At 48.5% G+C, this 70369-nt stretch overlaps 4 protein-coding genes across 5 annotated transcripts; 3 read left to right on the top strand and 1 right to left on the bottom strand.

Moving 5' to 3' along the window:
• The first annotated feature begins 26730 nt into the window (after positions 1–26730).
• On the top strand, positions 26731–28049 carry LOC125535429 (uncharacterized). Its single transcript, XM_048698483.2, has 3 exons — positions 26731–27442; positions 27537–27590; positions 27705–28049. Exons 1-3 carry the CDS (start codon positions 26773–26775, stop codon positions 27716–27718), a joined length of 738 nt encoding a protein of 245 aa, XP_048554440.2. The 5' UTR covers positions 26731–26772; the 3' UTR covers positions 27719–28049.
• Positions 28050–29489: 1440 nt separating this feature from the next.
• On the top strand, positions 29490–32223 carry LOC125536364 (EID1-like F-box protein 2). Of its 2 annotated transcripts, none has more exons than XM_048699560.2 (3): positions 29490–29732; positions 29961–30795; positions 31900–32223. In XM_048699560.2, the coding sequence occupies exon 2, from the start codon at positions 30029–30031 to the stop codon at positions 30773–30775; it is 747 nt and encodes a 248-aa protein (XP_048555517.1). In that variant the 5' UTR covers positions 29490–29732; positions 29961–30028; the 3' UTR covers positions 30776–30795; positions 31900–32223. The 2 variants fall into 2 exon arrangements, with proteins under 2 accessions (XP_048555517.1, XP_087399624.1); XM_087543498.1 differs by having other exon boundaries at positions 31770–32223.
• Positions 32224–33308: 1085 nt separating this feature from the next.
• Positions 33309–54999, top strand: LOC125536363 (SNF2 domain-containing protein / helicase domain-containing protein / HNH endonuclease domain-containing protein). Its single transcript, XM_048699559.2, has 25 exons — positions 33309–33775; positions 34983–35306; positions 35644–35776; positions 36872–37047; positions 37426–37499; positions 38244–38279; positions 38354–38444; positions 38611–38670; positions 39533–39737; positions 40505–40683; positions 41077–41178; positions 41656–41766; positions 42209–42274; positions 42353–42451; positions 42830–42911; positions 43066–43169; positions 43290–43418; positions 43523–43615; positions 52427–52732; positions 53095–53279; positions 53356–53458; positions 53593–53738; positions 53959–54038; positions 54110–54264; positions 54588–54999. The coding sequence occupies exons 1-25, from the start codon at positions 33434–33436 to the stop codon at positions 54684–54686; spliced, it is 3480 nt and encodes a 1159-aa protein (XP_048555516.2). The 5' UTR covers positions 33309–33433; the 3' UTR covers positions 54687–54999.
• On the bottom strand, positions 47551–48810 carry LOC147984327 (uncharacterized). Its single transcript, XM_087543497.1, has one exon. The coding sequence runs from the start codon at positions 48808–48810 to the stop codon at positions 47551–47553; it is 1260 nt and encodes a 419-aa protein (XP_087399623.1).
• Positions 55000–70369: the final 15370 nt, after the last annotated feature.

Here is a 70369-nt window from a genome sequence, read left to right as displayed (position 1 = left end):
TTTGCAGCAACCCATGTGGTTTTGGGGTACTGCTCAGGTTTCCAGTAAGAGCCATCTGCATTTATTTTCCTCACAAATCCAACACCCTCTTTCCTAGGGTTTCGGTTCAGAATCTGCTTCTTGAGGACATCACATAATGTCTGATGTCCTTTAAGACTTTTGTACATCCCTGTTTCAAGCAATGTCTTCAACCTAGCATTCTCATCAGCGATAGCAGTGGTATCCTCAGCAGAGGGGTTAGTTACCACATCAACAGTTGAAGATATTGCAACAGCAGTAGCAGTGGAACATTCAGCAACAGAATTAGCATTATCACGCTCAATGCATTTAAGACATGGTGGTTCAAATCCTTCCTGAGCGGGACTGATCTATTCGGAGCGAAGTGACTCGTTTTCCTTTTGAAGATCTTCATGAGCCGCTCTCAATTTCTCAAGTTCTTGCTTCCTTTGAAGATAATCATAGGAAAGCTTTTCATGAGTTGTTGAGAGAGTATCATGACGATCTTCAAGTTCCTGATACTTAACGTGAAGGTTTTTTATGTCTTCAATTAAGGATTCAGATCGAGTCATTTCAGCACCCAACAGATCATCGCTTCTGTCTAACAGTTTTTGAATATGTTCCATAGCTTTCTGTTGTTCAGTTGCAATTTTAGCAAGTGTTTTGTAGCTGGGTTTTGAATCACAGTCAGAGTCATCGTCACTAGATGTTTGATAGCGAGTAGTGCATGTGTTTACCTTGGCATCGCGTGCCATGAAGCAGTAGGTAGGAGTGGAGTCATTCTTGTCATTTGCGTCGGTGTCGGTGATGCAGTCATTGTCTTCAGTGTTGAAGATAGACTTGGCGACGTATGCTGTAGCCAGACTCGCAATGCCAGAATCAGACTCCTCCTCAGACTCCACCTCTGCCTCCTCAGATGCGGACTCCTCCTCTGAATCCATCTCCTTTCCAACAAACGCACGTGCCTTGCCAGATGAGCTCTTCTTGTGTGATGAAGACTTTGATGAAGACTTGGAAGAAGACTTTGAGTATTTCTTCTTCTTCTTGTCGTCAGAATCATATTCCTTGCTCTTCTTCTTCCTTCTGTTCTCATTGTCCCACTGAGGACACTCAGAGATGAAGTGTCCAGTTTTCTTGCACTTGTGACATGTTTTCTTCTTGTAGTCATGAGCAGAAGCTTCATCATTCCTTGAGCTTGATCGTGAAGATTTTCTGAAGCCTTTCTTCTTGGTGAATTTTTGGAACTTCTTCACTAGCATTGCAAGTTCTCTTCCAATGTCTTCAGGATCATCAGAACTGCAGTCAGATTCTTCTTCAGATGAGGAGACAGCTTTTGCCTTCAAGGCGCGAGTTCGCCCATAGTTTGGACCGTAGATATCTCTTTTCTCAGAAAGCTGAAACTCATGTGTGTTGAGCCTCTCAAGTATGTCAGACGGATCGAGTGTCTTGAAATCAGGACGTTCTTGAATCATCAGGGCCAGGATGTCAAACGAACTATCAAGTGATCTCAGCAGCGTCTTGACGATTTCATGTTTGGTGATTTCAGTGGCGCCGAGGGCTTGAAGCTCATTTGTGATGTCAGTGAGTCGGTCAAATGTGTGCTGGACATTCTCATTGTCATTTTGCTTGAAGCGGTTGAAGAGGTTGCGAAGAACACTGATTCTTTGATCTCTCTGGGTTGAGACGCCTTCATTGACCTTGGAGAGCCAGTCCCAGACCAGCTTGGATGTCTTCAAGGCACTCACACGGCCATACTGTCCTTTTGTCAGATGGCCACAGATGATATTTTTGGCAGTAGAGTCCAGTTGAGTGAACTTCTTGACATCAGCAGCAGTGACACCTTCTCCAGCCTTGGGAACGCCGTTCTCGACGACATACCATAGGTCGACGTCAATGGCTTCAAGATGCATTCGCATCTTATTCTTCCAGTAGGGATATTCAGTTCCATCGAAGACGGGGCACGCAGCGGAGACTTTGATTATCCCTGCAGTCGACATAGCTAAAACTCCAGGTGGTTAAACCGAATCACACAGAACAAGGGAGCACCTTGCTCTGATACCAATTGAAAGTGCGTTATATCGACTAGAGGGGGGTGAATAGGCGATTTTTATGAAAGTCTTCAAAACTTGGGAGTTATGAAGACAAACAGTGAAGATTATGCCTATTACTATGCAGCGGAAGTTAGATTACACTAGGCCAGCCATGGTCATGTATTCATTAGAGTGAAAGCACAGTGACAAACAGCTTCAGTGTAATAAGGATCAAGTAGGAAGAAGTTATGAAGCCAAACAGATCATGCATTCACGTTGTGAAGACAAATGATAAAGCAAGCATGCAGTGACTTCACAATGAGTAACAGCAAGAGAAGGAAGTGAAGATGAAACCAGTGACTCGTTGAAGACAATGATATGTTGGACCAGTTCCAGTTGCTGTGACAACTGTACGTCTGGTTGGAGCGGCTAGGTATTTAAACCTTAGGACACACAGTCCCGGACACCCAGTCCTGAACACGCAGTTCAGGACACCAAGTCCTCACCGTATTCTCCTTGAGCTAAGGTCACTTAGTCCTCGCCCAATCACTCTGGTAAGTCTTCAAGGTAGACTCCCAAACCTTCACAGACTTCGTTCACTGGCAATCCACAATGTCTCTTGGATGCTCTGAACGCGACGCCTAACCGTCTGGAGAATTCACAGTCCTCAAGTGTAATAAGTCTTCAGATCACACAGACAAGAAGACTCAAGTGATGCCCAATTTACTCTGGCTCTGGGTGGTTAGGGATTTTCTCCTCACTAGGAATTTTCTCTCAAAGGCTTCGAGGTGGGCTGCTCTCAAACGACAAAAGCCGTGCACTGAAATCTGAGCAGCCAACCGTTTATGGTTGTGGGGGTGGGCTATTTATAGCCACTTGGCAACCCGACCTGATTTGTCCGAAATGACCCTGGGTCACTAAGGAACTGACACGTGTCTCAACGGTCAGATTTCGAACTCTCATGACAACTTTACTTGGGCTACAAGCAAAGCTGACTTGTCCGGCTCTGGACAAGATTCGCTCTCATTGTCTTCACTCGAAGACATAGGTTTTTGATTTAGGCATCACTTCAGTCATTCTGACTGGTTCTCCTGGACCCCACTTAACAGTACGGTGGTTCCTATGACTCAACACAAAATAAAAAAAAGAACTACGAAAGATCTAAGTCTTCGAGTTCCATAGGCTTCATAACGTGTCTTGTTTTGTCATAGTCTTCAATGTGAATATCTTCATATACCACCTTTGTCTTCAATGTCTTCATACATTTTTAGGGGTCATCTCTGGTAGTAAAAAACCGAATCAATGAGGGACTTCTACCTGTGTTTTCCTGCAATTCTCACAAACACATTAGTCCCTCAACTAGGTTTGTCGTCAATACTCCAAAACCAACTAGGGGTGGCACTAGATGCACTTACAATCATCCTCGGTGCCGAGGTTGTGCCTACAACGGATTAAGGGCGCAACCAGGCGAGACGACGTCGTTAGGGCTTCTCCCGGTGCTGGGGGTGGGTGCAGAGGAAACAGGCAGAGTACAGACATCAGATGAAGCAGTTACAAAGAGGGAGTAATAGGCGCCGGCGCACCGGCCGAAAGTTTGGGCCGGTCGCCTGCCAGCCGCGTGATACGAGTCATCTGGGCCATGCGATCCTGGCGTCATCCTCGTAATACAACTGCTTTGCAGAAAAAAGGAAAATTGCCCCCAGACCTCGTCAAACCGCCGCAAATCCGGGCTCGGGCGTGCTCCTCACCGCCGCCTGCTTCCAGCATGTAGTGCGCGCACATCGACGCTGCACTCTTAGGCTTCATATCGCGCCGCCGAATCCAGTTGTGTCGCTTCGTGGCCCTCGTTGAGCTAGCACTATACCATCAGCGAGCTCGTTGCTACACGCTGCCCCAGTCACAGCACCCGCTATCGAGCTTGCGGCACACGTCGCTGCAGTCACCGGACGTACTCCATGGCTCGTCACCGTCCTGCTCCATTAAACGCATGCAGCAAAAAAGCTCATTAATCCCAGTGAAAAATTGTTAGGCAGTGATGGGACATGAATGGTTGAAGCTTTCTTCATCCCCGGTTGTAGCTTTTGTAACCGACAGTTGCAGCTTTTCATCGCCGTTCATAACTTCTGTAGTAATATATGGTTGAAGCTTTTCTCGTCGCCGGTTGAAGCTTTTCTCATCACTGTTTCCAGCAAAAAAATCATTGTAGCATCTTCTTCTCACCGACCCTGGTCACCGGTGGCAACTTTTTCACCATGGGTTGCAGCTTTTCGTGTCGTTGATCGCAGCTTCCGCCATGCCGGTTGTAGCAATTGCGATCACCGGTCATGCTTTTCTCAGGTTGCAGTTGCAGCTTTCCCATGCCCGGTGGACGCTTCTGCCATCACCAGTTGCAGCACCCCATGATGCCGCTTCCAGCAAATGCGCAGCTCGTGGTCACCGCCGTTGTAGCTCGTGGTCACCGCCAATGCACCCCATGACACCGGTTAAAACTTTTTTGTTTGCTGGTTGTATCATTTCCAGTAGCCGGTTCCAACTTTTTTCATGGCAGCAGCTTCCAACGTTCTCCGATGAAACAAAAAAACTCGCCAGTTCCAGCAGTAACTCTTGCCGGTTGTAGCCATGTGTTATGTCGGTTGAAGCACATTGACTCGCCACCTATGCCATACAGCGTTCACGCTCTAGTCATCTATGGATGCCCCTCGTTTTGCAGCCGCCGGCAGTCATCGTTCCAAGCTCCGGTGGGTGCTGGTTGCAGCACCCGCCGTTGTGCGCCCCCTGTTGTAGGATCTCCTACTGACGGCCATGGCGTCCGTAGCAAAGGAGCAGCACGAGGTGTGCGAGATGGGCACCGAGCAGAGGGATTTCGGAAGGATAAGATGAGTCAGAGGTGGGAGGAGATAAGGTGAATCTGTCATCGGGTGGGCCTCCCTTGGCCCGCGTGGGCGCAACCAATTAGGCGCGCCGTGCGCGCGAGTGGGAGCGTCCGGCCGAGCGTTCCGCTGGCGCTCCATTCCCAAACGATTCCCTTAACCAAGGCTTTCTCTGAGCGATCGAGATAAATGGTCTTTCTATCGGAGACAAAACCCAATCAACCACAAACCTCCGAATTGGCCACTGCCGGTGTCAAAACCGGCGGATCTCGGGTAGGGGGTCCCGAACTGTGCGTCTAGGCCGGATGGTAACAGGAGACAAGGGACACAATGTTTTACCCAAATTTGGGCCCTCTTGATGGAGGTAAAACCCTACGTCCTGCTTGATTAATATTGATGATATGGGTAGTACAAGAGTAGATCTACCACGAGATCAAGGAGGCTAAACCCTAAAAGCTAGCCTATGGTATGATTGTTGTATGATGAAGTTGTCCTACGGACTAAAACCCTCCGGTTTATATACACACCGGAGCGAGTTAGGATTACACAAAGTCGGTTACAATGGTAGGAGATCTTGAATATCCGCATCGCCAAGCTTGCCTTCCACGCCAAGGAAAGTCCCATCCGGACACGGGACGGAGTCATCAATCTTGTATCTTCATAGTCCTGGAGTTCGGCTGAAGGTATAGTCCGGCTACCCGAACACCCCCTAATCCAGGACTCCCTCAGTAGCCCCTGAACCAGGCTTCAATGACGACGATTCCGGCGCACAGATTGTCTTCAGCATTTCAAGGCGGGTTCCTCCTCCAAATTCTTCATAAAAGTTTTGTAAACACCAAGAGTAGTGTCCGACTCTGCAAAATAAGCTTCCACATATTGCCATAGAGAGAATAATATTAACACCAATCTAATCTGCTGACGTATTCCGTAGTGTGACATCACACTACGGCCAAGCCTTTATTTGAATCGTTTTCACTTCTCCACCTCAGCGTGTTTTGCGAGGCGGTTTCCTTGGCACGTCTTGTCAAAGCAGAGATCATGTCCCCTTTGTTTACGGGATTCTCGTTAATATGGACGTGGGTAACCCAACCGCGCCACTTATCACGGCGCTTGGGAGGCAAGCGAGTTTTACTAGGCTGGTGGGGACGCATAGTCGCATCCGCCCATATAAGGGGATAAGGATCCACCTTTTTACCTACGCCTTCTTCCTCCTTTGCCTATCCATATTCTGCGCACCCGAGCTCTAGCGCCCAAGCCCGCACTTCCTACCTCAACCCTCTCCAACAATGCCGGAGCGGGAGGCAAGTGGATGGTCTCCTCCGTCACGGAGGGCCATGTCAAAAGGTTAAGGAAGGCCGGACACTTGTCCAAAGACATCGCGCACCGGCTTCCTGCGGAGGGGCAGCTTCTCCCCACCCCAAGGCCCCATGAGAGGGTAGTATTTCTTCCCCACTTCCTCCGCAGACTTGGTTTTCCTCTCCACCCATTTGTCCGCGGGCTCATGTTCTATTATGGCCTAGATTTCCACGATCTGGCCCCGAACTTCATCCTTAATATCTCGGCGTTTATCGTCGTGTGCGAGGCTTTCCTCTGCATTCGCCCCCATTTCGGCCTCTGGCTCAAGACCTTCAACATCAAGCCAAAGGTGGTGTGTGGCAACCAGGCGGAGTGCGGAGGTGCCTTGGCGGGCAAAATTGCCAACGTCCTATGGCTCGAGGGCTCCTTTGTGGAGACCTTGAAGGGGTGGCAGTCAGGGTGGTTTTACATCACTGAGCCACGCGATCCGAAGTGGATTGCAGCCCCTGAATTCCGATCCGGACCCCCTACGCGGCTCACGTCCTGGAAGGAGACGAGCTTGTCATGGGGCAACGAAGAAGAGTTGACCGGACTGCAAAAATGCATCCAGTCCCTGGTGAACAAGCAGGTCATGCTCGTCCGTCGGATCCTTCCGTGTCGAGAATGGGACTTCAATTTGTGGGAGTTCAACCCGGTGCAACACCGCACTCTGAGCAGACTCTTCGACACGACGTATGAAGATGTCTGGAGGGGGCTAACCAAAGGCGCCGAGGCTCCCACATCCACCTCCGAAGACCGCGGATTCAGCTCGCAGCGTCCTGCTGGCGAGGTAAGATATTTCCATCCTTTACAGGATGTTAAGTTTTTTCATAGTTTGACTCTATGCGGGATCTAAACTCCCTCACCTTTGACAGGATTGGCGGGAGAAGTCCGGACAGATTAACTGTCCGGCTCCCTTGCCCGAAGACCCAGGCCCTGCTCTCCTAGAGAAGCTGCTGGTTCTGGCACCTTATGTGGTGCCGGAGAAGAAGGCCAAGAAGAAGAAGGCCATGGGGACTCGAAAGAGTTCCCGGCATAAGGTGGTGTCGGACTCGTCGTCCGACGAGTCCGAGACGCACTCCTCCCGTGAAAACAAGGAGGAGGAAGAAGAAACCTCTCGCCCTCCAGCGGGGGGAGGAGAGGAGAGGAAGGCCGCCTAGTAGGGGAAGCCGAGGGGTCCAAGAAGAGGAAAACCCCTCCGCCGGACTACATCCCCGATGCCGACGAGGACGAAGAGGAGTGGCCGGACAGGGCCAAGCATCCGGCGAGATCGTAAGTGTTCGGATACCAGAGTAACTCGTGATATTCCTTTTGTTGCACAGCTTTCCCTAACGTCGGATATAATCATGCAGTCCGCCCAAGGACGGGCTCGACGAGTCGTCGAGCGGCTCCCTGGATTCATCGGACGTGAATTCAGTTCCGCCCGCTGCTTCCCCCTGTGCTGCGGATGACGCCGAAGTGGCGTCGCGACAAGCTCTGGGGCGAGAGGAGGTGGTCTAGGAGGAGCCGCGAGGCGACCTCCCGGACTCCAGGAGTGAAGGGGACAAGACCCCCCTGGGCTCCAAGTCCGGCTTTAAGCCGGACACTGCGCCAGAATCATCAACGGTTCCGGACCGCGGTAGGCGAACTCCTGCCAAGAGGAGCAAGCCTACTGAGCCGGCGTCCTCCGTCCAACCGGAAGCGCCGGACAATCTGCTGGAGGAGCTCAAGGGCGCCTCCATCGACGAGGAGCACTGTGCCATCATGAGTACGGTGGTCCAGAAGGTTCGGTCCGCCAAAAGCGGACTGAATGAAGCTTGTGCCAGCCTTCTAACAGGCTTCGAGGTAAGTAAAAATATGTAAAAATATTACCATATAGACAGTAGCCCCCGATGCTCTGTTTGGCGTTCGGAAAGAAAAGCCGAATAGAGGATCTATTAAATATCGTAGGAGTCTAAGTAAAAAGGAGTCAATAGACGTATGCAGGCTTCGCTGCTGGCCACCGTCGCACTGACTGCGGAGGTGGGTGCCCTGAAGCAGGGCCTCGAGTGGACCGAGCAAGAGCTCGGCCTTGCCAAACGGAATCTCGAGGAGAAAGAAGGTAAGAGATACCTTATAGAAAAAATGCCTATAGGAAGGCGCAATTGCAAAAAATGACAAGAGTATACTGCTTATTGTAGGGGCCACAACTGAGGTGGCGACCCTCAAGCAGGCGTTGTCCGAGGCCGAGAAGAAAGCAGCCACGGAGCGCGCCGAGCGGGAGAAATTTGAGGCGCAGGTCGGCGAGGTGCGGCAAGAGCTTCAGGTTCTCATGCAAAAACATGAGAGTTTGGAGCTCGACTCGAAGACGCGAGCGTCCGAGCTTGCTAGGGCCCTTAAAACTGCCAAATCTGCCAAGGCCAAAGCCCAGAAGGCCCTCCAGGAATTGGATGCGGTGAAAAAGATAGCGGCGGGTAAGGCATTCTATATGCAAAGCAGACATATAAAAGTAAACTACTTGTTACTTACCCGCATCCGGAGCTCTCCAAGGGCATTCGCAGATCTTTCCCGCAGCGTATCCGATGCCGCCGCATTCTACCGAGCCGAGGAAGGCAGCTCGACGGAGAAGGTGTTCTGGTCTCAGTACGCTGAGGCCGGACACCCTGTGCCCTTGAGCGACCAGCTGAAGCAGCTGGTCGAGCTCCACAAGGCGGCCGAACAGGCCCTGAAGGGCTTCATAGTTCGGCTGTGGCCTGGAGAGGCCCTGCCTGGGAGCTACTTCGGACTCGTGCGGCGGCTGGTGGAGGCTTGTCCAAGGCTCGAGGTCATCAAGCGCTCCGTCTGCATCGAAGGTGCCCGTAGGGCCCTTGCCCATGCAAAGGTGCACTGGGGTAAGCTGGACGGTGAGAAGCTTGTGAAGGACGGGCCGCCGCCGGGGAAGGAGCATCGCAACCCCGAGAACTATTACAAGGATGTTCTTGCCGGTGCCCGCCTTGTGGCGGATGAATGTACCAAGGATGTAATTTTTGAATGAACTCGCTCGTGTTATCCTGTGCGCTGAAAACTTGTTCATATGCGCTAAGCAATGCTTGAATTTAAAACATTACTTTCTGTGCGGCCATTTATCAAAAAATTGAGAGATGGCCAGTCGTCGGCTTCTGCCCCCATGCCACTAGTGCTGGGGTGTTCGGGATAAACCTGAGCGCTCTTTTTCCCATGATTGGGTCCGTCGAGGGAGGCGGTCAGCACAACGAACAAGGCAATTGGACTATAATGCTTGAACACTCTCACTTAGCCATAGAACTCTATAATTTTAAATTTCGGCGAAGCCCCTAGTATTCGGAAGACCGAGTTCGGGGCGCTATCCACGCCTTGGCCGGACAAAGCCGGTTCCTCGCTTGAAGCGGCATAAGCCTTTAAGGAATCGAAAAACCTCTCGAACAGCGACCGGTCTCTCGCCTCATCATGACAGTCAGTTTTAGCTTTCTCCACTGAGGTGCTCGGCCTAGCTCAACTGGGGCACAATCGCAGTGGTTCTCCTAGTGCTACCTTAGCCGATATAGCGGAACGTAAGGCACCAAAACATAGGAGCCGAGCAAACCCAACTATTGACCCAAATCATGATTCGGAGCCGATGCATATAGTGCTATAAGTTCGGGGTGCCGCACTTGTGAAAGTGGACGGACTTCTCACGCCATATTGATGGGTACTGAAGCCCCTGGCGTATTTTTCCGTACCACAGTGTACGGATGCAGCATGTTATTAATAAACATATATATAAAAAGAGGGTAATGCAAAAAATAGACAAAAAGCTATGCATTGTTTATAGAAAGGTTGCTATGAAAGAGGAACGATACAAATAGTGCGATAAGCAAAATAAATTGGACTATTTAACATGTCCTGGCCAGGGGTAGGCCGCGGAATTGTATTAAAAAACAGGTATACTGCTGGCAATAGAGACCACCTGGGAGTTCCATGATGCGGCGTGGCTTGTCTGCTTCCCTGGATCTTGCATCGTTTGTGCGGCAGTTGAATTGCCTAACGGGTCGTCCGAAGTATGGAGTACTGAGAGTAAGAGAAAAAAGAAGGAATCCGGCAGCCCCTGGTGCGGTTTAAGCCGTATTTCGGGCGTGCCGTGATAGTGCCCCTTCCCCTGTGCCCATGGTATTTCAAGAGCGTAGTTATGTACGCGAAGCGCTGGTTTCGCTATATCGCGAGGGCTAGGGTTGGGGCCGCATTTCTATGCTAGCTCGAAACGTGCCAGGCGGTCTTGTTGTAGGGTGCTCCGGGCGCACTTGACAGTGTCTGGCTTTTTGAAGGCCGAACTGGAGAACTGCCTAGAGAGGCTGCTTTGTACTTCTGCTACGAGCGCTGCCGTGTGCTCCTCCGTTCGGAGGGAGCGTTCAGTGTTCCCATTGACCATGATTACTCCTCTAAGGCCTGGCATCTTGAGCTTGAGGTATGCATAGTGCGGTATCGCGTTGAATTTTGCGAATGCGGTTCGCCCGAGCAGTGCGCGATAGCCACTATGGAACGGGACTATGTCGAAGATTAACTCCTCGCTTCAGAAGTTATCCGGAGATCCGAAGACCACTTCCAGTGTAACTGAGCCTGTACAGTTGGCTTCTACACCTGGTGTGACGCCTTTAAAGGTCGTTTTGGTGGGCTTGATCCTCGAGGGATCTATGCCCATCTTTCGCACTGTATCCTGGTAAAGCAGGTTCAGGCTGCTGCCGCCGTCCATGAGGACTCTTGTGAGATGAAATCCATCAATGATTGGTTCTAGAACCAATGCGGCGAAGCCGCCGTGACGGATGCTAGTGGGGTGGTCCCTTCGATCAAAGATGATCGGGCAGGAGGACCATGGGTTGAACTTTGGGGCGACCGGCTCCATCGCATATACGTCCCGTAACGCACGCTTCCGCTCCCTCTTGGGGATGTGGGTTGCGTATATCATGTTCACCGTCCGCACTTGCGGGGGAAATCCCTTCTGTCCACTGTTGTTCGGCGGCCTGGGCTCCTCCTCGTCATCGCTATGCAGCCCCTTGTCTTTGTTTTCGGCTCTTAACTTGCCTGCCTGCTTGAACACCCAACAATCCCTGTTGGTGTGATTGGCTGGCTTTTCGGGGGTGCCATGTATCTGGCACAAGCGGTCGAGTATTCGGTCCAAACTGGATGGGCCCTGAGTTTTTCTTTTGAATGGCTGTTTCTGTTGACCAGATTTTTAGCCTCGGAATCCGGCATTAACTGCCGTATCCTCGCTGCTATCGCTGTTAACGCGACGCTTTTGTTTGTTCCGACGCGACCTGTCACTTTTGTCCTTGGTATTCAAATTACCAGTGTTCTTGGTTAAGCTGTTACTGCGAGCTAGCCAGCTGTCTTCTCCCACGCAAAAGCGGGTCATGAGTGTCGTGAGGGCTGCCATAGACTTCGGCTTTTCCTGTCCCACGTGCCGGGCCAGCCACTCGTCACGGATATTATGCTTGAAGGCCGCTAAGGCCTCTGCGTCCGGATAGTCGACTATCTGGTTTTTCTTTGTTAGGAACCGTGTCCAGAATTGCCTGGCCGATTCTTCTGGCTGCTGAATTATGTGGCTTAGGTCATCGGCGTCCGGTGGTCGCACATAAGTGCCCTGGAAGTTGTCAAGGAATGCGGCTTCCAGGTCCTCCCAAGAACCGATTGAGTTTGCTGGCAAGCTGTTAAGCCAATGCCGGGTCGGTCCCTTAAGTTTGAGTGGGAGGTATTTGATGGCGTGTAGATCATCGCCGCGGGCCATGTGGATATGAAGGAGATAATCCTCGATCCATACCGCAGGATCTGTTGTGCCATCGTACGATTCAATGTTTACGGGTTTGAAGCCCTCAGGGATTTTATGATCCATTACTTCATCTGTGAAGCATAGTGGGTGTGCGGCGCCTCTGTATATTGGGCTATATCACGACGCAGCTCGAAGGAGCTTTGTCTATTGAGTTCGGCCCGGCCGGATTCATTGCGTCCGGAGTGACGATCACCGTCACGTGCCATGGGGCGCCTGTGCGATCCATAGATCGATCTTGTTTGCCTTGCCTTGTCCTCCAGGATGTCGCGCAGATCGGGCGCATTTTCCCGTGCCTTAGTATGCTTGACGCGGTGCCGGGGCATGGCTTGAGTGGAGGGCCAAGAGGCCTCTCTGTCGCGACCACGAGGTGACCGGTCGGCCATGTCATGCGCTGGTGATGTAGGTGCTTCATCCTCTAGTCGGGGTAGCAGCCTGCGCTTTGGGTAACTCTTGGAGGGGCGTTCGAGTTCATACTCTTCGGCCGCAAGGACTTCAGTCCATCTGTCAGCTAGCAAATCCTGATCAGCTCTAAGCTGTTGCCGCTTTTTCTTGAGGCTGCTTGCCGTGGCCATGAGCCTGCGTTTAAAATGCTCTTGTTCGGCAAGATCCTCTGGCACGACGAACTCGTCGTCATCGAGGCTTGCCTCGTCTTCGGAGGGAGGCGTATAATTATCGTCCTCAACCTCTTGGTCCGCCGCCGTCTCGTGAGGGCTGGCTTCTTTGTCCTCCTGTGCCGAATTTTGCTGGAGGGGGTGTTCTTCGGCACTATCCGAAGTAGTATTATCTCCCGTGCCGGAATCACCGTTTTTGCTTTGGCGGGATTTAGAGCGGCGCCGCTGACGCCGGCGCTTGGGCTGTTTCTTAGAGGTATCGTCCACCGCTATTCCATCGCCATCTCCATCCTTTGGAGTGTCCACCATATATATGTCATATGACGAGGTGGCCTTCCAACGCCCTACAGGTGCTGGTTCTTGTTCGTCTCCTGCATCGTCGTCCATGCCGTCGATGTCTTTGAAGTCGAAGTCAAGCATGTCGGTTAAGTCGTCGATAGTGGCTACGAAGTGGGTGGTGGGTGGGTTTTGAATTTCTTCATCGTCCGTATCCCAACCTTGCTGACCGTAGTCCGGCCAGGGCTCTCCTGGTAAAGAGAGAGGCTTTAGAGAATTCAGGATGTCGTCGAAGGGCGAGTGCTGAAAGATGTCCGCGGCGGTGAACTCCATTATCGGTGCCCAATCGGATTCGATCGACGGGGGTGCGGGGGGCTCGGAGTTCGGAGAGGAATCTGGCTCCTCAGAGTCATGGGCCATGCGGAGTGCGGGGCTGGAGTTCGGCTCGATCACCTCTGATATCGCAGCCCCTGAGGCAGCGTCCAACCGCTGATCCTCGATTGGCGCAGTGGGCTTCGAATCAATGGTTGGAACCGATGCGTGTGCGGCCTCCAAGGCGCTGTTCGGCAGCAGAGCTCTATCATGCCCATCGAGACAGTGCGGCACGCTTGGCTGTGGCTCGAATCCGTCGAAGATCAAGTCCCCGCGGATGTCAGCCGTGTAGTTTAGGCTTCCAAACCTGACCTGATGGCCAGGGGCGTAACTTTCGATCTGCTCAAGGTGACCAAGCGAGTTGGCCCGTAGTGCGAAGCCGCCGAAGACGAAGATCTGTCCGGGGAGAAAAGTCTCACCCTGGACTGCATCGTGGTTGATGATCGAAGAAGCCATCGGGCCTGAAAGCGACGACACAGAGGAACTCTCAATGAAAGCACCAATGTCGGTGTCAAAACCGGCGGATCTCGGGTAGGGGGTCCCGAACTGTGCGTCTAGGCCGGATGGTAACAGGAGACAAGGGACACAATGTTTTAGCCAGGTTCGGGCCCTCTTGATGGAGGTAAAACCCTACGTCCTGCTTGATTAATATTGATGATATGGGTAGTACAAGAGTAGATCTACCACGAGATCAAGGAGGCTAAACCCTAAAAGCTAGCCTATGGTATGATTTTTGTATGATGAAGTTGTCCTACGGACTAAAACCCTCCGGTTTATATAGACACCGGAGAGGGTTAGGGTTACACAAAGTCGGTTACAATGGTAGGAGATCTTGAATATCCGCATCGCCAAGCTTGCCTTCCACGCCAAGGAAAGTCCCATCCGGACACGGGACGGAGTCTTCAATCTTGTATCTTCATAGTCCTGGAGTTCGGCTGAAGGTATAGTCCGGCTACCCGAACACCCCCTAATCCAGGACTCCCTCAGCCACCAGAGTAGCTGCCTACAGGACAGCCCGTTCGGTTTTGAGCAGATGGCAAATCGTACGGCCAAAAATCCTTAGACATGTCATCTGACGGTTAAAATCACCAAGTACGTGAGAGGAGAGGGATTAGGCTTGGTTTTACTGTCCTTAATTACCTTATACGTAACCGACCTTGTTATGACCCTAGACCCAGTCGGTACCTATATAAGCTAGGGGGTAAGGCTCGTAGATGATATCATCGATGTCATTGTAGATCAACTTGTACTTTGTACTCCATCCCAAATCAATACTACAACACAAACATGACATAGGGGTTTATCTCCTCAGAGAGCCCGAACCAGTGGCGGATCTAGGATTTCATACTTGGGTGTTCATTTTTTTTCCAGGGTTTCAAAAAGTAAACTAATCTAAAATGCGAAGTTTTATGTAGCAAGATTATTTTTATGTGAAATTTTTATGTAGCAAGATTATTTTTCTATCAAAATGACAAAAGAATAAAGATTATTTACTGCATCATCATACATTTGGGAATCACATAGCCATTAGTATACAATACATCTGAAGACAATGAACAAGAAGAATGCTAATTGCCTGGTCCTGGTGACATGTGTAGGTGTATACTGATGTGCAACTCACACTAAAGGGAACAATCATGATGTTATGTCACCTGCGAGAGGTCACTTAGGGACTGAAAGTCACTTAGAAAAGTTTTTTGCCAAAAATGTTGGGTGTACATATGTACACCCATGACCAACTGTGGATCCCTGGCCCGAACCTGGGTAAAATCCCTTGTCTCTCTTACCATCACATCTAGACTACTAGCTCAGGACCCACTACCTGAGATCTGCCTGAATCGACTCCGCCGCCTGGCCCCTCTACCAGTTGCTTCCGACCGTGATACGGTCACGAGGCGGCAATACCGCCTCGATGGGGAGCTCACCAAGATCGGCAAGCAGTGATCTCTCAACAAGACCGCCATCGCCGCCACCTATATGGGCAAGGGAAAGGTTCCCGGGTCTGGATCGACGTTCGATCATTTAAATTATGATCGAACTTTACTGAATTCCATTGTGTTTGATGTAATTTGTCTATTTTGTTTAAATTTGGTTTGAAATCTATGCGGGCATGGTTCAATGGCTGGCTCCCACATCCATGTCAGCGTATGGATACCGTGTCCGTTTTAAGGGTCTGCGCTGGAGATGCCCTTACCATCAAGGCATACGGTTTTTTTTAGATTTTGCCAACACTTTATTGATCACCGATAATGTTTAAGGGAATACAAGTTGGGCCATGAGGAGAAATAAGCCACACATGGCGACCCAAGCATAGCAGCGTGTTTGGCAAGATTATGTGCTTCAGTATTCGAAGCTATATCGAGAAACTGAAGTTAACCAACATGAAAGTGCTAGTGATCGACTAGAGAGGGGGTGAATAGGCGATTTTTATGAAAGTCTTCAAAACATGGAGGTTTAGAAGACAAACGATAGAAATAAACCTATTCCCATGCAGCGGAAGGTAGACTACACTAAGCAAGCCATAGTCAAGTATTCAATGAAATGAAAGCACAAAGACTAATAGCAGCTAGGCAGTATAGATCAGGATGGAAGATAGCATGAAGCCAATCAGAACAAGCAGTCACATAGTGAAGACAAATAGATAATGCAAACAGGCAATGACTTCACAAGGACCAATCTGCAAATAAAGAGATGGGAAGGATAGAACCAGTGGCTCATTGAAGACAATGATTTGTTGGACCAGTTCCACTTGCTGTGACAACTGTACGTCTGGTTAGGGAGGCTGAGATTCAACTCAGAAGACCGCGTCTTCACCTTATTCCCCTTGAGCTAAGGACACCCAGTCCTCGCCCAATTACTCTGGTAAGTCTTCAAGGTAGACTTCCAAACCTTCACAGACTTCATTCACCGGCGATCCACAATGACTCTTGGATGCTCAGAACGCGACGCCTAACCGGCTGGAGGATTCACAGTCCTTGTCGGTGTCAAAACCGGCGGATCTCGGGTAGGGGGTCCCGAACTGTGCGCCTAGGCCGGATGGTAACAGGAGTCAAGGGACACAATGTTTTACCCAGGTTCGGGCCCTCTTGATGGAGGTAAAACCCTATGTCCTGCTTGATTAAATATTGATGATATGGGTAGTACAAGAGTAGATCTACCACGAGATCAAGGAGGCTAAACCCTAAAAGCTAGCCTATGGTATGATTTTTGTATGATGAAGTTGTCCTACGGACTAAAACCCTCCGGTTTATATAGACACCGGAGAGGGTTAGGGTTACACAAAGTCGGTTACAATGGTAGGAGATCTTGAATATCCGCATCGCCAAGCTTGCCTTCCACGCCAAGGAAAGTCCCATCCGGACACGGGACGGAGTCTTCAATCGTGTATCTTCATAGTCCTGGAGTTCGGCTGAAGGTATAGTCCGGCTACCCGAACACCCCCTAATCCAGGACTCCCTCAGTAGCCCCTGAACCAGGCTTCAATGACGACGAGTCCGGCGCGCAGATTGTCTTCGGCATTGCAAGGCGGGTTCCTCCTCCAAATTCTTCATAAAAGTTTTGTAAACACCAAGAGTAGTGTCCGGCTCTGCAAAATAAGCTTCCACGTATTGCCATAGAGATAATAATATTAACACCAATCTAATCTGCTGACATATTCCGCAGCGTGACATCACACTATGGCCAAGCCTTTATTTGAATCGTTTTCACTTCTCCACCTCAGCGTGTTTTGCGAGGCGGTTTCCTTGGCACGTCTTGTCAAAGCAGAGATCGTGTCCCCTTTGTTTACGGGATTCTCGTTAATACGGACGTGGGTAACCCAACCGCGCCAATTATCACGGCGCTTGGGAGGCAAGCGAGTTTTACTAGGCTGGTGGGGACGCATAGTCGCATCCGCCCATATAAGGGGATAAGGATCCACCTTTTTACCTACGCCTTCTTCCTCCTTTGCCTATCCATCTTCTGCGCACCCGAGCTCCAGCGCCCAAGCCCGCACTTCCTACCTCAACCCTCTCCAACAATGTCCGGAGCGGGAGGCAAGTGGATGGTCTCCTCCGTCACGGAGGGCCATGTCAAAAGGTTAAGGAAGGTCGGATACTTGTCCAAAGACATCGCGCACCGGCTTCCTGAGGAGGGGCAGCTTCTCCCCACCCCAAGGCCCCATGAGAGGGTAGTATTTCTTCCCCACTTCCTCCGCGGACTTGGTTTTCCTCTCCACCCATTTGTCCGCGGGCTCATGTTCTACTATGGCCTAGATTTCCACGATCTGGCCCCGAACTTCATCCTCAATATCTCGGCATTTATCGTCGTGTGCGAGGCTTTCCTCTGCATTCGCCCCCATTTCGGCCTCTGGCTCAAGACATTCAACGTCAAGCCAAAGGTGGTGCGCGGCAACCAGGCGGAGTGCGGAGGTGCCATGGCGGGCAAAATTGCCAACGTCCTATGGCTCGAGGGCTCCTTTGTGGAGACCTTGAAGGGGTGGCAGTCAGGATGGTTTTACATCACCGAGCCACGCGATCCGAAGTGGATCACAGCCCCTGAATTCCGATCCGGACCCCCTACGCGGCTCACGTCCTGGAAGGAGACGAGCTTGTCGTGGGGCGACGAAGAAGAGTTGACCGGACTGCAAAAATGCATCCAGTCCCTGGTGAACAAGCAGCTCAAGCTTGTCAACGTAATCCAGGTCATGCTCGTCCGCCGGATCCTTCCGTGTCAAGAACGGGACTTCAATTTGTGGGAGTTCAACCCGGTGCAGCACCACACTCTGAGCAGGCTCTTCGACACGACGTACAAAGATGTCTGGAGGGGGCTAACCAAAGGCGCCGAGGCTCCCACATCCGCCTCCGAAGACCGCGGATTCAGCTCGCAGCGTCCTGCTGGCGAGGTAAGATATTTCCATCCTTTACAGGATGTTAAGTTTTTTCATAGTTTGACTCTATGCGGGATCTAAACTCCCTCACCTTTGACAGGATTGGCGGGAGAAGTCCGGACAGATTAACTGTCCGGCTCCCTTGCCCGAAGACCCAGCCCCTGCTCTCCTAGAGAAGCTACTGGTTCCGGCACCTTATGTGGTGCCGGAGAAGAAGGCCATGGGGACTGTAAAGAGTTCCCGGCATATGGTGGTGTCGGACTCGTCGTCCGACGAGTCCAAGACGCACTCCGCCCGTGAAAACGAGGAGGAGGAAGAAGAAACCTCTCCCCCTCCAGCGGGGGGAGGAGAGAAGAGGAAGGCCGCCCCAGTAGGGGAAGCCGAGGGGTCCAAGAAGAGGAAAACCCCTCCGCCGGACTACATCCCCGAAGCCGACGAGGACGAAGAGGAGTGGCCGGACAGGGCCAAGCGTCCAGCGAGATCGTAAGTGTTCGGATACCAGAGTAACTCGTGATATTCCTTTTGTTGCACAACTTTCCCTAACGTCGGATATAATCATTCAGTCCACCCAAGGACGGGCTCGACGAGTCGTCGAGCGACTCCCTGGATTCATCGGACGTGAATTCAGTTCCGCCCGCTGCTTCCCCCTGTGCTGCGGATGACGCCGAAGTGGCGTCGCGACAAGCTCCGGGGCGAGAGGAGGTGGTCCAGGAGGAGCCGCGAGGCGACCTCCCGGACTCCAGGAGTGAAGGGGACAAGACCCCCCTGGGCTCCAAGTCCGGCTTTAAGCCGGACACTGCGCCGGAATCATCAATGGTTCCGAACCGCGGTAGGCGAACTCCTGCCAAGAGGAGCAAGCCTACTGAGACGGCGTCCTCCGTCCAACCGGACGCGCCGGACAATCTGCTGGAGGAGCTCAAGGGCGCCTCCATCGACGAGGAGCACCATGCCATCATGAGTACGGTGGTCCAGAAGGTTCGGTCCGCCAAAAGCGGACTGAATGAAGCTTGTGCTAGCCTTCTAACAGGCTTCGAGGTAAGTAAAAATATGTAAAAATATTACCGTATAGACAGTAGCCCCTGATGCTCTGTTTGGCGTTCGGAAAGAAAAGCCGAATAGAGGATCTATTAAATATCGCAGGAGTCTAAGTAAAAAGGAGTCAATAGACGTATGCAGGCTTCGCTGCTGGCCACCGTCGCACTGACTGTGGAGGTGGGTGCCCTGAAGCAGGGCCTCGAGCGGACCGAGCAAGAGCTCGGCCTTGCCAAACGGAATCTCGAGGAGAAAGAAGGTAAGAGATACCTTATAGAAAAATGCCTATAGGAAGGCGCAATTGCAAAAAATGACAGGAGTATACTGCTTATTGTAGGGGCCACAACTGAGGTGGCGACCCTCAAGCAGGCGCTGTCCGAGGCCGAGAAGAAAGCGGCCACCGAGTGCGCCGAGCGGGAGAAATTTGAGGCGCAGGTCGGCGACATGCGGCAAGAGCTTCAGGTTCTCATGCAAAAACATGAGAGTTTGGAGCTCGACTCGAAGACGCGAGCGTCCGAGCTTGTTGCGGCCCTTAAAACTGCCAAATCTGCCAAGGCCGAAGGGAATTGGATGCGGTGAAAAAGATAGCGGCGGGTAAGGCATTCTATATGCAAAGCAGACATATAAAAGTAAACTACTTGTTACTTACCCGAATCCGGAGCTCTCCAGGGGCATTCGCAGATCTTCCCCGCAGCGTATCCGATGCCGCCGCATTCTACCGAGCCGAGGAAGGCAGCTCGACGGAGAAGGTGTTCTGGTCTCAGTACGCTGAGGCCGGACACCCTGTGCCCTTGAGCGACCAGCTGAAGCAGCTGGTCGAGCTCCACAAGGCGGCCGAACAGGCCCTGAAGGACTTCATAGTTCGGTTGTGGCCTGGAGAGGCCCTGCCTGGGAGCTACTTCGGACTCGTGCGGTGGCTGGTGGAGGCTTGTCCAAGGCTCGAGGTCATCAAGCGCTCCGTCTGCATCGAAGGTGCCCGTAGGGCCCTTGCCCATGCAAAGGTGCACTGGGGTAAGCTGGACGGTGAGAAGTTTGTGAAGGACGGGCCGCCGCCGGGGAAGGAGCATCGCAAGCCCGAGAACTATTACAAGGATGTTCTTGCTGGTGCCCGCCTTGTGGCGGATGAATGTACCAAGGATGTAATTTTTGAATGAACTCGCTTGTGTTATCCTGTGCGCTGAAAACTTGTTCATATGCGCTAAGCATTGCTTGAATTTAAAACATTACTTTCTGTGCGGCCGTTTATCAAAAAATTGAGAGATGGCCAGTCGTCGGCTTCTGCCCCCATGCCACTAGTGCTGGGGTGTTCGGGATAAACCTGAGCGCTCTTTTTCCCATGATTGGGTCCGTCGAGGGAGGCGGTCAGCACAACGAACAAGGCAATTGGACTATAATGCTTGAACACTCTCACTTAGCCATAGAACTCTATAATTTTAAATTTCGGCGAAGCCCCTAGTATTCGGAAGACCGAGTTCGGTGCGCTATCCACGCCTTGGCCGGACAAAGCCGGTTCCTCGCTCGAAGCGGCATAAGCCTTTAAGGAATCGAAAAACCTCTCGAACAGCGACCGGTCTCTCGCCTCATCATGATAGTCAGTTTTAGCTTTCTCCACTGAGGTGCTCGGCCCAGCTCAACTGGGGCACAATCGCAGTGGTTCTCCTAGTGCTACCTTAGCCGATATAGCGGAACGTAAGGCACCAAAACATAGGAGCCGAGCAAACCCAACTATTGACCCAAATCATGATTCGGAGCCGATGCATATAGTGCTATAAGTTCGGGGTGCCGCACTTGTGAAAGTGGACGGACTTCTCACGCCATATTGATGGGTACTGAAGCCCCTGGCGTATTTTGCCGTACCACAGTGTACGGATGCAGCATGTTATTAATAAACATATATATAAAAAGAGGGTAATGCAAAAAATAGACAAAAAGCTATGCATTGTTTATAGAAAGGTTGCTATGAAAGAGGAACGATACAAATAGTGCGATAAGCAAAATAAATTGGACTATTTAACATGTCCTGGCCAAGGGCAGGCCGCGGAATTGTATTAAAAAACAGGTATACTGCTGGCAATAGAGACCACCTGGGAGTTCCATGATGCGGCGTGGCTTGTCTGCTTCCCTGGATCTTGCATCGTTTGTGCGGCAGTTGAATTGCCTAACGGGTCGTCCGAAGTATGGAGTCCTGAGAGTAAGAGAAAAAAAGAAGGAATCCGGCAGCCCCTGGTGCGGTTTAAGCCGTATTTCGGGCGTGCCGTGATAGTGCCCCTTCCCCTGTGCCCATGGTATTTCAAGAGCGTAGTTATGTACGCGAAGCGCTGGTTTCGCTATATCGCGAGGGCTAGGGTTGGGGACGCATTGCTACGCTAGCTCGAAACGTGCCAGGCGGTCTTGTTGTAGGGTGCTCCGGGCGCACTTGACAGTGTCTGGCTTTTTGAAGGCCGAACTGGAGAACTGCCTAGAGAGGCTGCTTTGTACTTCTGCTGCGAGCGCTGCCGTGTGCTCCTCCGTTCGGAGGGAGCGTTCAGTGTTCCCTTTGACCATGATTACTCCTCTAGGGCCTGGCATCTTGAGCTTGAGGTATGCATAGTGCGGTATCGCGTTGAATTTTGCGAATGCGGTTCGCCCGAGCAGTGCGCGATAGCCACTACGGAACGGGACTATGTCGAAGATTAACTCCTCGCTTCAGAAGTTATCCGGAGATCCGAAGACCACTTCCAGTGTAACTGAGCCTGTACAGTTGGCTTCTACACCTGGTGTGACGCCTTTAAAGGTCGTTTTGGTGGGCTTGATCCTCGAGGGATCTATGCCCATCTTTCGCACTGTATCCTGGTAAAGCAGGTTCAGGCTGCTGCCGCCGTCCATGAGGACTCTTGTGAGATGAAATCCATCAATGATTGGTCCTAGAACCAATGCGGCGAAGCCGCCGTGACGGATGCTAGTGGGGTGGTCCCTTCGATCAAAGATGATCGGGCAGGAGGACCATGGGTTGAACTTTGGGGCGACCGGCTCCATCGCATATACGTCCCGTAACGCACGCTTCCGCTCCCTCTTGGGGATGTGGGTTGCGTATATCATGTTCACCGTCCGCACTTGCGGGGGAAATCCCTTCTGTCCACTGTTGTTCGGCGGCCTGGGCTCCTCCTCGTCGTCGCTATGCAGCCCCTTGTCTTTGTTTTCGGCTCTTAACTTGCCTGCCTGCTTGAACACCCAACAATCCCTGTTGGTGTGATTGGCTGGCTTTTCGGGGGTGCCATGTATCTGGCACAAGCGGTCGAGTATTCGGTACAAACTGGACGGGCCCTGAGTTTTTCTTTTGAATGGTTGTTTCCGTTGACCGGATTTGTAGCGTCGGAATCCGGCATTAACTGCCGTATCCTCGTTGCTGTCGCTGTTAACGCGGCGCTTTTGTTTGTTCCGACGCGACCTGTCACTTTTGTCATTGGTATTCGAATTACCAGTGTTCTTGGTTAAGTTGTTACTGCGAGCTAGCCAGCTGTCTTCTCCCGCGCAAAAGCGGGTCATGAGTGTCGTGAGGGCTGCCATAGATTTCGGCTTTTCCTGTCCCAGGTGTCGGGCCAGCCACTCGTCACGGATATTATGCTTGAAGGCCGCTAAGGCCTCTGCGTCCGGACAGTCGACTATCTGGTTTTTCTTTGTTAGGAACCGTGTCCAGAATTGCCTGGCCGATTCTTCTGGCTGCTGAATTGTGTGGCTTAGGTCATCGGCGTCCGGTGGTCGCACATAAGTGCCCTGGAAGTTGTCAAGGAATGCGGCTTCCAGGTCCTCCCAAGAACCGATTGAGTTTGCTGGTCCCTTAAGTTTGAGTGGGAGGTATTTGATGGCGTGTAGATCATCGCCGCGGGCCATGTGGATATGAAGGAGATAATCCTCGATCCATACCGCAGGATCTGCTGTGCCATCGTACGATTCGATGTTTACGGGTTTGAAGCCCTTAGGGATTTTATGATCCATTACTTCATCTATGAAGCATAGTGGGTGTGCGGCGCCTCTGTATATTGGGCTATATCACGACGCAGCTCGAAGGAGCTTTGTCTGTTGAGTTTGGCCCGGCCGGATTCATTGCGTCCGGAGTGATGATCACCGTCACGTGCCGTGGGGCGCCTGCGCGATCCGTAGATCGATCTCGTTTGCCTTGCCTTGTCCTCTAGGATGTCGCGCAGGTCGGGCGCATTTTCCCGTGCCTTAGTATGCTTGACGCGGTGCCGTGGCATGGCTTGAGTGGAGGGCCAAGAGGCCTCTCTGTCGCGGCCACGAGGTGGCCAGTCGGCCATGTCATGCGCTGGTGATGTAGGTGCTTCCTCCTCTAGTCGGGGTAGCAGCCTACGCTTTGGGTAACTCTTGGAGGGGCGTTCGAGTTCATACTCTTCGGCCGCAAGGACTTCAGTCCATCTATCAGCTAGCAAATCTTGATCAGCTCTAAGCTGTTGCCGCTTTTTCTTGAGGCTGCTTGCCGTGGCCATGAGCCTGCGTTTAAAACGCTCTTGTTCGGCAAGATCCTCTGGCACGACGAACTCGTCGTCGTCGAGGCTTGCCTCGTCTTCGGAGGGAGGCGTATAATTATCGTCCTCAACCTCTTGGTCCGCTGCCCTCTCATGAGGGCTGGCTTCTCTGTCCTGCTATGCCGAATTTTACTGGAGGGGGTGTTCTTCGGTGCTATCCGGAGTAGTATTATCTCCCGTGCCGGAATCACCGTTTTTGCTTTGGCGGGATTTAGAGCGGCGCCGCTGACGCCGGCGCTTGGGCTGTTTCTTAGAGGTATCGTCCACCGCTGTTCCATCGCTATCTCCATCCTTTGTAGTATCCACCATATATATGTCATATGACGAGGTGGCCTTCCAACGCCCTACAAGTGCTGGTTCTTGTTCGTCTCCTACATCGTCGTCCATGCCGTCGATGTCTTCGAAATCGAAGTCAAGCATGTCGGTTAAGTCGTCGACAGTGGCTACGAAGTGGGTGGTGGGTGGGTTTTGAATTTCTTCATCGTCCGTATCCCAACCTTGCTAACCGTAGTCCGGCCAGGGCTCTCCTGATAAAGAGAGAGACTTTAGAGAATTCAGGATGTCACCGAAGGGCGAGTGCTGAAAGATGTCCGCGGCGGTGAACTCCATTATCGGCGCCCAATCGGATTCGATCGGCGGGGGCGCGGGGGGCTCGGAGTTCGGAGAGGAATCCGTCTCCTCGGAGTCACGGGCCATGCGGAGTGCGGGGCTGGAGTTCGGCTCGATCGCCTCTGAGATCGCAGCCCCTGAGGCAGCGTCCAACCGCTGATCCTCGATTAGCGCAGTGGGCTCTGAATCAATGGTCGGAACCGATGCGTGTGCGGCCTCCAAGGCGCTGTTCGGCGGCAGAGCTATATCATGCCCATCGAGACACTGCGGCACGCTTGGCTGTGGCTCGAATCCGTCGAAGATCAAGTCCCCGCGGATGTCAGCCGTGTAGTTTAGGCTTCCAAACTTGACTTGATGGCCAGGGGCGTAACTTTCGATCTGCCCAAGGTGACCAAGCGAGTTGGCCCGCAGTGCGAAGCCGCCGAAGACGAAGATCTGTCCGGGGAGAAAAGTCTCACCCTGGACTGCATCGTGGTTGATGACCGAAGAAGCCATCGGGCCTGAAAGCGACGACACAGAGGAACTCTCAATGAAAGCACCAATGTCGGTGTCAAAACCGGCGGATCTCGGGTAGGGGTCCCGAACTGTGCGTCTAGGCCGGATGGTAACAGGAGTCAAGGGACACAATGTTTTACCCAGGTTCGGGCCCTCTTGATGGAGGTAAAACCCTACGTCCTGCTTGATTAAATATTGATGATATGGGTAGTACAAGAGTAGATCTACCACGAGATCAAGGAGGCTAAACCCTAAAAGCTAGCCTATGGTATGATTGTTGTATGATAAAGTTGTCCTACGGACTAAAACCCTCCGGTTTATATAGACACCGAAGAGGGTTAGGGTTACACAAAGTCGGTTACAATGGTAGGAGATTTTGAATATCCGCATTGCCAAGCTTGCCTTCCACGCCAAGAAAAGTCCCATCCGGACACGGGACGGAGTCTTCAATCTTGTATCTTCATAGTCCTGGAGTTCGGCTGAAGGTATAGTCCGGCTACCCGAACACCCCCTAATCCAGGACTCCCTCAGTCCTCAAGTGTAATAAATCTTCAGATCACACAAACAGGAAGACTTCAGTGATGCCTAACACTCTTTGGCTCTGGATGTTTAGGGCTTTGTCCTCACAAGGATTTCTCTCTCAAAGATTTCGAGGTGGGTTGCTCTCAAATGACAAAAGCCATGCACTAACTCTGAGCAGCCAACCAATTTATGGTGTAGGGGGTGGGCTATTTATAGCCACTAGGCAACCCGACCTGATATGTCTGAAATGACCCTGGGTCATTAAGGAACTGACACGTGTTCCAACGGTCAGATTTCAAAACACACACGACAATTTTAGTTGAGCTACAAGCAAAGCTGACTTATCCAGCTCTGGATAAGATTTGCTCTCATTATCTTCGCTCGAAGACATAGGATTTTGGTTAAGCATCACTTCAGTCATTCTGACTGGTTTACTTGGACCCCACTTAACAGTACGGTGGTTCCTATGACTCAACAAAGAAGAAAACGAAACAACTAAACAACTAAGTCTTCGTGCTCCATAGTCTTCACACAATGTCTTCTTTTGTCATAGACTTCAATGTGAATACCTTCACATACCACCTTTGTCTTCAATGTCTTCATACATTTTAAGGGGTCATCTCCGGTAGGTAAACCGAATCAGTGAGGGACTACTACCTGTGTTATCCTGCAATTCTCACAAACACATTAGTCTCTCAACCAGGTTTGTTGTCAATACTCCAAAACCAATTAGGGGTGGCACTAGATGCACTTACATAACAAAAACGTTATATCAGCATGATGAACAAGAACAACATCTTTGACGTAGGATAATTATCTGTTGAAAGAGCTAAGGAATGCATAATTTACAGTTTGCCCGAAAGTTTTGATCACCTGTTGCTCCTTGATCTGACCCAAGCAATACGTTTGATAATGAAGGTTTAAACGTGAGTTTTCCCTCATCTGGGTGATCTGGGTGTTTGGTTGGTGACCATTTTTTTCAGCGGATACATGCTAGAAGGGAGTAGTAAGCGTCCAACACCCCCGATCGAGGCCCAAGCACACGTCGGCTTTAGGTTCGAACAGACGACTTTGAGCAGATTTGCAAGTCTCAGTTCAAACGCTGGTATATCCCGTGAACTTTACTCTTAACAATTTATCTGCAACCATAATGGCACGGTGATATCTTGTTATATCCCGTAAACTTGAGGAGTCCTTCGCTCCAACACCTGATTTTGCCGCTGCCGCCACCATTTTAACGCAGGCAATGCCGTTCAAACGCCGTATCTCAGATCGACTGAGATAAGAGTGACGCAAAACAAAACGAAGAGTCCCTTGGTGATGCGATCGGCCAGCGCTGTTCAAACGCCCTATCTCGTCCCCATTCCCTCCTATAAAATGGCCGCCATGCACCCCGTTGGTTCTTCGCACCACAGACCGCAAAACCCAGTAGCCGATCGTAAGCCTCCGCGCAGCGCATGCACGAGATGGCGCCGTCCAAGCCCGCCTCCGCCTTGCTCCTCGCCTTGGCCGTCCTGCTCGCGGCCGCGCAGCCGTCGTCCGCCATCAGAGTCAAGCCCGCGTGCTCCCCGGTTGTTATTCCATCGCCACCTCCCCCCGCAGCTTCCCCACCGCCGCCGCCGACCCCGGTGATCAGCAACCCGCCCCCATCCGTCCCTGCTTCCCCGCCGCCACCGACCCCAGTGATCAGCAACCCACCGCCATCCGTCCCTGCTTCCCCACCGCCACCGACCCCAGTGATCAGCAACCCACCGCCATCCGTCCCTGCTTCCCCGCCGCCAGCGAGCCCAGTGATCAGCAACCCAACTCCATCCGTCCCTGCTTCCCCACCGCCGGCCACGGTCTCACCAGCTACCCCGCCGTCGCAGCCCACGGAGTGCCTGACGCCGTTGATGGGGCTGACGCCATGCATGGGCTACCTCACCAACACCAGCGTGGCGACGCCCCCGGCGGCGTGCTGCGGCGCCTTCAAGTCCCTGGTGGACAACGCCCCCATCTGCCTCTGCCACGGCCTGAACGGCGACATCAACAAGATCATGCCCGCGCCGATGGACTTCATGCGCATGATGTCGCTCCCCGGAAACTGCGCCGTCCCGCTGCCAATGCAGACGATTGCCCAGTGCGCCAGTAAGTCATCGTAGCCGGCCGATCGTCAGTATTTTTGGCACTGTTATTAGCATGATTGGAGGAGGATATTGACTTTTTGTCTATGTTATGACAGCGGCATCTGTGCCACCACTGGACCCTCCTACCGCCCCAGCAGCCCCATCCCCAAGTAACTACTGTTCCCTTTGGAAGTTCTGCCTTCACTAAATAATTTGGCCATGCTTGCTAGTGTTTAATTTGTCGTATGATCTATAGTCTGATACGTGTTTCCCCCCCTTTGCAGAGCCATCACTGTAGAAGCCAGAGTTCCGAGTAGTTCGAGGAAGCAGTAGAAGCAAGAGGATCCATCGATATGAAGTCCGGTCGAGATGATGAATTAGCTGTCAAAAATCACAAAATCTAGTAGTTTGAGTATAGTGAGGGATAGGATATATTTACATGTTAGGTTAGTGTCTTATACTACAAGTGTGCTGGCGATTTAGATCTACAAAGTACCTATATTCTGTAGGAGAATTCTTTTCTTTTCATCACTGTAAATATATATGCGGTGATCAATAATAGTCCATACGTGCATTGCGAATTCGTAAGTGTATATGTGCATGTGCTTTACGGGTGCCCCTGCGTGTTGGATCAGCTCTTGATTCAAATCATTCTTCCTCTTTCAGTTTCAGGAGCTTGTGAATCTGCAGGATACGCGCTTGTTTTTTTCCCCCTCTAAATTGCAGGCTACGCGTGCTAAACTCTTAAACCAAACGCACTGTGAGGTGCTAGAGCCCATTTGTTTTTTTTAGGTGAATGCTAGAGCCCATGTGTGTTATGCGTGTTGTTTCTCTTTTAGGCCCGCTATGATATATGGGCTTTTTACCAGGCCAGCTTAGCCTGCTGGGTCTCTTGTTTAGGCCCTGGCTGCGAGCGTGCAAGTGGGCGACGATGATGGCGAGCAACGCAGTGCGCGAGCGAAAGCGATTGACGCACGCGGTACGGCTGCGGTTGCCAGTTGCCGAGTTGGCCACTTGGAGAGCCCAAGTGGGCGCCTGCCGTCCACTTGGCTGATAGGATTTCATCAACCGCAGCGACCAGCCTGCCACGGTGTCTCCTGTGCCAACGCGTGCACATTCTTGATTCTGTCGGCCGGGGGTTTGCTGCTGCGGCGGAGTTTCCAGGTGCAGCTGCCGTATGGTGAATTCTATGAAATGCTACAAGAGCAATGAAATTTGCAATGATTTGAGTTTGAAAATGATTCGCACCCAAGATAAAATGATCTGTTAGGATTTCTCCGAAAATCCGTTGCAATGCTCCGTATGCGTTTCACTTGCCGATATTAAGAGCATGTGTTACGCTAGACGTCTACGTACACGCATTCCCCTCCCTCAACGTTAGTGGTTAATTAATTAAGGCACCGATAGCCCGAAAAATCAGCACCTGTTGCATTAAACGATTTACTTTTTTGCAGAGAAAGGGCCAAGCACCCGCTGCCTTATCCTGCGTCGATGTCGTGCCTGACTCCATAATCCAATGGATAATGTAACCGACGAACACTCAGGAAGTCTATCCTACCGTCAGCTGTTAACGCCACGCGTTAGGCATGCCTTAATAAGGTGGCATTTTCTTATCAAAGACATGCACTTCATTAGATTCTACTTAATGTGGATTTGTCTTTTGAGTGATCAAGGGAGAGTTTGCGTGGCATGAATGTGGGTAAAGAAATTTGTTCACAGGCTGATAAAACTATATCTACGAGTCAGACAAAATTCGAGAAAAAAATGACTAAGCTTTTTTATGCGGAAATTACCAAGCTAATAAATAAAAGTAACTAAATGAACCCCTGCAGAAAATAATAAACAAATTGATGAAAACGGCGAAAGGAAACACACATGAACTCATCCATCCCCGAATGACCACACGAAAACCGTACGCTTCCTCTCGGGTCGGTCGAATCTCAGCCCTCCATCCACCAGCCGAACGATCCGGGCCGTCGAAAGCCAGTCTCCACCCCGCCGCAGCCGCCAGACTTTTTCTCCCCTCCGCCCTCCCCCGTCCCTTTCCTCTTCATCCCCGATCCCTTCCTTCCGCACGCCGCTCCCAAGCTCCTGCCCTACCCGACCTCCAATCCCACCCAATGCGGCTCTAAAAATATCTCACTCGCTCCGCCACCGCCGACCCCCAGACCTACCGCCGCGCCGTAGCCCGGCGTCGCCGCCTCCGCCTCTAGCGCTCCCCGCCGCCGCGGCTGCCGTCGCCGTCCCCGTTCTACCCCGTCGCGTCCCTGCTGCCCACACCCCGTCCGCGGCCTCGGCCAGTGGTTTTCGAGGTATGAGCTTCTAGTCATCCGGTGATCGATTCATCAGGATTAACTTCGAGAAATTTCGGGTGCGCGCGCGGCGCATCATCTAGATCCGCCGCGGTGCCGGAGCGATTGGCTGTAGCTCGTAGCTGCCGAGGGCGGATTAACCTCTATCTGATCTGTTATAGCAGTTTGTAAGCAAGCAGCGATTGAATGGAATGCTCTTCGTGTGACTGAGTTGCTAAATCCGAGCAGGAAAGAAGGCGGGGGCGCATGGGGAGGTAGGCGTCGGTCGCTGCTGGAGTGAATTTTGGCTGCCGGAAATGGTGCTGGTGGTGAAGCAGCACCGCTGCACGCACTCGGCGTCCTGCTCCTGCACCAAGGGCCACCTCAGCGAGGACGCTCTGTTCCTCGTCTTCCGCCACATGAACTGGAACCCCAGGCTGATCGCCAACCTCTCCTGCGTCTGCAAGTGGTTCGACGAGGTCGCCAAGCAAGTGCTGTGGAAGGAGTTCTGCCATGCCAGGGCGCCCAAGATGATGCTGGATCTGCATTCCGACGGCAGCCACATTGTCGACGGCAACTGGAAGGCGCTCGGGAAGCTGCTGATCTACTGCAACGGCTGCACAAAGGGGGGCTTGTTCGGAAACATCCATGTCCCCGGACACTTTGTGTTCAGGACGCGCTTCTCAAGGACCGCAGGCAAGAGCTTCCTGCCTCTGCAGTGTAGGATGGATGTCTTGTATGTGTCCGATCCGTGCGAACATCTTGACCAGGGGGAAGAAGGCGACCTGGGTTTTTTCCGTGGCATCTTCAAGTCGTTTGCCACTTCAAGGGTCAAGAAGATCCTGATTGAGAAGCAGGCTAGGTTCCATCCAACGGAGGTTTGCCCCTATTGCAAGGCTAAGCTATGGAACATGCTGCATGCTGATATGATGCCGGCGAGTGCTTCCGCCAGGCTGGGTGCTTACGATGATTCCGTGGAGTACTTTGTATGCCTGAATGGACATGTTATTGGATTGGGTACCCTGTTACCTCTCTCGGATTCTGAGGAGGCACCGGAGGAGTAATCATCAGGAACAGTGATCAGGTGATGATATGCTATGTTTTCTTGGTTCCTGTCATTAGTTTAACTTTCAAAGCGCAGCTTAGCCTTATCTTCAAAGGTTCATTTTTTATTGCTTACTTGTGAAGATAATCAGATAGATTGCTTTTAATTTATGAAGATGCAAACTGAAACTCAAGCTGCATATCCATTGTTTGGTCATGCCGGCAGATTAACTCTTCAATTTCTTTAAGAAGACCAATTTCTATGGGCTGACTATTTGAATGAACAGAGTCATAGAATTAACAGTGTTCAATTTGTATTGTGTACATCAAGGTGCTACATGGCTAGTTCAGTTTTATTTTAATCTTGCATACGTGTGGTTTACCAAGCACATGATATTTACATCCTGAAACCCCAAAGGAATCAGCGAGCAGTTGCTGGAACATTGTGTAAAAATGCTTCTTTTAGATTCTGTACAAAATTTCATGCCCGGAAAGTTTCAGAGAAATTAATATTTAAAATTGGTCTCATACATTTACATCATTGTTTTTGATACACTGTTCAAACAACGATCAGTGGCTATGTTTATATCAGTAAGAAAGCTCACTAGGCTGGCTCTACCCCTCATCTACTAATCTTAGTGCATGGTACTTCTTTAAATGAAGCCGGGATCATGGCTGTAACTAAATTTGGGAATCACAGAATTTTATTTGCCCATGTTTCTGTTAAATCCGCAAGCATACTAACCGTTTATTCTTAGACCAGCCATGTTTTCCAGCTGCCTGTCCCTCTTGTTTCTCTCTGTAAATTTTTGGGGAGAAAACGTCACTGCTTATGTATCTATAAATGTGTGATGTATCAACCTCATAGTTTTCTATACCTATATTTTAGCTAATAAAACAAATTTTGGCGATAAAACTGCCAGTTAGAATAAGACAGCATAAATGTAAGCTTACTTATGTGATGATAGTGCAACGTATCAATAACCAGTACATTTATCTTTTGATGATGAACAGAATTGCAAGAGTCTGTTCAACCAGAGCAGGCCGTTCAACCAAGACCATAATTGGCTCCCATTTTGGACTGAAAATATGTTTCTTTTGAAGCAAAGAAATATGTTCTGAATATAGCCGTTGTTGGTGACAGGTTTGCAAGATGGAGTCCTGGGGAGAAGGCATGGGCGCGGCAAAGCTGCAAGGCGACAAAAACGTGCAGCTAGCTTTGCATCTAACCGCAGTGTTGTCCGTACTGGTGCATCAGATGAAAATGCTGTTTCTCTGTGGTTCTTCTCTGTTTGTTGATCGATTCTCTGTTGTTCTCGTCATTGTAATGACCATGCCGACCTTTCGCTTTGTCCTTCATGTGCAGAGCATATGTAGCAAGGTGTGATGAGACCGAGTTGTAAAATTGGTGCCCATATTGGACCTCATATATTCATGTGCTGTTCCTAACCGTATTGTTTTGTTTCTACCGACCTGATTCGTGCCCTGCTGCTATAGAAATTTGGGGACGGAGGAGTCGACCTATATGCTCCTTTGATTTGGACAAAACTTGTCTGATGAACAGGTGTATGGGTTGATGCTATTTCCAACTGCTGGTGTGATGTTGTTGAGATTTGTTTTAACACTCTAAACTTACATCGACCTGTACTGTTGCTTATGCCAGAGCATGTTTATCATTTTCAAAGTTTGCTGATTCTTTATGTTGTCCAACGTTGAAAATAGCAGCCTCGTTTACTTGTTTTAGGCCTTGTATAATGGGAGAGGCTTAGAGAGGTGCTTAGAAAAATAAACTGATTTTTTCTGAAGCACCGGTGCCTATTTCTATAGGAGAGGTGCTTAGTTAAGCGTCTACCCTGTACAAATAAGCACTGGTGTTTAAGAAAAGCCTGGTTTATTTCTCTAAGCACCTTCCTTAAGCATCTCCCATTGTATAAGGCCTTACGAGGCTTGGAGTTTGAGTTCATGCAAGTTGCACGATTTGTATTATGAAGTAAACGCCATATTGGTCACATTTTATACTATAATTTATGCACAGATTTGTATTGTGAAGTTACGCGAAGTCGTGAAGTACTCCTTTTATAAAGAAATACTTCCTTCGTTCTTAAATATAAGTCTTTTTAGAGATTTCAACAAATGACTGCATACGGAGCAAAATGATTGAATCTATACTCTAAAATATGTTTATATAATCCGTATGTTGTAGTCTATTTGAAATGTCTAAAAAAACTTATATTTAGAAAAGAAGGGAGTATAAAACTTTTTAGATTATACTCTCTCCACTCTTATATTATGGGATGGAGGGAGTATATTTTTGCCCGCATCCCCAAGTTCTTTGGCTCTTTCCTGTGCTTTCTCTGCAGTGCAGTACACAGTTTCCATTGCTCTAGATTGTTTTTTTCAGTGGAAGATCTTGCGCTCTAGATTTCTTTTAGGAGACGGTCTAGATCTGCTTCCTGGTGGTATCGTCGTAAAGTTCGTCGGAGGCGAGGGGGCCCGGCCCAGCCCAGCCCAGCCCAGCGCGGCGTATATGAAACACGGGCTTGGTGGCCCAATATATCCTTCGTCTAGCCGTTCCCCGCTCCCCGTGTTCCGTTCCCCCCAGCGGCGGAAACGGCCGTCGTTCCTTGTCAGAGAACCCCACGCCTCCGCAACCCCTAGTGCTAGTGCGGGCGTGGTCCATGGAGATCGCGGCGGAGCCCGTGCGGCTCACGGAGGAGCAGCGCCGCCGCATCGAGGCCAGCCGCCTCGCCGCCCTCGAGAGGCTCAAGCGCTCCGCCGCCGCCGGCACCACCGCCGAGTCGCTCAGGCTCGCCAAGTGCCCAAGAACCGCCCATCCTCTGCCCCCGCGTCCCTGCCCGCCGCCGCAACCGCTTCCGCCGCCCGCGCCTCCGACGGGGTTCCGGGCGGTGCTGGAGGTGTGCAGCCCCGACGAGTTCCAGGTGACGGTGGGCCGAACGGAGGGCAAGGCTTTCCCCGGGGAGGCCGACTGCCTGCGCGCCGTCGAGGACTGCGTCGCTTCGGTACGATCCTCGCGTTCTTGAATTCTTGTCTAGTGCACGCATCTCTTGCCGATTCGGGCTCCGATTAGGGATCTGGTTCTTTCTTGGCGATGCGCGAGTAATTCCGTGCTTTCTTGACTATACTAAGAGTTTCTCCAAAAAAAAATCGTATTTCTTGGCGAAACTTTGGTGTTTGCGTGTTTTCTTGACCATTATTTGTTTCTTTGATTCGACATGCCTGAATCGCTCCGGTGGTTATTTGCCCATTCCGCGTGTCTGACAAATGGCCGTTCTTTAATTTGGGTTCTTGGCCAGTTGCTCGTTTTACAGCATTTTCTTGCCAAATGGATATGGATACTGTATTTCATATGGATTTTTGTCAGAAGGTTTGGTTCACTCATAGCCTAGTGATCTAATCCCCTGTGTGCCATCGCCAAATCAACCCATTCATACCTTAACATGGATAATCGCCTTAACGATCTTGCTCCAAACATACTCTAGCCAATCTTCTGTCTGTCTTATGGCTCTATGCAATAGAATGCTAGACACAAACATTGGAGGTCGAACCCTGACAATGCCCTGCCTTTTGGCTTAACTGCCGAGCGTTGAAGAATTTGCTTGGCCTTCCAGATATCAGCTTTATGGGCAATTGCTGGTACCTACGAATGCCACAACAAATATTTGAGTATATAAAGTGCCAGCAACTAATATTTCGTCCATATTTCAGTGTCACCTTTTTAATCAGTAAATGATTGTGCCACTAAGTTATCTTCACAGTATTCGCTGTTCTATAAAACATACCTTTTGGACAAGAATATATAGTCAAACTATTGATATTTTGATTGATAACATCTTTGCAAAATGTTTAGATTAGATACTTGAAAATCCTATGTGTGAATCTGCTTCAGAAAGTACTTCTGCAGTATTCATTTTTGGATTTTATAGATATATTGCAATAGAAGTTAACGATCCAAGATGTATTTTGAAGACCGCAAAGATGTCTGAAATGGCAGCTTTTATAGGACTGAAGGGAGTAAATGGTGATTATATCACATTTTAGAGTAATCCTTTTGGGGATCGAATAATTTGTGGATGCTTTTAAGCATAAAATGTAAACTTCCGCTGTAATAATTATTTTCATCTGGTTCTTACTTCTTAGTCCCTTTTCTGGATGATAAGCCTTTTGGTCTAGAATCTAAACTGATATCTTCCCTCTTATTGTTGGTAGGCTGTACCATTCTCCACAACACAAAGTCAAAGCGGGCATATTTCTTCTGTCTTTAAACTTGTGCACTATGAGCTGGTGTTGCAATGCTTGAGGAAGTTGACTGGCGTTGTTGTGCAAGATATACCTTATAGAACAAGGCGTGCTGTTCAAAATGCTGGCACAAACTGCGGTTCTGATAAAGAAGTTGACGAGCTTCTCATGAAGCTGCCACGTCGATTACGAGATGCACTTCTACCCTTCCAACTTGAAGGTGTGAAATTTGGGCTTCGGAGGCAAGGGCGCTGCCTTATTGCAGATGAGATGGGGCTTGGCAAGACTCTCCAGGTAAGCACATTATATTTTGTGTATAATTATTGTGCAGATAGTTTATATGCATAAAATTGTTTGTTCCACGGTGTTACAACTTGCAAAATACAGTAAATTGGCATATGGATATTGAGCACACTGATATTGAGCTTGCATCAATACATTTTGGGCAGTGACCGATTGGAATTTTATGTCTGTTTGACTGAACAGTTAATTATATAGCACTTGCCTTTTAGACCTTAATGAAGAAATCATCATATCTGCTTTTGAGCGTAATTTCCCCCCCATGTTGAAGCAGTATTATTTTTCTTGAACAGAATGGGGAAGTAGTATGTTCTCATTTATTTAAATGCAGGCAATTGCAATAGCTTGTTGCTTCAAGGACGAGGGCCCTCTATTAATAGTGTGTCCAGCTGTTCTGCGTTATACTTGGGCGGAGGAATTGGAACGCTGGGATCCTTCATTTCTTCCAAAAGATATTCATCTTGGTACTGATTCAGAGTTTCATTATTCAAGAGTTAATTTTACTGATGCCAAACCTGGTATTATAATTCTTGCATATCTTTAGTGTATCTAATTTGATCCTGAATGCTTGTGAAGTTACAACGATCTCCATATTTATTTCATCAAATTTGAATTGCCTACCACATGTGCCATGTGGTAACAATCTCCATATATGAATTGCATATTTTGTATTTTATCCATACATATTCGAAGTATCGAATTCTTTTGGCCCAGATATCATTCATTTGTTGCATCAGCGTCAGTTTTGAAATATTGCAGTAAAAACAGTTGCAGGACAAAATTGCATTCCGTATGAACATTCATAGATGGACCAGATCACTCTATACCTAGTTTCAATGGATCATTAGTCCAATATTGCTTTTCATAAGTTGATCTATCCTTGGATCTTAGTATCTTACTGAACATAGAATCATAAAATAAATGGAAAATGTTCTCGGTTTACATTTTTAGAACAATAAAACCTACCAAGTATGTGGCAAAATGATTTAAAAAAGCGAAGAACATTTAAACTGAACCTAATGTGACGCCATCTTTAACAAAAATGTGAAGCATGAACTATATATGTTTGCTCCAAGCGTCCAACACATATACCGTTCATGACTACAGAACTTAATGTACAGTAAAAAAATTAACTTGTGACTAACATGCATGATTTGATTCCCCCAAGAAAAAAAGGCATGCATGGCTTGATGAGGTGGCATGCTTTGCATGGATATATTTGCAAAATTGTAACTTATGAGTACATGCATGATGATTTGAAGATGTCACACAATTTAGTAAATCAAACGGCTACCAATGATTGAGGTGATATGGAGGCACGATGTGGAGAGTAATCTACTAGTGGGGGCTAGCTATTTAGATATGTAGAAGATATGTAAAGATTTATGTTGGTGAAAATCATTAATCCTATTCCTTGTCCCTCGTATACCTGCATCTTCAATTTTGGACACTGCTCTATTGCCTTGGCTTTCAGCTTTTCAGTGTTTATTTTGTATAAAGAATACCAAATTTGACTGTTATAATTATATCTGTATTTTTCTCGTTCTTTTTTTTTTCAGTGTTTGGTCGACGAGACAGTCTTGAATATTTAGATTTTTGTCCGAAGGTCGTTGTTATTTCATACACGATGTTAAGCATCCTTCGGAAAAGTATGATTAATAGGAGATGGGCACTGATGATCATTGATGAATCCCACAATATACGCTGCACAAAGATGAAAGAAGAAAATACTCAGGTGATACTATCAGGCAACAATTGAATATATCAATCCCAATCCAGGAGGGAGAGTGTATTTGACACATCATATTTTATTATTCTGTAGTAATCATAACATTGTTATGCTTGGTTACTCTCTTTGATGAAAAAAGTGTTTTTAAACCTGCTTCGTGTTTTCATCATTCCATTGTGCTTTCTTAATTTAAAATACTGTAAGAATGCAGAACCACTGAAACTCTGTTGAGCAATCTTTTTCTTATCACTTCAGCCACCTTATTTCAATTTAAGGCGCCTTCTCTGATAATTTTATTTATAATTTGTAGTCTTACTAGTCTGATGCATCAACATTCCGCTTGCTTTACCAATGATCACTTCTACTCTCTTGTGACCGTGACAGACAAAAGCTGTACTGGAAATAGCTCTCAATATCAACCGCATTGTGTTGCTTTCTGGGACACCCTCTTTGTCAAGGTTGTACTAACTTCTAAAATATATCCATTGATTCTTCTCAGGGATCCTTGTGTTGTTGCGCTATTTTTGTTGTGGACATTTAAAACTATAGACAGGCAAATGGATTTATGGTATATGAAATATTTTATGTATGCCATTAGATGATTTCAAATGTTAGGATTAGAATCAATCTCAAAGCACTTCCATTTTAGTTAAGAATTAGAAAATAATTGAAGTTTTTTAACTACCATTTTCTCCCACTGTTTTGACTTTAGAAAATATTACTAAAAGGTCTTTGCCAGTTTTCTCCTTCTGTTTTGAACATCAAACTAAGACCAGTGATCCATGAGAAACATGTCAGTTGCATATGTCTCTTCAGTATATGGTTACCTGTTCATTTTTTCTAATAGGGACCTAAAGGTGTATACTGATTTGCTGAATTATTTGTACTGCATATTGGTTCCACGTCCCTTACCAATTATTGTTACATCTGTATCTTCTATTTTCTTTGCGTAAGCTGAGCTCAGTGTCTGTATTGTGGGTGTTAAAAGTGCCCATCCGTGTCTTTGCATTCTGTATTGTGGGAGTACTTTTTACCCTGCGCACGATATATCTGACTGATTGGTACTGATGTGTGATTTTGTTGTGATACAATTGCATTCCAGAAAATTAGTTAAATCATTTACTACTCTGGACTTGACTTACCATATATGTTTGTTTGTCAGATTTAACTAATAGTTTCTTTTTTTTCCTAGGTGACAATAGACCTTTTGACATCTATCACCAGATAAATATGTTATGGTAAGAAAAGCAGAATGTCATCTTATTGTGTTGGGCATATTGATCTTTTCTGACCACTCCCTCTTGGTTTTCAGTCCCCGTTTGCTTGGAGATGATAAATTTGAATTTGCAAAGACATATTGTTCACTGCATGTTGCTCAAAGCTCCCAGGGTAAAATTTACCAGGTATCTATATCTTGTGATTGTCCCTATTGTCAAGGAGATTGGTAGATCGCTTCAAAACCTTGCAGACTTGCACTTGCAGTTAATTTGAGCAAATAGTGTCTGACTATCTATTAGTCTATACAGAAATGTTTAAATATTTAAGTTCTTCACATCGTTTCACGTCCAGGACTTCTCAAAAGGTGCTCGTTTGACAGAGTTAAATGTTCTGCTCAGCCAGACTCTGATGGTCAGCTCTTTCTCTCTCAGCTATTAAAGCCTCTTTGTATAGCTTTCTGTGATTATTGTATCCATGGTACTGTATCTTGTTACTGCTATCCAAACTGCTCATGAACTTATATGGTCACTGCATATTTGGCCTAAGTTCTGCTTGATGATATTTGTTAATTGATTTTGATCAGCTTGGCAGTATATACAGTTTTTATATGTATGAACTTTGTTCACTTGATTATGTATAGAGTCTGCATGGCAGTATGTTATGGAATGCTGTACTCTATGCATGATGAAATTATTTATGTTGTACTCCATCCGTAAAGAAATATAAGAGTGTTTAGATCACTAAAGTAGTGAATTAAACGCTCTTATATTTCTTTACAGAGGGAGTAGAAACTATCCTTTACATGGTTGATGATGTTTTTACCAATGAACGTGTGTTTACTACAGAAGCATGTTTAAGAATGAGACTAGCTTCAGTGCGTAATACTCCATACATTCTCTTATAGATATTGTTTAGAATGCGTGCGATGGAACTTCAACAACTGTGTCCACAAAGTATATTGATGTGTCACATGAAAATTATATTGCTAGATTTCTCACTTGAAGTGCTTCTATATGATCCCATTTCTTAAATATTGTACCATATGATTAGAAAATTAATGGTGCAATGTGGGTATTGGAGGGAGGTCATGTTGATGTCTGAAATGGAAAGCAGAGGAGAATGAGGGTAGTAAGTTGCTAGCTATATGGACTAAAGCCCGGCGGGTCGTTTTGCTTCCTGTCACAAGCCATGTAACTGCAATGATGTGTTAGGCTGATATTTGATGGTTTATCAATTTCAGATCTAATGGCTGGAGTTTGCTTCTGTGCTGCAGATTAGGCGCTTGAAGGAGCATTTGTTAAATGAACTGCCGCCCAAGCGCCGGCAGATCATTAGGTTAAAGTTGAAGGCATTGAATAGCAGGACAGCCACCTCTATTATCCAAGGGGATTACAATAGCACATATAGTAGCTCTGATGCTCCTATAATTGCCTCTTCTGAGATAAGCAATGACTGTGAAGAAGCAAAAGAGGGAAAAGGTAACATTCATGCTGCTAATAGTAGCAGATGTCAATCGCATATGTTAATCTTACCAACATGATTACCTTCTATGAATTTGCCATGAACTGGTGTGATGTCGAATAGATAGTTATATTGGCCTAAAGCAAGAGGACTGGCTGTAGATACTAAAACTAACCGGTCATTTTGTTGAAGCATGTTTGTTGCATTAGTCATTGCTTTGCATATGCAATACCAAATGTGCCTGGCCTCCAGCTGTGCAGATTATGATGCTGTCATTGACTATCTGAAATGTATTTGCAAAATCTAGATCAACGGGGGAACCCTTTGCTAATGTTATACTGACGGTAACAAAAAAATATCAACACTGTCAATACAAACATTCCCAACATTTTCTTGATTTGAACTATAAGCTTTGACGTTAGCATTGTTTGTACTCCATGTATATCAAAAAGTTGATGGAATCATGGAATTGCAACTGTCTATTTTATACTACCAATGAATTTCCACTGGAAGATTCCAATTCTACCTTATTCTAATGTATTGAATATAAATTGTCATCTTCAAAATTCCAAACATTTATCTATATGACCATAACCTACCATTTTTGGATCTGATATATTCTGTTCCTCAACTCGTAAATAATTCTTACTATGACATGGTGAAATGTATCAAAACTGTTACTGAGAGATGATCAGATGAAGCAAATGTTTTTCGTCATTTTAGCATTTAAGATGATGGTTCTAAGCTATGTGTTACTTTCCTTGTTTTTTTTCCATTTCCTCAGATGATAGTTGCAAGAAATCTCCAAGGCATTTCTCCCCCCAGGAAATTGGCATTGCAAAAATACCTGGGTTTAGTCAGTGGTTCTCAAATCATTTGATGCATGATAATCTGGACGCCCAGTCTAGTTGCCAGAAAACGCTAATTTTCGCCCACCACTTGAAGGTTCTAGATGGAGTGCAGGTAAGATTTACGTTTACAAACTATGATGGGTTTTTTTATATGTAATTTGAATACTTAAGTGGTGCTTCAACCAATTTTGTTCTTTATGTATTAAATAAGGAATAAGAATCTCAATAAGATTCAATACTCAAAAGTCGGCACTTTACAAGTAATTGAAAGAAATTGAGTGACATTTGTTCCTGAAAATTACGGCTTACTGGACCCACATAGTCACATCAAAAGTTAGAGAGATGATAATATCTTGTCCAGCATATTTTGGTAAGGGTCTGAGGACCAGTGGTAGAGCACTTCCTAACGTTTCTTTCGGTGGCTGCTGCTAAACTCAAGTGTCTAATTATATGACTTCTAGAAGAAAAAATATTTCTACTTTTGACTCAAGTATTCTCTATCCAGGTGTTCCTCTCTGAGAAGGAGATCAAGTTTGTTCGCATTGATGGCAGCGCACTTCCTAGAGAAAGGAAAGAAGCTGTTGATTCTTTCCGTTTGAATCCAGAGGTTTTCATTTCCCCTTGTTTTATTCATCACTCACCTACTGTTAGAGTATGAGTAATTTTGTGAAAATAGTACAATTTCCATAAATTTGTTTGTGCAAGTTTAAATGTTTTGACAAAAGAATGTCAGCTATAGGTATGTGCCGGCTCTCTATCCATGAAAAATTTCAAGAACAAACTGAATCATTTTTCTAGATACCAAATTTAAAGCTATGACATGCAACAGTCTGAATTAAACAGTTAATCTGCCATTTTTGTATCTCGCAAGCAGGACTGAGTCTGTTCTTAAAAAATTGTATGGATATAGAGCATGCCCATACCTACGCCTGAGAAGTTTTACTTCTATATGTGATTTCTACAGAATTTGGAAAAAAAATCACGGCAGGGAAAAAATCCCTTGTACCTAGTCCATATGATGCTACGCTTCTTATCTTGCATACTGCTTATCCATCATTGAGTTATTTTACTCTTTGCTAAATAGGTCAAGGTTGCAATAATAGGAATTACTGCTGGTGGTGTTGGTTTAGACTTTTCATCTGCTCAGAATGTTGTTTTCCTGGAGCTCCCAAGATCGTCTTCAGACTTACTTCAGGTACTTGTTTTTTCCAACCTTGCACATACATTTTCATTTCAACCCATAGGAAGTGCAAAATTAAACCAGGAGAATTTTTTTGATATCTTGGTAGTTTTGAAGTATACAATGTTAAACCAATCCAGCTGTTCTTGTGAACCTACCCGTGTAGTGAAGTGTTCCGACAGAGTCCTTGAATTTATGCCCATATGTGTCCACTTCACAGTTTATGTGCAGTCTTGAACACATGTATGGCTCACCCTCTTTTACTGTTGTTTCAAATTTATGTCCACAAGTGTGATGAAGTGTCACCGCAAAGTCTCTGAATTTATGCCCATGTGTGTTCACTTCACACTTTATGTGCAGTCTTGAACACATGTACAGTTCACTCTCTTCTACTGTTGTTTCAAATGTTGTTGTAACTACTAACTGCTACATTTAATTGGTGATAACATCATAATAGGCCGAGGATAGAGCTCATAGGCGTGGTCAAACAAATGCGGTCAATATATATATATTCTGCGCAAAGGTTAGCTCCTTTCCTGTTTCCCTGTAGTGTATTTAGTAATTTTGGTAATTAGAGCATTAAATTATTTTGTTCCTGCAGAACACATCAGATGAACCACAGTGGCTTCGCTTGAACCAGAGTCTGTTCCGTGTCTCGTCTGTGGTGAATGGGAAGAAAGATGCTATAAGAGAAATTGAGGTAAGTCCATAAGTGATTGGGTTTGCAACTGGCTGCGTCGTAGGTGCTAATTAATTTCAGAAAGGCAAGTGAAACATTTGCAACTGCATGAAGCACACTTGTGGAACATTTGCAACTGAGATAGTGTTGAAACTTTATTTACAAACTGAGAAAATATTTTACATGTACGGAGAAGCCTGGTAAAGTGTTAGAACTCAGATGAGACCTGGTTGATTGTATCACTGCTGGCATCAGTTGGTTTACTAGGATCTTGAGCAAGATTCTAGGACCAATGCACGCAATTCAGTTATTCTATTAGGCTTTATTCATTCTTCATTCCTTCCCTCTTTGTAAGGTTGATCAAGTTTATTCATTCATCGTTCCTTCCTTCTTTGTAAGGTTGATCAAGTTTACCACCTTGGGGAAATCAGTAACACTAAGGAGAGACCAGAAATTGAGTTTCTTCCAAATTGTGGTGCAGGTAAAACATTAGGAAAATCAGCATCAGATGATTAACTAAATTTTTTGAATGGAAAGTTTTTTTTAATGGAATCAACAATTAGCTCTAGCTGATTAATTGATAGAGAGACTGAGTTATTTAAGCCTTATACAATGCTCTTCTGGTGAATCAAAAGGTCTTTTGGAAAGTGGCACTATGTCTGTTGACCATCTTCCTGGCATCAGCGATATGGAGCTTGAGTCAGATTTCACTATTAGGACTATTCCTCTACAGATTGAGGTTCAAACAAGATGCCCCTCTTAATTTTTTTGCCATTATTCACTGGACTCTCTTATCATTCATTCAGCATTCCCATGCTTGATTTCCAGCTGATTCTGCTTGTGCACCTTACCCTCTTAGGATGAAGGCCTTCATTCAGGAATGCAATATAGTCCAGGTCCAGCAGTACATGAAGATACAGTTTGCAATAGTTTTTCTATTTCACCAGCTATCTCTGGCTCTTCAAGTACACGAAGTAAATCAACGAAGGTAATTAAAAAATTTCTTGCTGGTATTATATTATATTGTATTTTGTGCAATGTGTCATTTTTAGTGGATAATACAATGTATCTTATGCTGCTCAAATACAACAGGTTCGTAGGAGCTTTTGTGAAAATCGTGATACTTTAGGTCTTCCAGGAACTATTTCAGATGGCCATATTCGAGTGGAGTATCTGCGTTTCGAGGTTAAAAATTCTTCCACTTATACTATCTTTTGTCATCTTTGTGTTTACATGTTGTTTTTTTGAGGAATCACCGGGGGGGGGGGGGGGGGGGGGGGAGAGGATCCCCACCTGTATATATTACTCAATCGGCCAAAAGGGGCCCAGCAGAGACAGATTACAGATTACAGGGGCACGGCAAGCCGTGTGGTAAGGTAGCTAAGCCAAGACCTGGCAGCTACCTTGTCAGCATGATCTCTCAGGCGATGCGAAAAAAGCTCAAAGTCAGTTACAATGTTCTGGGTGGTAAAACGAGAAGAGTGATCTTCAGAACGGAAGACAACAGCATTGCGGGAGTCCCAAATTCGCCAGAGCACTACCAGTAGCACTTCCGGCCACACCCTGCAATCAAGCTCATGCGGGAGCTGAACCATCCAGAGATCCTGGAATCTGGGCGTCGTGGGGAGGCCTAGTTGTGCCCAAATCTGCACAGCACGCGGGCAGTCGAGGAACAGGTGAGAAGTGTCTTCAGAAAGAGCAGCACAGCGCGGGCAGCTGGCGGAGTCAGACATGTGTTTGTAGGACAGGTTCGCTCTAGTGTTTAGTCTGCCACGAAACAAGAGCCAGGCAAACAGTTTAAGCTTGTGCGGCGCTCTTGATCTCCAGATGAGATCAGCGTGATCGTCCTCCAGGTCTTCATGCATCCGAATCTTGTATGCTGCTTTGGACGAGTAGCTTTGCCCATGCAGCAAAAACCTTTCATCCTGGCCAACCGTCAACCGAACATCCTGCAACAACAAGCAAAGAGCATCTAGCTCGCGCGAGGCGGCCGAGGTTATCCTGTTTGAGAGGTTTGCCTGTATCCCGTCTCGCATGATATGTACCACTGGGATGAAGATATTTGTAGAGTGGGAGTAAAGGCTCGGAAAAGCAGTGGCTATAGAGGTTGGCAATAACCAGGTGTCAAGCCAGAAGAAAGTCTTCTGACCATTATTGGTGAGGACAAAGGTGATCGGGAGGAGTATTTGAAGCTGTGTTTGGATAATTTTAGTTAGGAACGAGGGGTTTCGGCATGATGCCAAGTGGGAGAGGCTGCAAAGGTGTTGTTTATCTACCCAGTCAACCCAAGGCAGGCGGATGGTATTTTCATGGGTTAGGTATTTGTAAGCAAACTTCATAAGGAGACAGTCGTTCTGAACAGCTAGGTTCTTGATGCCTAGACCACCAAAAATTTTCGGTTTACAAACGTTTTTCCAAGCAATCAAACATTTGGATCCCGTGCACGTCTGCTCAGCAGCCCAAAAGAAGGCGCATCGAATGGCATCCAGAGCTTTTAGCGTTTTCTTTGGGATTTTGAAAACCGACATGAAGTACGTAGCGAGAGAGTCTAAGACAGAAGAGATGAGCACAAGCCTCGCCGCACGATTGAGCAATTTTGCGCACCAGCCCGAGAGGAAAGATCGGTAAGAGGAGAGGAGGGGCTGGAAGGCCGAGGGGGGGGGAGCTTGGTGGGGGATAAGGGTAGGTCGAGATAGGTTTGGGGGAAGCTAGAGATCGCACAACCAAAGATTTGGGCAATTGCGGAGGCGGTTGTGTCATCAACATTCATGGGGACAAAAGTGGTCTTGGCAAAATTTATACAGAAGCCAGTTGCCAAGGCAAAATCATCGAGAAGCTGCTTGAGTTTGCGGGCAGCAGTGATGGAGGCATGGGCAATGATAAGGGTGTCGTCGGCATATTGCAGAATGGAAGGCGGAATATCATTGTAGACCGGGTGGTGTAGCTCGTTTGTTGGATCAGAGGCGGCAGACAGGATGAGCTGTTGGAGAACATCGGCAACGATGATGAACAGATACGGCGAGATGGGATCACCCTGCCGAAGGCCGTTTTTACACTGAATCCAGCTACCAGGTACCCCGTTAAGAATGACAGCAGTTTTACCGATAGAGAGCAAGTCCTCAATCCAGGAGCAGAACCGATCTGGAAAGCCCCGATGGCGAAGTATTTTGAGCAGGTAAGGCCACGAAATGGAGTCGAACGCCTTCCTGAAATCAAGCTTGAGGACCATTGAAGCGGCTTTTCGTTTATGGCAACAGTTTAAAGAATCAGCAGCATAGATGAAGTTTTCAGCAATACACCGTCCAGATATAAATCCAGTTTGGTCACCGTGCACGAGTAGTGGGATGTAGGTTTTTAGGCGATTGGTGAGGAGCTTGGCGATGCCTTTGATTGGGCAGTTTTGCAGAGAGATCGGGCGAAAAGCATGCGCGGAGTTAGCACCATCTTTCTTTGGGAGAAGCACAATGAAAGATTTGTTAAATCGCTCCGTTTGAGAGGTTAGTTGATAGAAGTCATGGAAGAAAGCAATGAGATTGCGCTTGATGGAATTCCAGGCCGAGTTGTAGAAGCAAGGCCCAAAACCATCAGGGCCCGGGCTAGCGTTGGGGTTCATGTGCAGGAAGGCCATTTTGATTTCGTCAGAGGTGAAGGGGGCATCAAGATGTCGAAGTTGGGTCACCGGGGTAGCATACAGGTGAGATAAATCAAAGTTCCACGAAGTAATCGCCGGACGGCCTAACAGATTTTGGTAGAAGTCTTTCAGAATAGAAGCTTTTTGATCATGAGCAAGGAAGTCCTGATTCTGGTATCATAACAAAGGGATCTGATTTTTTCTGAAACGTTGAGAGGCGGAAACATGAAAAAATTTCGTGTTCTCGTCCCCCTAGATGGCGCGTTTGACTTTGGCCCGCTGCCTGATTGCTATCATGCGATCCCGGATGGCTTGATGAAGGGTACTTTTGAGAATGATTCGCAGGGATGACTCAGCACCAGAGAGGGAACGTGATTCTTCCTTGGCATCGATTAGCCTAAGCACCGTCTTGCACCGTTCCTCCCTGATGGATGGTGGTCTGAGAGTTTTAGCCCATTGCTTTAGGCGCGAATGGCAGGTTTGAAGAGTTTGGGCCAGGTGGGAAGAGTCCGGTGGGCTGGAGTGACTGTGCTGGGCTGCTGCCTGAGCGATTATGCGTCGGCAGGCCTGGTGAAGGGCCCAGGACCGTTCAAACCGAAAAAGGCGGGAGCGGGGGATGGAGGTAGAGATGGAGACGACTAGTGGAACATGGTCAGAAGTAAAGCGTGGCAAGGAGGTGAGTGAGGAGTTTGGGAAAGAATTGTTCCAAGCAAGGTTGAAGAAGGCACGATCTAGGTGTTCCAGGACAGGCGAGTCTTGATTATTTGACCAAGTGAATTTCCTGTCCAGGAGGGGGGGGGGGTTCTAGTAGCGCAAGTTGGTCCAACGTATCATTAAAGAGATTAGCCTCTAGCTGATGAAAATTAGAGTTGTTTTTCTCGTGAGGGAAGCGAATGAGATTGAAATCGCCAAGGACTAACCAAGGGGTGTTATCAGGGGGGCAATACTTTTAAGTTCGTCAAGGAAGTCACTTTTGAGAGCTCGGGTAGTGGGAGCGTAAACGTTTGTGACTACAATGGGGGTTTGACACGTGATAGATTGAAGCGTAACAGAAGCACAGTACGAGTGGTTGACGTATGTTTGGACCGAGAGGGAAGAGGTGGAGACAGCCGTTAGCAACCCCCCAGCCGTGCCCCGTGCGGGGAGGGAGCTAACAAAATCGAGGGAAGAGGGGAGAAAGGATCTGATTTTTTGCGGAGAGGGGGCTGCCAATTTGGCTCCTTGAAGGAGAAGGAGGTTTGGTTTGAGAGACAGTAATTCAGACAACACTTCAGTACATTTTCCATCATCACCTAAACCTCTTACATTCCACGAACAGAACAACAAATTCGAACTAGACATAGATCACAAAAACAGACACCAAACTTGGGACGAGATACATGATAACTAGGGCCCAGCCGTGGGTACAAACACCCGTGGGAATAGGTAAAGCTAGTAGCAGACACAGACTACAACAACAACCAATCATCTTCATGCAGCTAAACATAGATCACTTGGCAGAGGCACCAGCAAAAGAGGCCACGAAATCAGCCTCATCAGGAGAAGAGCCACACTCCAGAGCCAGAGCGGCCAGGGCACGGGGAGAGCCCGACTGCGCAGCATCAGGGTACAGGCGAGCGGTATGCACTGCATCCTCGAAGTCGCGAGCGGAGCGGCCCAGCATCAAGCGCTTGGCTTTGGCCTTGGAGGCTTTGTCCTCCATGGTCTCCTTCCTGTATGGCTCCAGCTCAGCAAGACGAGCACTCCGCCTGACATGCAGCACCGAGCTAGCCCGCTTGCGGTACGCACGCTTCTTCTTGGCAATGGCCTCGTGCACCGCCGGCTCAGGCTCCTCGTCCAAGACCCGCAGAGGGGGCTGAGCCAGAGGTGCAACAGCCCGGGGACGGCGAGAGTAGACCACCGGAGGAACAGATTGAGGAGCCAGCTCCAGCACCGGCATGGCGGCAGTAGTAGTACATGCGGCAGCAGGAACGGGGACCACCGAAGGCACACAGCTGGGGGGGAGGGCAGGCACCGGTGACGCAGCAGAAAGCATAGAAGCAATGACCGAAGGCACCGGATGGATGGCTGGGGCGATAGAGACAGGAGGAGGCACAACGGGCTGCATGTCAGCAAGGATAGAGTCAAGTATGATGGGGGGAGCCAGGCCAACCCTAGCAAGCGGTACTTCATCGTCGGAGGAGCTTAAAGCTAGCTCCACAAAAGCATTAGCGGCAAGCGAGGCATTTCTTGAGGGGGAAGGAGGAAGGCCCTGAGGGAATTCTGGGGAGACGGTGAACGGCCCAAAAGCAGCCATGGCGGCAGTGGCACACTGGAGACCGATCGAAGGGTCTGGAGCAGGCGAATCCGAGTCGGAAGCGGAGTCCGAGCCGGAGTCCGAATCCTCATCAGAGGAGAAGGGAGATGGGTCACTTGGGCCAATACGAGAGACCTTGCCATGCTCGAATAGTTGGACAACTAGGATATCTAGATTGGGAAGCTGGACTATGAGAGCATCCGGCAGAGAAGTTCCTTTGAAGAGGGCGACATGAGCCCGGATGGAAGTGCGCTCATCGGATAGCAGGCAGTACTGGTCAATGGAGAAGATTTCGCCCAGGAAGTTGAGGTTGAAGTGGACACCCGAAGGGTGCCAGAGCTCAAGGGGGAAGCCGATGGCTTCTAACTTCGTGAGATCGTCCTCAAATAGGGCAGTGGAATGGCCATGGTTTTCAACAGGCTCGAACGAGATGGTGTTTCCATCAACATGCATGGGGCCACGCGTGATGACGGCGTGGCGAGCAACAGCAGTGGGGAAGGAGACCAGTCCAGCGCCACGGAAAGACGCCGCAACGCAGAAGACAGGGTTGCCACCGCGCTCCCGAAGCACGCGGCGAATCTCAGGGAAAGGGTTGTGAACGGGAGTGCGGAAGTGGACGAATGCATACCTAGCTATGTCATCGTTAACAAGCTGGCAAAGGTGGGAGGCCCACTGTTGTGGTGCGTGGGAGGCGTCAATGTCGGGCGGGAAGCGTGGCAGGGAGCGTGTGTTGGGCGTGGAGGGGAAAGGTTGAGGCGGCGAGCAGTAGCAGCAGCTGCGTCATCTAAGTCATGAATGGCTTTGATGAGGTGGAGCTGGATCCTGACCGCGGCTCCATCCACTGGGTTGGAGAGATCCGGGGGAGGGGAGTTGAGATCAAAAGTAGCCTCCGGGCAGATGAGGTGGGGCTCGATGGAGGGGGAACTGAAGTGGCGCGGGGCGGGGTTGGAGGAGGCAGCATCATGGATCTCCACCTCGAACGAGCCGAAACGAAGCGTGGAGGGGCCTGCGGTGCTGACAGGCGGGTTGGTTGGAGAGACGACAGCGCCGGCGAGCTCAGCCATAGCATCCATGGGGCTGACATGATAGAAGGCAGGATTAGCACGGGGAGTAGGGGAGGGCGGCAATTTGGGAAAACAGGGAAGAAGGCGATGAGCTTTGCACCTGAAGCTACGATGACCGGAGCACCGGCAGCGGGCGCAGCGGCTGGATCCCTGCAGTCGAAGACGATGTGGTCCGCCGCGAGACACCGGAAGCACCGCCGGCGACTCGTCTTCTTGCGTTTGGAAGAGGCGGGGGAGGAGTGGTAGTGTGCTGTTGCCTTAGCAGGGGGGTGGGGTTGGGAATATATAGGGGGGGGGGAGGGGATGGAGCTGGCCTTGGGACGCAGCAGCACGTCTCGATAGGAGGGGGAAGGAGCGGGGGTCGAGGCACGCCGCGGCATGCCGCAGGTTGCGTGAGAATCTTCAGCTGCCACAGCTGCATGAGGAGGGCAAGGTCGCTTGTCATGGCAGAGGGGATAAGGAATGGACAGAAGCGGGGGTGAGAGGATGTGGGGGGCGCATGCGTGCGAGGCCACGCGCTGACCGGAGCGACCAGAGATCGCTCGAGGGGCTCGATGGGCAGGACCAAAGTCCTGTAGGAGGGTAGCCAATCTAGGGGCCACATGTCAGACATGAGGTACGACTTGGGAGTTGTCGCGCGGCGCAGAGACGGTTTGCAGGGGGGGCCAGGAGGCCAGGGGCAGGTGAGAGCAGCAGGGCGTGGGTAGGCTGAGTGGGGCCAGTCGGTGGAACCGTTGAAGGGGTGGTCCGGTTGTCAGTGGCGTGAGGTGGCAAGGGCGGGGTGGGCACAGTTTGGGCGGCTATCTCGTAGTCTGAAGCGGACGTAGGCGAGGCCACAGTAGGCGTAGCCTTTTTCGTCTCGGGCTGGGCGGGGGGTGGTGACTGGAGAGACGCCGAGAAGATTGCATGCAGCGTGGGGGGATTTTGTGTCTCTAGAGGGCAGCACTGTAGCGGCGAAAAGGGCGCCGGTGGATTCATTTGTTCGACCGAGGGGCCAAGATCGGCACATGTACCAGCAGAAGGGCAGTGGTCAAACATGTGCTCGCGATCTGCACAAGCGGAGGCGTGAGAGGGGCCTGGGGGGGGGTACGTGCGTGCATGAGGGGGGGCCAGCGTGCCATGCAAGCGAGAGGAAACCATGGGGGCACGAGCTGTGCATGTAGGCAAAGCTGGGGATGCATGGGTGGTGGGGTCCGATGGATATGAACCATGCATGTTGGGGAAAAGGGCAGGGGGAGGAGCCGTACGTTTCCGGTGCCAAAGCAGCGTGCACGCGAGTTGGCTCCACATGCACACATACTGAATCCCTTAAATGCGAGGAGACAAGGCCCGGGGAGATGAGAGATCTAGACGGGATAGCAGGCGATAGCGATCTGGCAGTAGCAAGCGTCGAGTCTTTGCAGTGAGAGTTTGATGAGAAACGACCAAGAATCGATTGGGCACTGTAGTTGGTGTCACGAGTTTTCGAGGACAAGAAAACCGTTGAAGGGCCGTCCTCCTCTACGACAGAGTCAAGGTCAGACTGGGCAAGTTGTTGGGTTTCAAACAAGCCTAGTTCGAAATGAGAGAAGGCGTAGGGAGAGCGGGAAACCAGTCTCGTCCTAACAGCTACCGAGGAGACCCAGGTGCAAAAAAGATGCTCGTCAATGATTTGCACGTGAAAAACATTAGTATTGGAAAAAAGGTGGTCTAGGGCATCCGACACCAGCTTAACAGTTGGGACTACCTGCTTAAGAAGCTTAACTGATACCCATACTTCTACATTTGGGCTAAGGTGAGGGGTTTTGGGGTTGACCGTAATGTCGATGTGGAGATCATGCAAGAGCCGGCTACGAAAGCGAAAACCTGGACGAACAGGACGTACCTTAGCGCCTCGGCGATGCAGGGGCTCAGAGCTCATGGTCACAGGAACCAAGTTGAGGCGGGAAGTCGAGGAAGCAAGGCTGATTCCAGCCGCCGCACAGGCCGCACTGCCCGCCGGCGACGGGGGCAAGGTCGACGGTGGAGGGGGAAACCGGAGCAGAATGCCACGCCGCCAGAAATCACCAAAGCTGGCGATAAGGCAGGCGACGTCCTTGGAGGCAACGGTGAAGGAGAAGCGTCCCTCCCCATCAATGGTGACGTTGAAAGCCTCATGATCTCCACCGAAGAGACAAGCCAGGATGAGAGCAAAGAGATCAGCCCCCACATTAAAAGGGAACTGGATGATCCTTGCATACGAGCGACACCCATGAGCCGAGTGCCCAGCCTGGAGAGTGACGGAGGAGCGGAGGCAAGACCATGCAAGGCGCTACAGCGGCCAACGGGCGGCAGGAGAGCGATGCCGCCGGCGGTCGCACGGGGGTGGCTAGGGCTAGGTCGAATGGCAGCACAACAAGGGAGACGAGGCGCCGCTTGAAGACGGCAAAGCGAAGGACAAGGTCAGCCACCTCCCTTGAGGCGACATGGAAGCGGAAAAGGCGATGCGAAATCTTGTGAACGAAGAGCTCAAAGGCAGAACCGCCATAGCATGCGTGGAGGAAAGCTGCGGCAAGGGTTTCATCAAGGTGAGCTGCCGAGCCAGCAAAACAGGCTAGCAAAGGGGTCGCAGAGGCTAGGTCTGGGGTGGTGATCGACGAGCACAAGGAGCTCAGCAAGGTTTGAGAACGAGCCAAGGCAGCATCGTTGCTAATGCAGAGAATGCCCTGTAGCGCAGTTTGGCTGGACTGGACGAACCGCGGCAGCGCCGGCAGTAGAGAGGGGCAAGCGGGATATCCCGTTGGCCGGAGCAGGAGCGGGTGAGGGCTCACCGGAGGCCGGCTGCACCGGAGTAGGGGGTGGGAGGGCTGGGGGGCGTGGGGGAGCGTGGGGGAGCCGAGAGAGAGCCATCTTCTGTGGTGGGTTCAAATTCAGTTTACATGTTGTATTACTGCTTGTCCCAACTTGCAACATTATTTTCATATCAGTTTGCTTTCTTTTGCCATCTAATTCTTCAAATTCCTCTGATTTGTCATCATCTTTCACAGGTTAGCCATCATACAGGTCGAATCCACTTGTACATTTGTGTTCCAGGACATGATTCAAGACCCAGACCACTTTTTCAGAATTTTCTGCCTGAAGAAGTAGAATCACCTTTATGCTCTAGTAGTGACAAGAAAGCAAGTAGGCAGCTCTTGACTAATCCAGCATTTTGCAATATGTTCAAAGCATTTGTAAAAGAATGGTTAGAACTAAGACCAATTGATCAGAGGAAACTCCTGGGAAAGCCGTTACAGCTTCCATTGAGCCTTGAGTTGTGCTATCTGACAAATAGCATCAGCCACAGTACACAAGTATGCACATCTTGACTTTGACACTCTTTTCTTTGCAAACTCAATTTGTTCCAGTTACAAAGATTGCAAATACGGTGCAAAACAATGCCTGGTATCCACGAGATTACGACTATACATCTATGTCATGCAAACTTCTTATGTCCTAGAAAAGTATCCCAATATCTGCTTAAGTTTGTATAAGAATAAGTCTGAATTTTCCATTTGCACTCCAGTCTTACCTGAGTTAATACTTACGCTACAGACATGAGACATGATCTTGTGCCAAACTAAGAACAGATGACATTTATCATAGAATAAATACTTGGCTTGTTCCTTGATTTGATGGTGTCCTCTTTTATGTCTGTTGTGATCGACTTTCTTAGGGATTGATTAAAGGGGGGAGTAAGAGGCGTATAGCTCCATTGAGTGTTGTCAGTGATCATTTGCCTGAAAATGCTGAATGGAGAAAGGTGGTTTTACGTCGTGGCACGACTAAAGAGAGAGAATACACTCAAGGCTGGACTACTGATGATGAGCCTCTCTGCAAATTATGTCAAAAACTTTGCAGGTAATATGACTCGCTGATGTACTTGTTCTGGAGCCAATCATGTTCTGTCATAACAATGCTCTTTGTTTTTGTTCAGTGGGAATCTTGCGAAATCACCCGAATATTTTGAAGATCTATTCTGTAAGCTTGATTGCTTCCGGTTGTACAGATTGAGAACCAACCAGAGTGCCCTGCGGCAGGTATGACTTACTTTTACCTTCTGCCATTAACATAGCCCTGATGTGGAAATAAGGCTAATTTGCCATTTCTACAAACAAAAATTGTGAATTGTATGTAATGGAGTTTCTGCTTGTTAAATACCTTTACTTTACAGGCACTGTTTCAAATAGAACATGGTATATGTTCCCAGTGCAAGCTTGACTGCTGCAAGCTCGTCAAACATATTAAACCCCTCAGCAACCAAAAGAGAGAAGCACACATCAGGAGTGTTGCTCCAAATATTGCATGTAGGAAGAAACTGTAAGTGCTACAACACTCTGATACTATGCATTTCCAACCTTTTGGCAGCTTTTACATGCTTCACTTTGCATATCTAGCACAGTTTAGCAGAGCACTCTGGTCTGAACAGCTGTAATACACTAACAGAACTCACCAAATATTGACGAAAATGGGAATTTCCATCATTATTAATCTGACGGTTTCATGTGGGTTGTCTTATTAATGCTGTACTGGACCACAGGCTAGCAAAGCTTGTCGAAGAGCCAACACAGGGAAATGCTTGGCATGCAGATCATATAGTACCTGTGTATAAAGGAGGAGGTACAGTACATGTACAGTTTCTATCTTGTTGGCTCATCACTGCATGTCCTAATTCATGTGGTTTCTGGCAGGGGAATGCACACTCGAGAATATGAGGACGCTTTGCGTGGCTTGTCATGCTGAGGTCACCAAAGATCAGCAAAAGGAGCGAAAAGAAGCAAGAAAAGAAGAAAGAAGGAAGGCCGAAGAGCTTCTGAGAAATGCTGTGAATCAGCTGAAGGATGATGTTAGTAGTTCCTCTCGAGTTCAAGTATCTTCTAGCCTTTAAATTTTCGCAAGATTTAAGCTCTCTGGATAACCACATGTCTTTTCTGTGTTAAAAAGAAGTGATTTTCTCCTATATTTACTTCTGCAACTTCCAACATTCCATTTCATAGAGGCATGACTGACACCAATCGATTCTTCCGCAAATGACACGTTCAGAAGTCAGTTGATTAAGTTGTAAATAAGGTTGATTTTTGTAGAGTTGTTCCATATTTTTGTGACATGCACAGTTCTAGTTCACTGATAATACTCTTGATGTTGACATTCAACTTTTTTTTGTTGTAGGCATGTGAAGCGACAGAAGACGACGATTCTTGGTTGGTTACAGTCCCTGGCAGTGCCTACTCAGCAGTACCGCAGGCTCCTCTTACGCCCAGAAAATAGCATGTTATGGCACTAGTACACCTGGGACGGTTATTTTGTGGTCTCACTGGACAGATGTTTTGTGCATGTGTTGAATGCGATACTCATGTAGAAGTATGTATTTTCCTTTAGTTGCAAATCTGATACCATCTTCAGTCAACCTTTTGTTGTCAACTGAAGAAGGTTGGTAGAATTATGCAACCCAATTGCAACCAAGTCAGCTACTGTCGCAAAACTCTTACATATACTTGGAGGCAATATTGTGGTATGCTGCTGCTGTAAGATTTGTTTCAATTCATTTCAAGAATCTGGACACTGCCATCCAGTTCCAGGAGGTGCTGAGGCTAAATGTGGATGGCTCATACATCGAGGGGCAGAATCATGCGGGCTGCTGGGGTGTTGTCGTGCGTGACAATGAAGGTGCTGTTGTTGCTGCAAAGGGAGGGGGAAGAACTGACCGTGTATCCAGTGCTCTTCATGCGGAGCTCCTCGCAGCGTGTGGTGCTGTGGACCTTTCACTCGTTTGGAGCGGTAAGAATATGCCCGGAGCCTGGTGACCGAATGCCATCTGCTCATGCATGTATGGTGCAGTGTACGTATGGTTTATCTTGATCGGTGCACATGAGACAAGGTTTTAAAAGGCAGCACCCGGAACACATCCTAGAAGGTAAGATTACAGGTGGAGCCAAGTGAAATATTTTCAGTACATCACAATTTTAAGAGAAGATGCACCCTGAAAATGCATGTAGCCCTTAGATCGTCAGTGGTCTCAATCCTCTGCAGCATAGGTGAACAAATGTTGCAACAACAACCACTGCTTAGCGAGCACAGGGAAGAACCACTGCCAGCTGCTTTCGGTGTCCCTAGGCACACCAGCACCCCCGTGGCTTTCCTCATGCTTAGCTTTAGCCACACGCCCACCTCCCTGTGATTGGGGCGCAGAGAACCTGCGCATAAAAAAGATTTTTAGGCAATCATGCATTGCTCGCTGTGCACACCATTTCTCCATGACAGTAACACATGCAAGGGTCATGTAGACAGATAACATATCACTACACTTGTGTATTTCTCAAGCTAGGATAGCAAGTAGTACTACCCACCATTTTAACATGACAGTAACACAGGCAGATTTCTCAAAAGAGGACAATGCATTTACTTTTAACATACCTGCTGTTACATCAGCTGGGGGAGCGGCCCTTGATGCAGTGCACGACTTGGCCATGTCCAGCAGGAGCCCTCTGGTGAATCCCAAATACTTAAGCTCAGGCTGGTCAATAACCATTTTGAGACATGGCAGCTTGCCCCTCGAGGATGTAATGATTGTCCTGAGCACCTCACAGCATAGGCCTGTCGCTGGCTCGCCATCGCATTGTTCTTGGACTAGCGATGCAAACAAGACTGTATCGCAGTTGGTGCTTCCATTCCCAGCATCAGGTAACGCCAAGGTCATAAGGAGGAAGAAGAGCCAAACTACCATTCTGTATGGTAATTGATTGTGATGTCAATAATAAGATGAAAGATTTTTAATGGGCGTTTGTATTCACTTCTGAGAAAATCGTTACTCCACGATACCTATATGTTCAAAATCCCCAAAACGGAAGCATATACCCTTTGTATGTCTAAATCTCTAATGCGGCACGTGATTAATAACATGATCAAGGATTGTGACTTAAATTCTTCTCCATCCACCGCGGGTGCTTGTCCTCGAATGAAGCTCCCTACACCCGCATCGTACCACCACTAGCTTTCTGAACGTGCATCGCTGCGTCGAAGGAACACGATATGAAGAACAACGAGCTCAAGTGCCAGTACCCTTCATGAATTTGGCGCGGACAGGAGGGTCGTTTGGGATTTGGTGCGGGGTAGGAGTAGTTTTGGTAATGTACGGTTTAGGTGCTCCAGTACCAACTTCCACACCCAGTGATCCAGAGATGAGACCAGGTTCATCCACTCTCGGTGTGGAATTTCACTCGGCCCATTCATGCATGCAGGTTATCTAACCTATTCGTGGCAGTACCCAGCCATGAGCTCAGAAGACGTTACCAAGCGATTGAGCATGAAGTCTTGTTGGGGGTTGGTAATGCATGAGTGTATCGGGGAAATACCATTATGTTTTGTTTTCCTCTAATATTTCATTTCAGAGTATCCAACAGGCCGGACACTAAAACAGAAATGAAACATACTAACGCTACAACATTGGACCTTTGTCCTTTGACACTCTAATTCTTAAGGAGGGTGGATATATATAGGGCACTAACATGCAACATTGTGAGCAAGACATGAAATGAGAGTGTTGATCAAGTCATTCAAGAAGCGTTTTATTGTTTCCTTTTTATCATGTGTGTACACGCTGTCAAATCGTGTGATCATTCTATTTTTACGGTTTGTTTCCTTTTGCAGGAAGAGAAGGAAAAATCATGTGACGCCCCAAGACCGGAGTTTCAGATGCTTTCCATATGTTCCGGATTTCGCCGTGTGTTTCATTTGTGCCTGCCCTTTTATTTTTGCATTGCATCATGTCATCATCTCATAAATCTTTTGCAACTCAAATAAATAAACCGTATGGATTTTCAGTCCATTTAAACCGAGGGAATTCACATGGTGATTCTCTTTACAACATATCCTCTCGATATTTAGAGAGCTATAGTAAATATTCCAATTATTTGGATTTACCGCAAACACAATTGCAATTTAAAACTCTCAGGTCTTTTCTGCTTCGAGTTGCTCCTCACACCTTGCCATATATTCTTTCACCATTTTCCGAAGCTCCACCTAAATTCTCAACATTTATGGACCTTCCTTTTACCGAGTCTTAGTTCAAACCCATTTGAATTAAATTCAAATGAGTTTGAATTTATATCTTTCAATCTTGGCCATTTCATTTTTCTTCGAACGAGCTTATTTTTGTGAGTCCAAGAAAATTAACCACATGCCCTAATTCTTCTTGCAACTTTCTCTTGTCTTCTTTCCTTTCTTCTAGTTCTCTGTTAATGAAAAGAGAGAGGAGGAAGAGAGAAGCCCAGCCGCCACTTGAGTCCAGCCAAGACCATTTTGGCCCAAGGCCCAGGCCACCGCAAGCCCTTCAGCCAGGCCGACCCATCCTGCTTCATGGCCTGCTAGGCCCAGCCGCCTCCACTAGTGCCGCAACCCTAGACACCAGGGAGCCCGACTCTCTTCTCCCTCGATCCCTTCCCCTTGCGCCGTCGGCCTCGCGCTCCCTCGATGCCATCTCTCTCCCTGCTCGATCTCTCCCTCCTTCGTTCCCGCATGCCGCCATCTCTCTCTCGCTCCTCCCTCCTCTCGATCCTTTTTCCTTCTCCCCGCGCCTCCTCATCTGCAGAGCGCCACAGCGCCGCCGCGGCCCTGCTGGCCCGGAGCGCCGCGCGACGCGCCCAGTCTCCATGGCCACGCCTCTTCGCCGCCCGGACCCGTCGTCCTCAACGCCGCCTCTCCTGCTCGTTGACCGCGCCGCCAGAGCCCTGCATCGCGCCAAGTGTCGCCAGCGCCCCCAAGTCCGCGTCGCCAAGTTCCTCGACCTCGCTGGAGCACAGGACCTCCTCGGCCGCCGCTTCGCCAGGGACGTCGAGCGCCACCAGCAGCAATTCTGGCAGTCCCCGTCGCCGAGTCCCTCGCCGTGACCCGTCAAGCCGCCGCTCTGTCAACCGCGGGAAACCTCCGATGCGCCCAGTCCATCCAGCCGCCGCTGCATGTGCCCTCGCCTCTACCGCGCCTCCTCCTTCTTCTGCTGCTGCAGTGCAGGCCACTGCAGTACCACCCCAACCTCCATGAGCAGCGCCATGAACCACAGCTATTTGTACCGGCTTCCGAACCGCAAGACCAAGAACATCCACCGACCTGAGCGTTCCCTGGACACGTCAAGGTCGACTCCATCGCAAAGAACGACTACATGTTTGACCCTGGATATCGGATTGCAAAACGCCAAGTACCCCTTTAGTTCGGCAAGACCGGCAAGTTCGTCTTCACTAAACGTTCACACGAGCGCAACCGGGACCTTGTTCCGCTATGTTTTGGACACGCCGAGTTCCTCGAAGGCACCGATGCCTAGTATGTCTCAAGACCCGGATCGACAAGTACCACGACGTCCGGAGCCCTCAGATCCATCAAGTTCGTCTACCCTCGTGTGTACCACTACCGTCGCCCCGAAGACGTTGGAGTCATCAAGTACCTCTCTGAACGAACGTGTACGACTACAGCCGGTGTGCATTTTTGTCAAGTCCGACTACGACAAACGACTACACGATGGGACGCCAAGTACCACTACACCCGAAGACCTCGAACCCGTCAAGTCCAACAACGATTGTGTACAACTACCCACGACGTGCATGTTGCCAAGTACCCTCTCCGGATCGTCATGTTCGACTACCGATAAACATGTACCACTACCGTCGCCGAGATCGCGAGAACCTCTACCGTCGACCCTAGAGCATGAGAGAACGACTACTTCCACTACGAAAGTCCCGAGAACGTCTACTTCCCCTTCTCCGCTTCGAAATTCATCCGTTCCGATAATGCACGCTCCGAAAGGTATAACCGCCGAGACGATGACCCGTGGAACGAATGCATGTTGTGTGATGTATGAGATGCACCCGTTGTCTGCATCGTGTCCGAGTTGTCACTTGCTCGGTCCTCCTCTTTTGCCGCTAACCCGTGGGGACCCGGTATCTGGGAGCACCCCACCATCCTTGCATGACACGCCCCCGTCACTTTCCCTTTTGCACCGGCATCTCAATCGAGTTACCGGAAACCGGGACGTTGCTGTGGCACCGTTTCGTTATCGTTGCCGTGGCACCCCTTTTCATTTCCGCCACGATGACAAATGCTTCTTAATATGCTCTTTTCAACATTTTCATAAATATTGCATAAACTTGTTCCTGTCGTCCGCATCATGATAACAACATTTAAAATGTTTAAAATTGTTGTTGCATTAAATTGCCAAATGCATATGGTGATTTACCGGATTTGTTGTTTGTTATATCCGGCCCCATTTAAATTGTTTAGGTAGTATAGTTTTGTTATGCTTCAGCTCTTGCCATGCTAACCAACATTTAATATTGTTGAGTACCTAAACGAGAGAGAACTAAATAAGTCATGTGGTGTTTTCTTCAATATGCAACTCCGTGGCATATTGAGCTCCACTTAATTTGTAGTGTTGTTTGTTGCACTTTGCCATGCCATGCTTCATTAAACCGGACATGCATCATACTTGCTTGTGCATCATGCCATGTTTATGTGATGGTTGTTTACTATGTTGTTTGCTTCTTTCCGGTGTTGCTTCTTCGGGTTACTTCCGTTAACGTCGTGTTTGTGAGGATCCGTTCGACTACGTCTGTTTGTCTTCTTCATGGACTCGTTCTTCTTCCTTGCGGGATCTCAGGCAAGATGACCATACCCTCGAAATCACTTATATCTTTACTTGCTAGTTGCTTGCTCTATTGCTATGCCGCGATACGTACCACTTGCTATATCATGCCTCCCATATTGACATGTCAAGCCTCTAACCCACCTTGTCCTAGCAAACCGTTGTTTGGCTATGTTACCGCTTTGCTCAGCCCCTCTTATAGCATTGCTAGTTGCAGGTGAAGATTGGAGTTTGTTCCTTATTGGAACATGGATATTTGTTGGGATATCACAATATCTCTTATTTAATTAATGCATCTATATACTTGGTAAAGGGGGAAGGCTCGGCCTTATGCCTGGTGTTTTGTTCCACTCTTGCCGCCCTAGTTTCCGTCATACCGGTGTTATGTTCCTTGATTTTGCGTTCCTGACGCGGTTGGGTGTTATGGGAACCCCTTGACAGTCCACTTTGAATAAAACTCCTCCAGCAATGCCCGACCTTGGTTTTACCATTTGCCTACCTACCACCATATACCTTCCCTTGGGTTCTGCAGACTCAAGTGTCATCTTATTTTAAACCCCCCCGGGCCAGTGCTCCTCTGAGTGTTGGTCCGAACCGAGCTGCCCGCGGGGCCACCTCGGGGAAACTTGAGGGTTGGTTTTTACTCGTAGCTAGTCTCATCCGGTGTTGCCCTGAGAACGAGATACATGCGACTCCTATCGGGATTTGTCGGACATCGGGTGGCTTTGCTGGTCTTGTTTTACCATTGTTGAAATGTCTTGTAACCGGGATTCCGAGTCTGATCGGGTCTTCCTGGGAGAAGGAATATCCTTCGTTGACCGTGAGAGCTTGTGATGGGCTAAGTTGGGACACCCCTGCAGGGTTTTGAACTTTCAAAAGCCGTTCCCGCGGTTATGGACAGATGGGAATTTGTTAATATCCGGTTGTAGAGAACTTGACACGTAACTTAATTAAAATGCATCAACCGCGTGTGTAGCCATGATGGTCCCTTTCCAGCGGAGTCCGGGAAGTGAACACGGTTCTTGTGTTATGTCCGACGTAAGTAGTTTCAGGATCACTTCTTGATCTCTTCTAGTTCACGACCGTGCTTTGCTTCTCTTCTCGCTCTCATTTGCGTAAGTTAGCCACCATATATGCTAGTGCTTGCTGAAGCTCCACCTCATTACCTTTTCTCTACCCATAAGTTTAAATAGTCTTGATCGTGAGGGTGTGAGATTGCTGAGTCCCCGTGACTCACAGATTACTTCAAACAGTTGCAGGTGCCGATGATAACCGTGCAGGTGACGCAACCGAGCTCAGGGAGGAGCTTGATGAAGATCGTGTTTGTTGTGTAGTTTCCTTTCTAGTTGATCAGTAGTGGAGCCCAGTCGGGGCGATCGGGGATCTTTCGCATTAGGGGTGGTCTTCTTTTATTTGGTTCCATAGTCAGACCTTGATTGTATTCTGGATGATGTAATGCTATATTCATGTATTTTGTGAAGTGGCGATTGTAAGCCAATTCTTTATCCCTTTCATATTCAGTACATGGGAAGTGTAAAGATTACCCCTCTTGCGACATGCCTACAATGCGGTTATGCCTCTAAGTCGTGCTCCGACACGTGGGAGATATAGTCGCATTGTGGGTGTTACAAGTTGGTATCAGAGCCTTCCCCGACTTAGGAGCCCCCTGCTTGATCGAATCGCTGGCGTTGTTGAGTCTAGAAAAATGTTTTGAGTCTTATAGGATTATATATATTGGAGAGTAGGATTATTTTTACTCCTCAGTCCCTTCGTCGCTCTAGTGAGGCCTCCTGACGTAGAGTTTTGACTCTTCTCTCCTCAAATTTCACTAAAATTTTTTTAGGATCACGCGGGTATCTTGGAATCGTTTCGATGGTTTTGTGACGAGAACATTGTTCTTGGTGCCTCCTGACATTTAGGGGTTGTGGCAGTGTCCCGGGGAGTTGAGCTCCGAGGTGTTGTTGTCACAATTTTATCGTTGCAGTTCTGGAATACCTGAGTTTCGCCGACATCGAAAATCTCTTTTATGCAGTTGTTGGTGAGATAACCTCGACGCCACCCAGTACTGGGGAGGGAGTTCGAGAGTATTGCCATAACTCGTATAACGTATGCTTTTCAAAGGTTGAGGTAAATGATTTCCAAAGGTTTCTTGGTTATGTGTTGAAGGATGGATACAGCTGGATGTAGGATTTGCTAGTTTTGGGTGAGATATTATGCTTCCCCTGTATCCCCCACACCTGATTGCATAACCAGAAAGTTTCGGGAGTTTATAAGTGGGAATTCAAGTAGCCCTTAGGATATCTTTCCGACAGATGCATGATATGAGATTGGGGTTCGACGTCTAGTGGTCCGCCTATCCACGGTTGGTTTTACAGTGGTCTCGTTGTGTCTTAAAGAGTCCTTGGCTATGCTGACTCGGGGACGCTTCGTATGTCAAGTGCACTGCCTTGTACATGATGGTGCTGTACGATCGAGCCCATGTGGTCCCCACCACGAAAACTTCGGACGAAATCTCTATCATATGTTTGTTCTGGCTTTTTTTGCAAGCCAATCCTTTGTTTTGTTTTGATTGTGGTATTCGAGTTGCTTCGAAGTCAAGTGTTGATTCCATACCTTTCCTAAGCGGTGTTCTCATGTTCCTATGTGAATACTAATCCTTCTCGATCATCGAGCTTGTCATTTCAATTTCTTCTCAACCGGTGTGCTTCTCTTCTAGTGGATCCGATCATTCCTACATTCGCGAGATCAATTCTCAATTCTTTGCAACGGTGTTTGTTTCATCGTCTCCAAGTTGACTTTGTTTTCCCGCCCTCCCACCCTTTTCCTTTAAGGACTCAGATTTTCTTATCAAGTATCCATCTTATGGATGTGAAGTTTTCTTCATGCTTTCCGTCAATGTTCTTATCCGGTGATTCTCATGAAGATTCTAACGGAGCTTCTAGTTTATCATTCTTCGTTCTCTTTTCTTCTCCGGTGGGTCCAATTCAAGCTTTGTTGATCATATCCTTTTCCTCGTTTCAAATACCTTCTCATGCCGGTGCACACCCCTAATCATCCACTTCTCGTCTATTCATTTGTTCCGGAGTGCTGAAGTTATCTCAGAAGGCTCATCTTGTCATTCAAGATCCATTTAACTTATTTTGAGGTTGTTATCTCAGTCAAGCCGTTTAATTCATCCGGTGCAATCTCCTTTTCAAGTAATTGTTCTATGGTGTATCTTTCAGTGGGCCCTAACCCACAGGTATTTTCTCAGGATCTTACCCGACTCTTCTATTTTCTTGGAGCTATTCCCAAATCTTATAAAGTTTGACGTAAGAATGAATTTTCATCAGTCAATTGCCTTCCCCAATATCGTTTTTTCAAATTCTTTTCATCGTCGGTTCAACCTTTCTAATATTCATTCTCTCGGAGTATCTCAACAATTCATGGTGGTGTTTCTCGTCATCATTCTCAACATTTGAAGACCAAAGAAGAGTTTCTCTCAAATCTTGGTCCGTTCTCTCGAAGATTCATGGTGCTAGCCTTATGCCATCCTCTCATAATGGTTTTTCGATCGTGAGAATTCTTTTCACCCATCCGGAGCATTTCATGAGTTGTTTCCATTTCTTTCCTACGAAGGTCATCTTTTCAAATATCATTCATTCCAGCCTTCAGCTCTCGTTCTCCAAATCTTACCGGTGCATCGCTCAAGTATTCTCTAGTCAGTTCATGGGCTCTTCATTTCACTTTTACCAAATTCCCTCAAGCATCTTCGTTCATTTGCTAATTCTTCCCGGTGTTTCTTTATCTTTTCTTCATTTTTTTTCAAATCCTACCGGTGGTTCTTCCAAGATTTTCTTCCTTCATTTATCATATCAATTTATTCGTTGTTTCAACCCGACCGGTGATTCGTTGAAGACCTTCTCAAGTTTATGCTATATCTCTCTTAATCCTTTTCAACGAGAATAAGTGGTATGCCAAATCCGTTGCTTGTCATCAATCCAAATTGGTGAAGGATAAGCATAATGTAATTCTTATTCTTGTTTCATCGAGTAAATTATATTCCTTATTCCGGAGGTTCATCAAATTCTCTATTTCAATTGTTTTCATCTTTTCTTTTCCGGAGTTCCATGTTTTTCCGCATTATCTCATCGCAAAGCTCCATTTAATCATTCCAAGGCTTCACCTTATATTCTCAACTTCCCTTTCCTTCTATCATCCTTTTATTACCGGAGTTCTTCATGGAGGCTCTACATGATGGTTCATCAAGGATTTAATTCCTTCTCGAAATGTTCATCAAGATTCTTTTCATAGGAGCTTAAGCATTCTTTATCTGGCATTCCGAAGTGCAAGTCTTTCTACCTTATCTTTTGAAGTGGTGTTATGCCATTCTTGACAATTTGAGTTCATGTTTCATGATTCATATGTTGTTAAGAATGAGGTATTTTAAATCCATCAACCTCTTTGTTGGAGTTATCTTGTGTCATGTTTCACCTAAAGCTTTCCCTAAGGATTGTTGCTATTTATGGTGCTCATAAATGACCCAAGTTCATCTTTTATCCTCCCGGTGAAATAAGTTTCTCGTTTCCTTGTTGATATCAATCCAATTTATTGTTTCCTTAGTGGCAGAAATTCACCTCAAGAATTTCGAGATGTTTTCCATAAGCCCACAACAAGCTTACTCTTTTTGTTGTTGGTTTTCCAACAACTCTGTTCGACCCTTATCCTAAGGATGCCTTTTTTTCAAGCTCACTTGTGGCATAAGTTGACCTTTTCTTTTCCATCCTTTCATTTCAATGATCTATATTCTTTCTTCTTATGGAGGCATTGTGATGTTTCTCTCTTCTCTTATCATCTCAAGCTGTTAAGATCATGATCTTTTCATGCTTATCCTTTTAACCGGAGTGTTGTGCCCTCTGCTCTAGTTCTTTTCGCCTTATCAAGTCTTGCATCTCTTTTCAAGCGGAGTGCTGCCCGAATTTGCTCTTCCTTGTTCCTCTTTCCTAACGGAGTGCTTTCAACTTCGTTCATCTTCATTGTATTCTTTCTTTAAATTTGCTCAACCTCGCAAGGTTCTTTGGTTTCACTCGTTTGTCAAAGAAGCAACTTAGTTTTACCTCTTCTCTTCCTCTTCCTTTTCCCTCCGGTGCCATCCTAGATCTCGGGACAAGATCCTCTCGTAGTGGTGGAGTGTTGTGACGCCCCAAGACCGGAGCTTCAGATGCCTTCCATATGTTCCGGGTTTCGCCGTGTGTTTCATTTGTGTCTGCCCTTTTATTTTTGCATTGCATCATGTCATCATCTCATAAATCTTTTGCAACTCAAATAAATAAACCGTATGGATTTTCAGTCCATTTAAACTGAGGGAATTCACATGGTGATTCTCTTTACAACATATCCTCTCGATATTTAGAGAGCTATAGTAAATATTCCAATTATTTGGATTTATCGCAAACACACTTGAAATTTAAAACTCTCAGGTCTTTTCTGCTTTGAGTTGCTCCTCACACCTTGCCATATATTCTTTCATCATTTTTCGGAGCTCCACCTAAATTCTCAACATTTATGGAGCTTCCTTTTACCGAGTCTTAGTTCAAACCCATTTGAATTAAATTCAAATGAGTTTGAATTTATATCTTTCAATCTTGGCCCTTTCATTTTTCTTCGAACGAGCTTATTTTTGTGAGTCCAAGAAAATTAACCACATGCCCTAATTATTCTTCCAACCTTCTCTTGTCTTCTTTCCTTTCTTCTAGTTCTCTGTTAACGAAAAGAGAGAGGAGGAAGAGAGAAGCCCAGCCGCCACTTGTGTCCAGCCAGGACCATTTTGGCCCAAGGCCCAGGCCACCGCAAGCCCTTCAGCCAGGCCGGCCCATCCTGCTTCATGGCCTGCTAGGCCCAGCCGCCTCCACTAGTGCCGCAACCCTAGACACCAGGGAGCCCGACTCTCTTCTCCCTCGATCCCTTCCCCTCGCGCCGCCAGCCTCGCGCTCCCTCGATGCCATCTCTCTCCCTCCTTCGTTCCCACACGCCGCCATCTCTCTCTCGCTCCTCCCTCCTCTCAATCCTTTTTCCTTCTCCTCGTGCTTCCTCATCTGCAGAGCGCCACAGCGCCGCCGCGGCCCTGCCGGCCTGGAGCACCGCGTGACGCACCCAGTCTCCATGGCCGCGCCTCCTCGCTGCCCGGACCCGTCGTCCTCAACGCCGCCTCTCCTGCTCGTTGACCGCGCCGCCAGAGCCCTGCATCGCGCCAAGCGTCGCCGGCGCCCCCAAGTCTGCGTCGCCAAGTTCCTCGACCTCGCCGGAGCACAGGACCTCCTCGGCCGCCACTTCACAAGGGACGTCGAGCGCCAGGAGCAGCAGTCCTGGCAGTCCCGTCGCCCAGTCCCTCGCCGTGACCCGTCAAGCCGCCGCTCTGTCAACCGCGGGAAACCTCTGCTGCGCCAAGTCCATCCAGCCGCCGCTGCATGTGCCCTCGCCTCTACCGTGCCTCCTTCTTCTTCTTCTGCTGCAGTGCAGGCCACCGCAGTACCGCCCCAACCTCCATGACCAGCGCCATGAACCGCAGCTCTTTGTACCGGCTTCCGAACCGCAAGACCAAGAACATCCACCGACCTGAGCGTTCCCTGGACACGTCAAGGTCGACTCCATCGCAAAGAACGACTACATGTTTGACCTTGGATATCGGATTGCAAAATGCCAAGTACCCCTTCAGTTCGGCAAGACCGGCAAGTTCGTCTTCATTGAACGTTCACATGACCGCAACCAGGATCTTGTTCCGCTATGTTTTGGATACGCCGAGTTCCTCGAAGGCACCGATTCCTAGTATGTCTCAAGACCCGGATCGACAAGTACCATGACGTCCGGAGCCCTTAGATCCGTCAAGTTCGTCTACCCTCGTGTGTACCATTACCGTCGCCCCGAAGACGTTGGAGTCATCATGTACCTCTCTGAACGAACGTGTACGACTACAGCCGGTGTGCATTTTTGTCAAGTCCGACTACGACAAACAACTACACGATGGGATGCCAAGTATCACTACACCCGGAGACCTCGAACCCGTCAAGTCCGACAACGATTGTGTACAACTACCCACGACGTGCATGCTGCCAAGTACCCTCTCCGAATCGTCATGTTCGACCACTGATAAACATGTACCACTACCGTCGCCGAGATCGTGAGAACCTCTACCGTCGACCCTAGAGCATGAGAGAACGACTACTTCCACTACGAAAGTCCCGAGAACGTCTACTTCTACTTCTTCGCTTCAAACTTGATTCGTTTCGATAATGCACGCTCCGAAAGGTATAACTGCCGAGACAATGACCCGTGGAATGAATGCATGTTGTGTGATGTATGAGATGCACCCGTTGTCTGCACCGTGTCCGAGTTGTCACTTGCTCGGTCCTCCTCTTTTGCCGCTAACCCGTGGGGACCCGGTATCCGGGAGCACCCCACCATCCTTGCATGACACGCCCCCGTCACTTTTCCTTTTGCACCGACATCTCAATCAAGTTACCGGAAACCGGGACGTTGCCGTGGCACCGTTTCGTTATCGTCGCCGTGGCACCCCTTTTCATTTCCGCCACGATGACAAATGCTTCTTAATATGCTCTTTTCAACATTTTCATAAATATTACATAAACTTGTTGCTATCATCCACATCATGATAACAACATTTAAAATGTTTAAAATTGTTGTTGCATTAAATTGCCAAATGCATATGGGGATTTACCGGATTTGTTATTTGTTATATCCGGCCCCATTTAAATTGTTTAGATAGTATAGTTTTGTTATGCTTCACCTCTTGCCATGCTAACCAACATTTAATATTGTTGAGTACCTAAACGAGAGAGAACTAAATAAGTCATGTGGTGTTTTCTTCAATATGCAACTCCGTGGCATATTGAGCTCCACTTAATTTGTAGTGTTGTTTGTTGCACTTTGCCATGCCATGCTTCATTAAACCGGACATGCATCATACTTGGTTGTGCATCATGCCATGTTTATGTGATGGTTGTTTACTATGTTGTTTGCTACTTTCCGGTGTTGCTTCTTCGGGTTAGTTCCGTTAACGTCGCGTTTGTGAGGATCCGTTCGACTACGTCTGTTTGTCTTCTTCATGGACTCGTTCTTCTTCCTTGCGGGATCTCAGGCAAGATGACCATACCCTCAAAATCACTTCTATCTTTGCTTGCTTGTTGCTCTCTCTATTGCTATGCCGCGATACCTACCACTTGCTATATCATTCCTCCCATATTGACATGTCAAGCTTCTAACCCACCTTGTCCTAGCAAACCGTTGTTTGGCTATGTTACCGCTTTGCTCAGCCCCTCTTATAGCATTGCTAGTTGCAGGTGAAGATTGGAGTTTGTTCCTTATTGGAACATGGATATTTGTTGGGATATCACAATATCTCTTATTTAATTAATGCATCTACATACTTGGTAAAGGGTGGAAGGCTCGGCCTTATGCCTGGTGTTTTGGTCCACTCTTGCCGCCCTAGTTTCCGTCATACCGGTGTTATGTTCCTTTATTTTGTGTTCCTTACGCGGTTGGGTGTTATGGGAACCCCTTGACTGTTCGCTTTGAATAAAACTCCTCCAGCAAGGGCCGACCTTGGTTTTACCATTTGGCTACCTACCACCATATACCTTCCCTTGGGTTCTGCAGACCCAAGGGTCATCTTATTTTAAACCCCCCCGGGCCAATGCTCCTCTGAGTGTTGGTCCGAACAGAGCTGCCTGCGGGGCCACCTCGGGGGAACTTGAGGGTTGGTTTTTACTCGTAGCTAGTCTCATCCGGTGTTGCCCTGAGAACGAGATACATGCGACTCCTATCGGGATTTGTCGGCACATCGGGTGGCTTTGCTGGTCTTGTTTTACCATTGTTGAAATGTCTTGTAACCGGGATTCCGAGTCTGATCGGTTCTTCCTGGGAGAAGGAATATCCTTCGTTGACCGTGAGAGCTTGTGATGGGCTAAGTTGGGACACCCCTGTAGGGTTTAGAACTTTCGAAAGCCGTTCCCGCGGTTATGGGCAGATGGGAATTTGTTAATATCCGGTTGTAGAGAACTTGACACGTAACTTAATTAAAATGCATCAACCGCGTGTGTAGCCGTGATGGTCCCTTTCCGGCGGAGTCCGGGAAGTGACGTGCACAGGACCTCCTCGGTCGCTGCTTTGCCAGGGACGTCGAGCGCCACCAGCAGCAGTTCTGGCAGTCCCCGTCGCCGAGTCCCTCACCGTGACCCGTCAAGCCCCCGCTCTGTCAACCGCGGGAAACCTGCACTGCGCCAAGTCCATCCAGCCGTCGCTGCATGTGCCTCGCCTCTACCGCGCCTCCTTCTTCTTCTGCTACTGCAGTGCAGGCCACCGCAGTACCGCCCCAACCTCCATGACCAGCGCCATGAACCGCAGCTCTTTGTACCGGCTTCCGAACCACAAGACCAAGAACATCCACCGACCTGAGCGTTCCCTGGACACGTCAAGGTCGACTCCATCGCAAAGAACGACTACATGTTTGACCCTGGATATCGGATTGCAAAACGCCAAGTACCCCTTCAGTTCGGCAAGACCGGCAAGTTCGTCTTCACTTAACGTTCACACGACCGCAACCGGGACCTTGTTCCGCTATGTTTTGGACATGCCGAGTTCCTCGAAGGCACCGATGCCTAGTATGTCTCAAGACCCGGATCGACAAGTACCACGACGTCCGGAGCCATCAGATCCGTCAAGTTCGTCTACCCTCGTGTGTACCACTACCGTCGCCCCGAAGACGTTGGAGTCATCATGTACCTCTCTGAACGAATGTGTACGACTACAGCCGGTGTGCATTTTTGTCAAGTCCGACTACGACAAACGACTACACGATGGGACGCCAAGTATCACTACACCTGGAGACCTCGAACCCATCAAGTCCGACAATGATTGTGTACAACTACCCACGACGTGCATGCTGCCAAGTACCCTCTCCGGATCGTCATGTTCGACTACCGATAAACATGTACCACTACCGTCACCGAGATCGCGAGAACCTCTACCGTCGACCCTAGAGCATGAGAGAACGACTAATTCCACTACGAAAGTCCCGAGAACGTCTACTTCTCCTTCTCCGCTTCGAACTTGATTCGTTCCGATAATGCACGCTCCGAAAGGTATAACCGCCGAGACGATGACCTGTGGAACGAATGCATGTTGTGTGATGTATGAGATGCACCCGTTGTCTGCACCATGTCCGAGTTGTCATTTGCTCGGTCCTCCTCTTTTGCCGCTAACCCGTGGGGACCCGGTATCCGGGAGCACCCCACCATCATTGCATGACACGCCCCCATCACATTTCCTT

Source organism: Triticum urartu, chromosome 2A (genome assembly GCF_056163025.1).
Source record: "Triticum urartu cultivar PI428250 chromosome 2A, HENAU_Tu73, whole genome shotgun sequence".
Classification (NCBI taxonomy): Eukaryota; Viridiplantae; Streptophyta; class Magnoliopsida; order Poales; family Poaceae; genus Triticum; species Triticum urartu.
This window is presented reverse-complemented; position numbering and strand designations above follow the sequence as displayed.

Bases quoted from the DNA above. Each gene is read 5' to 3' on its own strand.
- LOC125536363 (XM_048699559.2), top strand. From the start codon at position 33,434: ATGGAGATCGCGGCGGAGCCCGTGCGGCTCACGGAGGAGCAGCGCCGC. The intron at 38,445-38,610 runs GTATCTATATCT...TTTCACGTCCAG, and splicing joins CCCAGGGTAAAATTTACCAG to GACTTCTCAAAAGGTGCTCG. The intron at 42,912-43,065 runs GTAAAACATTAG...GTGAATCAAAAG, and splicing joins TCTTCCAAATTGTGGTGCAG to GTCTTTTGGAAAGTGGCACT.
- LOC147984327 (XM_087543497.1), bottom strand. From the start codon at position 48,810: ATGCATGTTGATGGAAACACCATCTCGTTCGAGCCTGTTGAAAACCAT.
- LOC125535429 (XM_048698483.2), top strand. From the start codon at position 26,773: ATGCACGAGATGGCGCCGTCCAAGCCCGCCTCCGCCTTGCTCCTCGCC. The intron at 27,443-27,536 runs GTAAGTCATCGT...ATGTTATGACAG, and splicing joins GACGATTGCCCAGTGCGCCA to CGGCATCTGTGCCACCACTG.
- LOC125536364 (XM_048699560.2), top strand. From the start codon at position 30,029: ATGGTGCTGGTGGTGAAGCAGCACCGCTGCACGCACTCGGCGTCCTGC.